Source organism: Zea mays, chromosome 1 (genome assembly GCF_902167145.1).
Source record: "Zea mays cultivar B73 chromosome 1, Zm-B73-REFERENCE-NAM-5.0, whole genome shotgun sequence".
NCBI classification, from domain to species: domain Eukaryota; kingdom Viridiplantae; phylum Streptophyta; class Magnoliopsida; order Poales; family Poaceae; genus Zea; species Zea mays.
Genome location: NC_050096.1, coordinates 19,724,918 through 19,796,041, shown reverse-complemented (window position 1 = coordinate 19,796,041; position 71,124 = coordinate 19,724,918). Strand labels below are relative to the sequence as shown.

The 71,124-nt window shown below is 44.6% G+C and overlaps 4 protein-coding genes and 2 pseudogenes across 6 annotated transcripts; 3 read left to right on the top strand and 3 right to left on the bottom strand.

Moving 5' to 3' along the window:
* The window catches only part of LOC103644467 (uncharacterized), a 2,598-nt pseudogene extending 359 nt beyond the window's left edge, over positions 1-2,239 (top strand).
* A 228-nt stretch (positions 2,240-2,467) lies between these two features.
* Positions 2,468-3,961, top strand: LOC109940774 (pentatricopeptide repeat-containing protein At2g17670). Its single transcript, XM_020541007.1, has 4 exons — positions 2,468-2,517; positions 2,684-2,951; positions 3,408-3,462; positions 3,927-3,961. The coding sequence occupies exons 1-4, from the start codon at positions 2,468-2,470 to the stop codon at positions 3,959-3,961; spliced, it is 408 nt and encodes a 135-aa protein (XP_020396596.1).
* A 15,072-nt stretch (positions 3,962-19,033) lies between these two features.
* LOC103644468 (F-box/kelch-repeat protein At1g55270-like) lies at positions 19,034-27,573 on the bottom strand (annotated as a pseudogene).
* A 10,744-nt stretch (positions 27,574-38,317) lies between these two features.
* On the top strand, positions 38,318-41,241 carry LOC100285808 (uncharacterized). Of its 3 annotated transcripts, none has more exons than XM_008682376.4 (10): positions 38,318-38,667; positions 38,753-38,828; positions 39,106-39,151; positions 39,260-39,398; positions 39,611-39,726; positions 39,868-39,970; positions 40,111-40,149; positions 40,249-40,359; positions 40,464-40,529; positions 40,624-41,241. In XM_008682376.4, the coding sequence occupies exons 1-10, from the start codon at positions 38,440-38,442 to the stop codon at positions 40,732-40,734; spliced, it is 1,035 nt and encodes a 344-aa protein (XP_008680598.1). In that variant the 5' UTR covers positions 38,318-38,439; the 3' UTR covers positions 40,735-41,241. The 3 variants fall into 3 exon arrangements, 2 of the variants coding, with proteins under 2 accessions (XP_008680598.1, NP_001152170.2); NR_182230.1 differs by lacking the exon at positions 38,753-38,828 and adding an exon at positions 38,829-38,932 and having other exon boundaries at positions 38,337-38,667; positions 39,000-39,151; positions 40,624-41,239; NM_001158698.2 differs by lacking the exon at positions 38,753-38,828 and adding an exon at positions 38,829-38,932 and having other exon boundaries at positions 38,337-38,667; positions 39,080-39,151; positions 40,624-41,239.
* An 11,723-nt stretch (positions 41,242-52,964) lies between these two features.
* On the bottom strand, positions 52,965-58,173 carry LOC103631841 (glutathione S-transferase T2-like). The gene is made up of 2 exons (XM_008653643.3): positions 53,774-58,173; positions 52,965-53,692 (listed from the first exon to the last, which is right to left on the bottom strand). Exons 1-2 carry the CDS (start codon positions 54,551-54,553, stop codon positions 53,402-53,404), a joined length of 1,071 nt encoding a protein of 356 aa, XP_008651865.1. The 5' UTR covers positions 54,554-58,173; the 3' UTR covers positions 52,965-53,401.
* Positions 58,174-59,162: 989 nt separating this feature from the next.
* Positions 59,163-61,596, bottom strand: LOC103631839 (leucine-rich repeat extensin-like protein 3). The gene has a single exon (XM_008653636.4). The coding sequence runs from the start codon at positions 60,358-60,360 to the stop codon at positions 59,623-59,625; it is 738 nt and encodes a 245-aa protein (XP_008651858.1). The 5' UTR covers positions 60,361-61,596; the 3' UTR covers positions 59,163-59,622.
* Positions 61,597-71,124: the final 9,528 nt, after the last annotated feature.

The following is a 71,124-nucleotide window of genomic DNA, read 5'->3' as shown; positions in this document are numbered from 1 at the left end:
TCTCACATAGAAAAATCCTGTGACTGATTGTTCATAGTTTCTATGTCAGTAGCATGATTTTTTTTTTATTTTTACAGTTTTTTAGTTGACACGAAACACATCATTTTATTGAAATAAAAACATCCGATTACAAAATTAAATAATTTATAAAAACAATTAAAATTTATATAACTTAACATAGAAATTTAGCTCTATGCATTCAAAGTAGCCAGGTTATCATGACGACATTAAGTTCTTGTATTTAACCGTTTCGACCAAATTTGTCCAATTGTTATAGGTATCTGTGAAAATCCATGAACAGCTTACGTGTTCATGTCTCTCATGTCTCTCATTTTATGTTCTTGCATGTCAATAACTAATTTAGCTGGCACTTAAATCAAGGGAGCCATCATCCGTGGGAGTAAAACTCTAGCCACATAATTGCTTTAATGATCTAGCTTGCTACATAAGATCGTGATTGTCAAGTCGATGAATAATAATAAAGTTTATCTTGCTTTTATATTTATAAGATCAAACGCCACAAATGATTTGCTTTCCGAAACAGCGGCTGCAATATCTCATCTCCTAACTCATGGCATCACTGCAGGTTCCTTCGACATAGACTGCGCAAGCATAGGTATTCATCCCTCCTCGAACAACCTGCCTGCACCACATGACTGCAACATGGAGCTGTGGTGATTCAGCAGAAGATGTTCTATTACAAAAGACATTCTATTGATTATAACTATGTAGACTAATATATATTTCCCTTACTGCATCCTTTTCAGGATCATAGGACCAAGAATAGAGTGCCAACAGTTATAGTGCTACACAGCTCTTATGTGTTCATTAAAAAAGTTAAAAAGGACAGATAATATGCATGAACCTGCATATGTTTAGATATTGGACTAACAGAGATAACATTTTGATAAAAATCAACATGACTCTAGCTAGAGCTTTGATAGTTTGAGAAAAGTCGCAAATGGATCGAATAGATCTGTTAGGCAGCCTTTAAGCAGAAGCGATAGCGAAAGGCTTTCATCAAATGGTAGACAAGCTGGTGCAAAGTAGGGACTTACAAGGGTCTTGTTCAGTTTTTACCTTTTTCTCAGTGTTTGTCATGAGAGATTGCGAGGATGTTCTCGACTAAGCAATGAGTGACAACAAACCCAATTAAAGGCTGTCAGTGTGGTGAGTTGTGATCTCAACAACTGGTGTGTGATGCCATTAACCCCTTTTTTCTTATTGGCGTCCAGGCTATGTTGAGTTCTAGCTAATTCTTTGTATCATGTTCATAATATAAGTATACATAGTGAAAATAAAGGAAATCGATTGATCAAAAGCTGGCGCCTAATAATTTTTGTACTTGGATGCTTCAAATTTCTCTTTTGATCATGGTTCCTTATAATGTCCCTCAATCTACATCCTATTGACTGACTTTTGCTGCAATTCTTTTCAATCAATATAGGATTCTCATTGTCCGCCCTTCCATGAACGAATGAAGTTATATGATAACAACATTTGGTGACATGTTTGCTTTCAACTACTGTCAACAGTCAATAGCCTCATTTGCCTAACGACAATGTAGAGTGATCTAAAATATGGTTGATATAGAGTTACAGTGCCTACTGATTTTTCTATTCACTTGGTGGCGGATACTACTAACCTCTAGACTCTAGTGAGTGTTTTCGTTCTTCCCTGTAAATAAGATGTTCTGTACCAATTTCTCGTTTGTTGTGATTAATAAATAATTTCAATTTTCAGGATTTCAGTGCAGGACCAGTACCTGATGCGATCAAGAGAAAACTAGCTGTCGAGACCAGTGTGCCTCCACAACAATCAAGTTTCAGCTATGTAACTGGACAGAAGCAGCCCCAAAACTGGTACCCGACAAAGAAAAAGGTGAAAGTTCCACATCTTCCTTCGCAGATTCTGCAGTGTCCCAGACCAAACGTGGTGCCATCCTTCTGGTGCAAAATCTGCAAGGTCGACTGTGTCACCGAGTTCAATTTCAGCGCTCACGTTGGAGGCAAAAAGCACAAGGCCAAAAAGCTAGAGATTCTAGGAACGTTGGGGGCTGCTAGCCGATGCGCAGGCAACAGGAGCGGTCAGCGGTGGACAGAGTGGACTTGCAGTTTCTGGGAGCATATGCAGCGAACAGAATGTGGCTGGCAGCGTTGCTGCTGGACCGAACTGTGACATGTTGTCTGAGAGCGGAACTAATGGAGCAAAAGGAAGTGAGTGCACTGTCCAGCTATGATCAGCTTGGGTTTCACTCCAGTCTGGTATTACAATAAAAGTTCGCCTTGCACATTTTCTTCTCAAGGGCATAGTTAACATATTTCTGTGTCAGATGGCTAGGCCGCTAGGGAGATTTCATCAGATAATAAGTTGAAACGTATGCAGTGTCCTATGTGAGAGCAGTACATTGTTTGGACATATATCTGATAGCACATGCATCATGTTTCTTTTCGCTTCCTTCTCGAAAATGTATAGTAGCAAGCTTTGTTACGATAGGAGGTGGAAGTTCAGGACGCTGTTCTGATTATGTACTACTGGATAGTTATAATGTATGACATCATGACTTGTTTGTTGTTTCCATTTCTTCCTTGGTGGTTCAAGATGATGGGGGGAACTGTAGCGTGTGCCAAACTGGCCGACACTGTGGGCCTTCGTTACGTACTAACGTGGACGTGGGCCTTAGTGTTCTCGGGGTGCTGAAGCTGCTCGAGGAGATGCATGGCAAGGGGTGCCAGTCCAACGAGCGCACCTACAGCACGCTGCTCATGGGCCTATGCAAGAACAAGAAGCTGGACAAGGCCGTCGAGGTGTACAAGTCCATGGCGGCGGCTGGGACGAAGCTCAAGTCGCTAGTGTATGCCTCCTTCGTCAGGGCGCTGTGCCGATCGGGTAGCATCGCGGACGCGTATGAGGTGTTTGATTATGCGATCCAGACCAAGAGTCGCGGACGCGTATGAGGTGTTTCCTCGGCGCCATATCTGTCAAAGACTTGCAAAATATATTAAGGATAAATCTAGATATGACTTTAAAATGTTTTGACATGGCTGTTCGACTGCTTGCCAATAAAGATTCACGTATGTCAAAAGGTGAAAAAATAAAGGATATAAAGCATTATATGGATATGCGCTTTTGGGTAAGTTTGTTTCCAATCAATAATGTAGCAATATATAGTATCTACCTATAATCCTCATGTGGTCATGTATATATATTTATCCAGAGAATGGTTGGTTTTGGCAACTTCCAAAGTACCATGAGGACCCTACAACAGAAGAGCTAGCCAAAACACTCGATTGTTGGCCATCAATGAACTACTATATCACTGGTTGTAGATATGTAAGTATGTGTTCATTTCGAATGTATTTATAAAAAGACACTTCTTTGCAATCCTAATGATTGATGTTTTGCAGGTTCTTATGCCATGGAAATTCAACAAGTGCTACGCCCTCTTCGTAATTGACCATGGTAAAAAACACGTGAGTTTTATTGACTTCACACCCACTCAAGATTGGTGTAAGCATATACCATACAAGAGGTTCGTGGAAGCGATTATCATGACCTCAAAGAAATATAAGATTGCCTACAGCAAGAAACATTCTGAATGGGTAGAGGATATTTTTAAGTGGGAACATACAGTTCGGACTGGTCTTCTAATTGACTTAAAAGGGTATTTTCTCCGTACCACGTACCTTCTCAGCAATATTGAATTTTTGTATGATAACCATTGTATATAACATAGTTGGCCAAACATTATTCTATAGGGTTAATACCAGCTACCTCGTTCTACAAGCTATGGTCATGTGGGGAAATGGTAGGCGAATGGAATTTGTTAGGGTGAGTGGAGTACGTTTGTTTCATGTTCAAACATGCATTCCAGTTACATAATACAAATTTGATTTGATGTTCTATTCTCTTATGTCTTTGTGTAGGATGCAAGGATTCTTCGAAGAAACTTTGTGATTGATCTATTAAGTTACGAGGACAATTCATGCCGCTATGCCATCCCTGCAAACATACAACATAGACTTATCAATATCTCTACAAAGGAATAGATTTGTGTACGATTGTTGATATATTGTTTGTTTTCATATAATTGTTGTGCACTCGCGTTTTATGATGAATCACAAAGTCATCACAACGCATAGACACCTAACTATCATATATATAGATCTGCATGATATTGATGGTTGCAATGTAGTGATGAAACAGATAGATTAAAATAACAAAATTTATATGTATAGCCAGGATCACCAATGGATTACAAAATCTTTTCTCATAACAATATAATGCATTTATATACAAGTTATCATGATATTATATGTTCCTGTTGCAACACACGGGCACTAACCTAGTAGTTATTTAAAAGCACAATAGTATAATTGTTTAGAAGCACACAATATATATTACAATATTAATTTATATTTTAAAGAAGTGAAGATGGCAGATGACCTAGAGTTTCATTGACATGGATCAAAATTATGTGTGAACATGAACTCAAAAGTAGTATTATAAGGCCTATTATACACCTATGAATGAAAAATAACACTCAAACCAAACCCATCATTTTATGGTCAGATCGGGTGTAGACCCACAAGTGAAGTTTGATACCTAGACCCACACTTAGGAGGTATTTGAGAGTGAAGTTTTTTACAACTTTAAATGATACTGCAGTATTCTTAAATATTGTAGTTGCTTTATGGTATTCTAACCTTAAATCTAGACCTCGATTTCTAAAACTTTAGTATTTAAAAGTATGATATTGTCATGACTAAAGTATAGTGTAATATTTTAAAAATCGTGGTTTTTAAAAACTTTGAACCTTAATGGATACGAAATCCGTGGGCACCCGCACCCGTGGGTACCACGGGCATCCCTAATTATGGAAGTAAGTTGTGTTGTTGCGGATATAAGGCTCTAAAACGTTTAGGCCTTGTTCGGTTAATCCCGTTAACCATAGATTACATGTGATTAGAAAAAATTAAGAAAAAGTTTGATTTGTTTGGGATTTAAACACATCCAATTCTACTCAATCCATATGGATTGAGAGCTAACCGAACATGCCCTTACATGATTGCACGAGTCCAATTTTTGAAAAAAGTGCAATGGCACAGACACGGTTTCGTAAAGTTCAATGGTATGTCTTCAAGTAAAGAAAAGGTTAGTGATATTTCCTTATTTTTAAAGCAGGAAGGAAAACTGCTCTCAGAATTGTCCATGTCAGCCAAATTATTTTGGCCGTTGGATCGTTGATCATTGGTGGCATTCACTCCTGTGCGCCGTGTGTAGATTCTTCTATCAGTAGGTGGTTCTTCTCTCCTCGTATCCTCTCTCTGTGTCTTCTTCTTCCTTCACATCTCGCTCTCGTGCTCTCTCCTCCTCCCCTCCACCTTCCCCCGCTCGCCCCCGCTCACTTGCATGCTCCGGCAACAGCCGCTTTCGGACTTCGGTTTTCCTCCACCGGCGCTCCAAAGGTAACCACGCTTCCTCCCCCGCCCCCTCCACCCCACCCCCTCCACCACACTCTGATTCCCATTGCTAGGGTTCGTCGTGTTGGGTTGGAGTAGACACAGCAGCGGCAACGGCTCTTCCCCCTCCCCCCTCATACGTTTTTTCTTGCTAGGGTTTGACTAGGATTCCTTATGCTGCCATTTATTTAGGGTTTAGGGTTCGTCATCCGATTCATATGCTTCCCATTTTTCCCCCAAAGTTCTTTGCTTCCGCAATATCCGGTGTCTTCCACATTGGAGCTCCGTGTCTCCAGAACTCTGTTGGGCGATGGCTTCCACAGGGCGACGGCCTCCATGGGGCAAAAGCGGTGAGTCTTCACTCCCATCGTCGTCTCCGCGTTGGACCATACGAATCCCCGGTCGAATCTGGCGCCGCCCTTCGCTCTTGCCCGCTGTTTTACACCTAAAAGAAAGGTCCTCGCCGTCGAGCCGCCGGCTCCCATCTCCCGCGCCGTCACCGAGGACACACCAGACGCCTCGCTGATGGCTTTGGCTCGCCTCGGATGGTCTCTTTCCGGCCGCCTCCACCGCTCTATCTACCGTCCACCGGCGCCCACGTAACACCTCTGCCCCCCCCCTATCCGCTCGTTCTAGATCTCGATGGATTTATGCAACCGCGAGCGCGAAGATTCTTACACCCAGTTCCATTTCGGTTTCAGAGACTACCATGCCTCCATTTCCCGACCCTTCGCTTCGACCCACACAGGCGTATGCATACGAGGTGATTCGGTTGATGCCGTGATGGCCTGCTTCAGCTAATCTGTTCCTGTTTAAGTCCTGCTTACAAGAAGAATTGATGACTTTGATACACCAGGTTCGAAGTTGTAATGAACAAAAGTGTGTATTGATCTTTAGGATTGATATAGACTCCAGGTCAGGTTGTGAAAAAAATCACAATCCGTGGGACCATCTACAAAGCTGTTCACTGTCTGCGTCCCTTCTAACAAAGATGACTGGAAGCAGCCTCTTTTAGAGGAAAGCAACTTATAGAACACTAACATCCCAAGAGTACATATAGCCTGTAGCTTCATCGAGTCACCCTGAACAGCAAAGAAGAGCATCATACTAATTTCACTATATAATAATATATGTATGTATCTTAACTGCCAAATTTTATTCAATTCTCTCCCCTGCTTCTTTATCACTCCTATTTTCCAGATGACATATACATAAAAAAGGGATGCTCTTTGTTGGCTTCCTGCTGCTGCGTATAACATACTAATTTCGCTATATAATATACGTATGTACCTTAACTGCGGCATCTACTGATTTGGATTTTTTCTTCATAGCAGACCCGGAGAAACTGGAGTTCCAAATCGTAGTCCGTGTCAACCAGTTCAATCTCATCAATCTTATCAGGCCATCTCAAGTCCAGTGACTCATCAACCAGGTACTTTGTACACACTTTGATACTTCACCATCGATGTTATTTAATCTACCAGTTCATGCACATATGTACAATTGCGACTCAGTTTTTTCGTTTAAATTATGAAACATTGCATGTGTTCCTGTACAATTGTGATTCCATTTTTTCGATAGAATTATTAAACACTGCATGTATTCCTTGTTTTGCTGGTACAACAGTGTATATTTATATACCAAAAGATCACTATATACTTGATCTAGGTATATATACTTACGTATTATTAGAAGAAAAAAATGCAGGTTGAAAACGTGAAACGTTCCAAGTTGCTACATTATTAATGTATAAAAATTAATATCGTTGATCCAAAATGGAACATGCTATTTCAAACATCACAAGGAAGAGGAGTAAGCGCCTTCGTACCCTGTCTACATACATCACCTGAATCTAAACGGAAAAAAGTATCATCCACGGATTGTTATGCTCATACAAGAATTTATCATGCCAGAACAAATCAGTACATGTTGCGCCCCATCGTCTGTATCTCCTGTGGAAGCTCGTCGCATACGTAGACAATTGTTGAATGAGAGAAGGTTAATATACTCCGGTAGCGTGATCATCTACCCTTTATTTTTTTAAAGAAAAGGGAGACTGCATAGGTACCTAGTGCTAAGAAGATAGATATACTATGTTAGGTGCATTCGCATCCTCTCAACAGGCCTCAACATTACAATGTGGTCACTTCGACCCAAATTTTGTTGAAGCACTCAAAGGTACGTCTAATTCTGGATGTAACCCATTTTTTAAATAAACTGCACTTACTAGCTACACCTAATAAAAATTTACGGATTTGAATAAAAAACAAGGTGAACACTGCACCTAAAAGAGTTTATAAATCTGAACATAAAGGTGGACGAGAATAAAGGAAAAAATATTTTAAAGTAATTCTTTTAAAAAAATACTTGCTAATACTACTTTGTGTAAACGAAATGCAACTTCTTACCATGCTCGATCTTACTATGGACCGCCATGCTACCAATGTACCCACTGTTCTGCTCTTTTCTGGTATAATGAAAGAATAGGATCGTTAAGTGGGAATCGATCAATTGTTTACAATAATTGTTGCAAAGGTGGCAAAGTCCGTCTTCCTCCTTACAACCCTAGATTTGAACCACTATTATCACTAGCCTGGTTTGATGGCAATTCGATATCTAAATCCTTCATGCAAAATATCAGGCAATATAATTGCTTGTTTGCATTCACATCTATGGGAGCCCATATTGATAGGTCAGTGAATGATGGTCATGGTCCTCCAATCTTTAAGATATGCGGTCAAGTCCACCATCGAATAGGATCATTACTGCCAGTAAACGACCAGCCTCCCAAGTTTCTTCAACTTTATGTGTACGATACAACACATGAGGTCAACAATCGGATGAACTCTCTATCCACTGCTGATGGTCCTACCTCTTCTATACGACAAGATATTGTACAAGAATTATTAAAGATGTTGGACGAGCACAATCCCTTTGCTAAGAAATTTAGGCTTGCCAGGGAAAGGCTTAATGAACACACAAATGAAGAATTTATCATCAGAATTATTGGGGCTAGAGAAGGAGATCCTGTGCAGTACAATATGCCAACAACCGATGATTTAGCCATGCTTGTTATTGGTGATTTCTCACTTGATACCTTCAAACGAGACATTATTATAGAGACAAGAAATTCGGAATTGAGGCGTATTTCATCATTGCATCTAGCATATATGGCTCTCCAATATCCACTTTTGTTTCCATATGGAGAGAGTGGATTCCAAGTTGGTGTTGCATATAGTGATACAAGGGTTAGATGAACAAATTCAAGGGCTCATATAACCATGCAAGAATACTATTGCTATCAATTTTATTACAAGGTTGGCCAGCCAAATCCATTTCTATCTTATGGGACACTATCAAACCAGGCTAAGGTTGATTCTCGTGCCTGTATTGATGAAAATAGACTTATGTATATTCTAAATAATCAAGATAAATTACGAATATAAAATCTTCAAGGCATATCGGATGTTGTTAGTAGAGGCTGCATAAACGGTGACGAAATGGGAAAAACAATCGTACTTCCGGCATCACACATTGGTGGACGACGATATATGATACAAAATTACCATGATAGCATAGCCATCTGCAAAGTCCATGGTCCACCCGACTTTTTTGTAACATTTACATGCAATGCAAAGTGGCCTGAAATTGTAGATGGTCTTCAACACTCTGGCCAGAAATCTTCAGATGCACCTGATATTCCTGTAAGAGTATTTCATATGAAATTGGAAGAGTTGTTACATGATATAAAAGGTGGTAGCATATTTGTCCCTTGCAAAGCAGGTGCAAATACATTTTACTATGTTTTCATGACGAAACTATTTATCATTGCAAACCTAGTTCGATTTCTTATTCCTTTTTTTTCTTTTTTTTCTTCCCCATTCCCTAACTACAATTTCTGCATACTATAAAATTCTAAGGAATCTGTCTTTATTTATGGTTCTACCATATTTGTAGTATACCTCCACAGATTTTAGATGTTTATTGTATTACGTACAAATAATGCATACGTGTAAATTCTGGTACCAACTTTGATAATATTTAAGATATATTACGTTTGGTTATCGAAACTATGAATGATGTGCATTACTTTTGTTTATGAAAACACAAACACAACAACTTATTTACTGTTGATTGCATTGTTGAGACACTTTTTTAGTGGGGGGGTGGTCTGCTACATGGAACTCTAATTGTGGGAGCAGTTTTCCTTACTGCTTTAATAGTAAGGAAATGTGTTCAGCACAAATATTGATTACAACTATGTATCCCTTTTTAAAATAGCCTTGCAACAAATATTGTTTATTCTTAAAAAAAGATAAAAGTCAATAATAATTTGAATGCTTATTGGTACTGTATTGTTCATACTTTGTTTTCCTTAATACTACAATCCACAGCTTGTAATAAAGCATAAAACTTCTAACTTAACTTTAAAAAATAGATTTGTCCAGACAAAACAAGACCATAAAAAGAGAAAAAAATGCATGTAAGCTATAAAAAGCATTCATGGTTTCCATATACATAATATCTTTAATAATAACAAAATGATGGCTTTATAACACACACATTTACAGTGATAAATTATCCTTTACCAAACATTTTTACTCTTACTATTAGTTTTATTTTTACTCTTCTTATTAGTTTTATTATCAGTACACGTGTTTTTGCACAATGTGTATTTTTAGAAACGTGTCTTGCCTCATGCACACGTAGTCTTCTAGGTATCAACTAACACTAAAAGACCAATGACTGAATTTATATACTCTTTCATCACTGCTGAAAAACTACATCCAACAATTAGTCCCTTGTAATACATTTTGCTTGCTGGGCATATGATTGTGGAATTTCATATATATATATAATATTGCTAAAATAAAAATAACTTCGTAGCGGACAATATTTGTAGTATTACATTCTTCTTGACCAAATCTTTCTACACTTCTTAAACTTTATTGTCAAAACATACAGTTCTGCACACGGTAGAATTTCAGAAACGTGGCTTGCCTCATGCACAAATTATTTTTTGGGTTTCAACCGACACTACGCAACCAACAGCTGAATTTATAAACTCTTTTATCATTGCTGAAATACCAGATCCTGCCAATGATCCATTAGGATACGCATTGCTTGCTGAGCATATGGTTCATGGACCATGTGGATCCTATAATCATAACTCACAATGTATGAAAAGAAACCTCTGTTCCAAACACTATCCTAAACTATTTCAAACTGAAACTGTTGTTGATACAAATGTATTTGCAGTTTATAGAAGAGCGAGCAATGCTAGATTTGTCATCAAATCAAACACCAAATTAGACATCAGGTGGATCGTTCCTTATAACATGACATTACTCAAGAAATATCAGGCGCACATCAATGTAGAGTGGTGTAACAAAAGTATATTCATAAAATATTCAAGTATGTTACCAAAGGTCCTGATTGCAGCAAATTATACCTACAACGAGTTTTAGATGGCCAAGACACTCCTGTCGACGAAGAAACAAACACAAGGAATGAGGTCAAGGAATATCTAGATGCTAGATTTATTTGTCCATATGATTCATGTTGGAGGATTTTCGGCTTTGAAATTCATAGACACTTCCCTCCTATTACCAGACTGCCGGTGCATTTGCCTAATGAGAATTACATCACATATCATGCCAACAACAACATGTCACATATCTTATCACAGGAATACCTACGTCGAACAATGCTAACTGAGTGGTTTGTCGCTAACCAAGTACATGAGAGTGCACGATCCCTAACTTACACCGATTTTCCGTCTGAATGGAATGGGATGAAAAAAGAGATCATGGGAACAAAGACATAGACACAGTAGCATAGGTCGCATTCATTTTGTACATCCATCGGCGGGTGAAAGATATTATCTTAGAATGCTTCTAATGATTGTCAAAGGAGCTCAAAGCTATGAATCTTTATGAACATACAATAATGTTTTACACCCGACTTTCAAAGAGGCATGTAAAACTCATGGACTACTTGAGGATGATCAGGAGTGGTACAATGCCTTTGATGAGGCCGCATCCTGGGCAACATCCAGTCAGCTTCGCCATCTTTGTGTCACAATGCTCCTTTTCTGTGAGGTAGGCGATGAATTCTCGTTCTTTGAAAAAGTATGGAAATTACTTGCTGATGATATCCAGTATAACACAAGACAACTACTTAACCATCCATCCTACCAGATGAGTGATGAGGCGCTTAAAAATCAATTGATAGAAGAGCTCACAACTTTATTCAGTCGAAGAGGAAGTCGTATACAAGATTTCAATTTACCAAATAGATCTGATTCATATAATCGGATGAATTCAAATCGTTTTATCGATGATGAACTATCATATGACATTGACACTATGCAGACTGAATCTGAAATCTTAGTTTCAAGATTAAATAGTGAACAATTACATGCTTTCACAACTATTACAGAAACTATTTTATCAAACAAACCAGGATTTTTTTGTCTCAGGATACGGTGGCACAGGTAAAACATATTTATGGAACTCTGTCATAACATTTTTACGCAGTCGCAAACAAATTGTTTTTATCTGTGGCTTCCTTTGGTGTGGCTTTATTACTTCTACCAGGAGGACGAACAACACACTCTCGCTTCAAAATTCCACGTGAACTAGATGAAACAACAGTTTGTGACATCAAATGTGGCACGATGCTCTGCCAATTGGTGCAAGATGCATCTTTAGTAATATGGGATGAAGCATTGATGACACATAGATTTTCCTTTGAAGCATTAGACAGATCCTTTCGTGACATCTTGGCTACTTCATCACCAGCAGCAAGAGATTTACCTTTTGGCGGAAAAGTTATTGTTCTGGGAGGAGACCTCAGACAAACATTACCTGTAATTGAAGGCGGGAGCCGTTCAGAAATCTTTAATGCAGCAATAATCAACTCTCCCCTTTGATCTCGTGTACACATCCTACATCTTACTCGGAATATGAGGCTTTTAGGAACAACCTTGACACAAGAAGAACAAGAAAAAATATCCCGATTCAGTAAATGGATGCTTGATGTCGGAGAAGGCAAAATAAATGATACAACACAAGAAGGCGAAGATGAACCAACATGGATACAAATACCCGATGAACTACTCTTGCTGCCACAAGGTGACAAAATCACTTGCATAGTTGATAAAATTTGTGATGATCTAAATAAAAATTATATGCAGCTTGAGTATTTGAAAGATCGTGCCATATTGACTCCTACTAATGATATAGTTGATTCCATAAATGAATACATTGTGTCTCTTATCCCTGAAGAGACAAAAGAGTATTTAAGCTGTGACAAAGTCATCAAAGCTCCCAATACTCATGAATCTTATGACCTTTTATATCCTGTTGAATTTTTGAATACATTGAATGGAAATAGCTTTCCACAACATCGAATAGTCCTCAAAAAGGGTACACCAATTATGCTTCTCAGAAATCTGAACCAATCAGAAGGTCTATGCAACGGTACAAGATTAATTATAACATCTTTGGGTGACAAATTTATTGAAGGTCAGATAATGACGGGTACTCATAAATCAAAAATTGTGTTAATACCTCGTATATCATTGGCACTAAAGAATACAAAATGGCCATTTGTTCTACAAAGAAACCAATACCCTATAAAGGTATGCTATGCAATGACAATTAATAAGAGCCAAGGACAAACACTTTCAAAAGTTGGTGTATACCTGAAGAAACCGGTTTTCACATATGGACAACTGTATGTTGCAATATCAAGAGTTACATCACAAAATGGTCTTTTTATCCTTATCGAACATGACTCGGGCAATTGCAGTACTAAGACTCGAAACATAGTGTACAAAGAGGTCTTCACACGTATTACTATACAAGGCATTGATGGATAGCAAGTTGTGTTTTTTAACCTCATATATGTACGTGCATATATATCCATATAGAAAAAATTGTGTATATCTAAACATGTACAGATAAACTATTATATCTTGAATAGGTATGTTTTCCACGCTACATATAGGCAATTTCTTCATTAATCCTGCATATTAAAGATTTGTAACCATTGTTCCATATTAGTAACAAGTTACTAAACAATCCCGTCTCATTATTTGCAGGTATAACAATTAGCAATGTTGTTCACACCTATCACAGAGCTAAATCCTCAGAAGATAAATGTTGTGATAAGAGTCCGTGTCATCAGAAAATGGGAGTTCTGAGGTGCAACAAATGACGATCCTCTACGCCATATCAATTTGATTTTAGCTGATGAGAAGGTACTGCTCTAATTATTGTGTGTTGTACATCGTCAATAAGTACAAAAAACTTCTTTAAATATTTTCTTCAAGATTATCAGTACTCAAATTATTTGCAAAAACATTAAAACGTACATATACCTTCTCTCTCTTTTTTTATTCTTTTCATTCCATACAATTGACTTTATTATGTGTTTCAGATGTATACACTTTACAAAATACAACATACTATATCCACTTTGCAAATACATATTATATTACACATGGTACCAATCCTGTTTTCCACGTGCTTTTATAGACGTTTACACTCTTATTAAGATTATGTAATTAAGAACAGCTAGGCTGCCAATCTGTTACATGGATTGGCAGCTACTATTTGCTACTGCCTTTTTAGGTGATTATATTTTTTAGGTGATGCCTCTCCCCAAAATGTATATTATAGTTATCAAACTTTTAACGAAATCGGTCCCAACCATATGAAATCCACATGCAGAGGTTCTTTACGTGCCATTTGATGCATCTTTGCATGTAACTTACAGTTCATAATGCAATTTTCTAAAAAAATGTGACCACCTTATTGCACAAATCTATTTACAAAAATGTCCATATATAGTTTTTCCTCACCTTTTCTTATGTCATAGTTGATGCACTTCTTCAATTCAATCTACCAAACCTGTTCTTCATAGTCTTCAAACTCCATTTTTTTCTACTTCAATGCTATATAATTTTATCATCATGCTATAATGGCAGGGAACAGCCATCCACGCTGAGATTGCAGTAGCCTTAGCCACTGAAAAGGGCTCACTAATCCAGATTGAGAAAGTATATGAAATTAGGCACTTTCGTGTTATGCCTTCCCGAAGCTATTTCAAACCTGTTCACAACAACCTGATGATACAGTTTACTCTCTACACTCAAGCTAAAGTGGTGAATGATCCACCTCATATCTTTCCAATATATATATACAACCTCACTTCTTTTGAAAAAAATATAAGAAAACGTCGACAACAAAAACTACTTGATCGGTGAGAAATATTTTACTACAGCATTATTGTGCCACTGGTGCTAAGTGAAGTATGTTATCCATTTAAAACAAAAAACTTACTAAACCAACAACGCAGATGCGATTGGAATGATGACACAAATTGGCGCTCCACATGTAGCTGGTTATAACAATTCAAGCATCGTCAGGGATATCTTCATCAAAGATATAAGGTACCGACAGATTTTTAGCTATGTACTGTTGCTATTTTCTTGCACCACAAATAATGTATCAGATCCTACAATACCTTTTCCATAACAACCCTTACAATATGTAGTGTGATTATAATTAACTATGTTATTCTTTTTTTCCTATTTAGTGATGCCTCTCTAAAAATTACGCTTTGGGGAGATCAAGCATCAGGTTTCTCTATTGACAATGTCTGCAATCAAAGCAATAATAAACCTATTGTCATAATGTTTGTTGGATGCTTAGCTAAGCAATTCAAAGGTATGTTTTTAAATAGTTGAAAGCAATGTCTAGATTATTTATATATACAAACAATCTAACAAATGTGTTATTTGTTACATAGGCCAATCATATTTAAGCGGCACTACAACAACTACGTGGTACTTCAATCCAGACATTCCTGAGGCATAGGAATACTACATCAAGTAAGACAGAATAATTAGAAAATTCAGAACTTTAAGACACTCCATACTTTCGTTTTTCCCTCCATACACGTATTTTAAATAAGTAATATTATGCCTGTAGTTAATTGTCCCAATCTAATATTTTACCAATATTGATTTTTTTAATAGAAAGGTTATAATACTACAATATTTTTATAGCCACTTTTACTCACAAATCCACATTTACTCCATAATGAACTAATAAAATGAAAAAAAGGATAGAGGGGACGAAAGTTTACGAACATTTATCTGATGCATAACATCATATTACTTGAAGGTTACAGAGCAGTGACCTCCAACTGATTAGACCCACAATAGCAGAAGAAGAATGTGAGGTTTCTCAGAAACCTAATATCGAAGACAAAACTATCCAAAAACTACTTGAAATGGATCCAGATATGTTCCCCGTAATTATTGTCAAATCCTTTTCCTGTTCCACTTTTTTGAATACATAAAAAATGAACTTATTGTATTTATAATACTATTTTTGTCTTATATGATGCAGCCACAGGGGTTTAAATGTACCGCCACTATATCACGACTCATACAAGATAACAAATGGTGGTTTCCAGCTTGCACCAAATGCAGAAAATCTTCGCCTCAAACCTCCACTGGATACCGCTATACATCATGTGGTTGTACAGACGTAAAGTTTAGGTAACCCTAAACATACACATTTTATTTCCTATGATTTGTTTACGTACTGCTAACACATTCACTTGGCAGCTATAAACTCAGCTTCGTTGCCACTGATGGAACATGTGAGGCTTAGTTCTTCTGTTTCGATACCATAGCCAAGCGAATAGTAGGGAAACCATGTGATACTCTTATTACAACAGCTATAACTTCTCAGGGTTTCCCACCAGATCTAGTCGCCATTGTATCTTTGAAATTTACCTTTGTAGTCACCCTTAATATGTCGACATTCTCAGTGACAAACAGAGTCTTTTCTATCCTATATGTGCTAACAAATCATGGAAGACAAACCTCGGTACCATCTACAATGCTCAACTACCCTCAAGAACAGCTACTTACACAAGATGATGAATTTGAATCTACAGCCATGCAGGATTATCCAGCAACATCATTTGCTAAACTATCCACTTCAGCTAGACAGGAAAACACGGTACAAAACTTCTTACATAATAATGTCTTCAAGTTTCTGCAAACCATCTCGAAAATACGTAACATATTGAAACATATTTGACAGGTTCGACGCATCTTACAGTATTACGATGCATCCAAGAATTCAGAGGTAATTTCCATGCACTTATAATATTAACTTATGTTGTAAGACTGCTATAAACAGTGATTAGTTGCTTAGGATATTTAACTTCTTGATGAAACCATTGCCTTCTCATGGTTCATTCATGTTGTGAATGGTTTGCATATATACATAGCTTTGCCCTGTCATATACTGAGTAATGATATTTTTCAAATTATTAATGCTGCTAGTGCTATGGAAAACCAGTATTCTAAGATCCAATGATAAGAGCTTTTCTTTATCCTCTCCTTATTTACAGCTTGAGAAATGCAAACAATGTGATTACTCTGCAGAAGTATTCACTGAATTATTGGATGCATCGTAATACTGGACATGATATTGATGATTAGTTGGGTTTATTCTTTACTATTTGACTGTTTCTTGATTTTTATGTAGACTGTGATCTTCTTTTTTGTTGATTGAGGATCCCTAGTATTTGAAATTTTCCACTTGGTAATTAGTAGTAGTACACACCCATCTGTTAATTTATCAAAAACAAATGGTAAAAAAATAACAATGCTTAACAAGTTAATCAACACAGTATCACAAAAGAATAACTATGGAATAATGTGAGTATAACATTGTTGAAAAAGAAAGTTAGTAGAGGCACCTACCCGCAACAACAGGAGCTTGTCATTTTCTAGCTATAAGACGATCTCTTCTCCAATATTATTAACTTTTTTGCAATGACTTATTGTTGAGGACTTGTTCTCAAATACTATGAATCAAGAACAAGGCAACACAAAATGTTAAATATTAACGCCTTTCGTCCTTCGAAACATTATTTCCCTTAGGATATAATGATCTTCAGACGAAGGTCATGAAAGACATACCTTCGAACATCGAAAGTATGAAGGTAATAGAAGGAAGTGTGTAAAATACAAAAGATAACATAAACAGTCATATAGTATTATCAACTCATCTTCATTATGTTATCATGAGAAAATAAAAACAATATTGAATTACACTTGGTACCTTCGGCTTGATAAACAGCAAAGGTACGAGTGTGATGCCAAAGCAAATGCCAAGTCAGCGTGAACAGTACGAGAGCACTGTTCATCTATTTATAGGCACGAGACGCAGCCCATGTAAAATTACACTCATGCCCTTTACATTTGCTAATAACTCTATAGTGATCCATCGAGGTCTAAATGGCCTTTTCCCTTTTAAGTCGGTTCCCTTTTCTGCTGTCATGCCGAAGCTCCCTTGCGCGTAGCTTCGACGCTGCGTCAACCTTCGTATTCTTTGTGCTTTTCACACTGTGGTTCTGATCCGAGTCCGAAGGTACCTGCTCATGTACCATACTCCAGAAACATTGTTAAATCATGTTTTTGAGGACCTTCGGAAGACGAAGGCCTCCAACACTTATATTATAATTAGATCAACATAACAACCCCACATGAACCTAAAATACGTGTATAAAACCAGTTTTTGATCAGTATGTAGGTTTTCACTCCTTTTATATTGAGATATAAAATAGAATGATTGAATTTAGCTTACAAATTATTGTTAGAGTTGTCCTAAATATGTCATTATCTCATAAAACTTACACCTTTTCTTTTAATCACAGAACGTTGACGAATATACAGATCAGCTGACCAAGAATGAATTATCATCACCACCCAAAAAATATGTATGCGAATACATTAGTTATAAAATTAAAACAAAGCATGCCTTTTAGGCTTACAACTACAACTTTTATTCCATATTAATATAATACACTACATGCAGGATGAAGCACACCCAGGTTAGCAAAGGCATGCCATATTCTACATGTTCAAAGAATGACAACATTTAGTCCATCATAAAATACATCAAGGTATGGCACCATTTTACTTAGCTAATTAATTAAGTGTCTATGTTCTTCAAACTTTTTTTCAATACTTAGGGTTTACATGGTTTTAGCTTTTCGACCTATTTCCTTAGTTTCTGTGCTCGCAAATTCCTGATGAGTCAGCTTGCCATTCTGAAACAAAGCATCAATTCTATGGAAGTTATTGGAAACCTGCATTTCACCAAACTGAAGTAACACCTCTGGGGCTTTAGTAGTCAATAGCCCTGCCTCTGCTTTGTTCCTGCTCTGGGCTTATACCATCTTTCGTCAGTGCTTCCTACGCTTTTGACCTATGGGGTTCATGCTACCATTCAAACCCTTAATGCCTCATGAGCCATGGCATATTCTTCCTCCAGTCCCTAGGACCAATCTCTTGGAAGCTCACTGACAGATAGGTGCCAAAATTAGAAAGTTCAAAAGGACGAAATCAGGGATATTTACAGAGTTCAAAGCTGAAAGCTGGTCTCTTTCATATGGCTCATGTACCCATTTCATCTTCCAAGTCAGGCTCTGAGGTTGTGTAAGTATATACTCCACTTCATACATGGACAAACTCAAACTTGGAGTTGGAGCACCTGACAATGCATAATGTCTGTCTTCAGATTACAACCTGTGATGATTGACCATATGTTTGCCATGAATGATGATCTGTGCTGCCACTTTCGAGCAAAAGCCTCCCACATGCGCGCACGGTCGACCTCAGCAGCTGTTGTTGGGTCCAATATATCAACAGTAGTGATACTCATATTGTTACGGATGATGCAGAGCATCCCATTAAGGGAGACAAAGGCTGAGGCTTCGAGAGACCGTGAGCTTCCCATATGGTGTCTGGTGTCAATGAACCTTGTCCATGATCCCATCTCTCTATTATAAACTCGAAGCTTACAGCCATTACGACAATCAGCAAAATAGAGATGCCCATTGAGGGAAATACTTGGATTCCGCCAGCCCGTTACCATTTCATTACCGGTGGCTGACCACATTTTGGATGCTGGAAGATAGTGCTGTTCATTTTGAGGGGATTTTCCCTTTATTTTCTTTATTGAAAATATAAGAAATGAATTAAAAAAAAGATCTTGGCTGCCAACTGGGCCGCTACGAGGCCGACTGGCCGAGCAGCCCAGCTAGCAAGCCAACCAGCTGCCGTAAGGACCGTGGGATCGTGCGGCCAGGAGGGAGTTGAGAGATACACCCGCACACGCAAGTTGTGAGAGAGGGAGAGAAGGAGCGGAGGCTGGGCGGCGGCGGGCTGAATAGACTCTCCGAGATCTTCGGCGAGATAAGTCTGGGCTGATGCTCATCCGGTTGGCTCCTCCCCTTCTCAGCTCCTTAAAAAGGCATGGCGCGTGTACCAGAGTCGGCTCCTCTCGGTTTTTCTTTCTCCAGTTTGCTGTTCCAGTCACAAGTTGATCGATCCGTTCGGTCCCTGTGTGGTGCTGTGTTCCTCTGATCGCTGTCAACCGTGGCCTGGTGCTTGGGCTCCCTGCTGCGCGGTGTTCCTCTTCTCGGGCTGGTGCCGTGGACGTCTCCCTCGGCTCCGGCAGCGGCTCTAGTATCTCCGTCAACCTCCCGCCGTGCAGGTCCGGACGTGGGCGGCGGAATTGGTTTTCTGGGACAGAACCTCGTGTTCGCTGAGCTGGTCTTCCCACGTAGACAATCTACGTGCTGTGAGTTACCCGTTGCCTCTATTTATTTATTGAATAATTTTGTGCAATCTGCTAGTATTATTTACTTGGGTGTGATTGCACAATTTGTGGGCGGATTATGTGCTCGATGATGATAGCGGTGTAGTGAGACGACGTGACAGTCTGGGTTTTAGTGGGTTGTTATTTTCAGCATTGATATTATTTGTGCCTAGTTATTTCTTACTATTGTGCAAGCTGATTATTTAAGTTCATTATTGTTCCTTAATTCTTATGCACACTGTTTTGATCTTAATATTCATGCTTGATTTCTAGGCTCATAATATTTGTTCTAAAACTCTGATTTGGTAAGATAGGACTGTCACGTTAGTCGAGGATCTTTGATCACCCTTTAGCGTTGGAGGGTTGTCTATTGCAGCAACCCGCTATTTTGAGAGCAATATTTTAATATAAACAATCATGTTTATTTGTTTAATCTGCCTTCTTCATCTACTTGCCATGTTTAATTTGCAAATGGATTTGAGTAGCTATATTACATGTTTTCATGTCCTGGAATTGCTACTGTTCATTGCTGTTATAATTACATATGGCATTTATCTGAGTTATATGCTTGTTTTATTCGGAATTAGTATATTTAATTTATTTAAATATGAAGGAAGCATGTCACTTATTTCTCTAAATCTACAACAATCTAGAAAACCAATTCGTATAATGGCCTCCAGTTCTGATGTCATTAAGCCTGAAGCGTTCGACGGCGCTAGCTTTAAGCGCTGGCAGATTAAGACTCCCATGTGGCTCACTGACCTAAAATTATTTTGGGTAGTGACGTCGGCTGTTCCCCAGGCTGCATCAGATGATTCTGATGATGCAGCGAAGGCCGCCGCACTAGCGGAGAAGGCCAAGTGGGACGAAGCCAATGAGGCATGCTTGTCTCGTCTGCTGAACGTCTTGTCGAACCGCTTATTTGACGTGTACTCTGGTTTTACCTCCGCTAAGGGTCTATGGACTGAACTTGAGAACGAGTTCTCTGAAGTTGACAATGGCAATGAGTCATTCACAACGGAAAACTACCTCAACTATAAAATGGCTGAGGGAAGGTCTGTTATGGAGCAGCTACAGGAGATTCAACTCCTGGTTAGGGACTTGGTCCAATATGGTTGTGTCCTACCAGACAGTTTTCAGGTGAATGCAATACTGGCAAAGCTCCCGCCTTCTTGGCGAGACTTTGTGACTTCACGCCGCCACATGAAGAAGCAAATGACTCTCACTGAGTTGTCAGCTGCGATAAATGTGGAAGAGCGTGCAAGGTCCAGTAACAAGCCATCCCAGCAACTCCAGGCTCACGTTGTTGAGAAGGGTGGAGATAGAAAATTCCAGAAGAAGAAGAAGAACTCTCCACAGAAGAATATGAACCAACCTAAGTCCAAAAAGATGAAGAAGAAAAAGGAGGACTTTATCTGCTACGTTTGTGGTGTCTCCGGGCATACAGCTCGGAGGTGCAAACTTAGGAAGGGAAAAGGTCCTCCACCTCAGCGCAAAGAAGGGAACGTGGTGGTTAACTCCACCCCAGGGTATGCACCTCAGGCCTTTATGGCAAGTCCATCAGATGACTGGTGGATGGATTCCGGTGCTACTGTTCATATTTGTGTTGATCGATCCATGTTCTCTTCATTCCAGGGATTCAACAGCGCACCAGTCTTGATGGGAAATGGTGTTCCGGCAGCAGTTTGAGGTACTGGACAGGTCTACCTGAAGTTAACTTCAGGAAAGACGCTCGTGCTGAAGGACGTACTCTATGTGCCCTCGATGAGCCGGAACCTCATTTCAGTGTCGCTGCTATGTCGACAGGGTCTCAAATTAGTGTTTGAGTCTAATAAAGTGGTCCTGTCTAAGTTTGGTACTTTTGTTGGAAAGTCATATGAGTCAGGCGGTTTGTTCCGTCTTTCTGTTTTGAATAATCATTCTTCTTACCATGTTAATGTGGTCTGTAATAACGATTCCATTAATAATATATGGCATTCCCGTTTGTGTCATGTGAATTTTGAGGCCATTAAGAGATTAAGTGACATGTCTTTAATTCCTGAATATAAACATGTTAAAGGTGTAAAATGTGGTATTTGTGTGCAAGCTAAGCAGCCTAGAAAACCGTTTCATACGGTTGAAGGCAGAAGTACCACTCCTTTAGAACTAATTCACTCAGATATCTGTGAGATGAATGGTATAATCACAAAAGGCGGTAAAAGATACTTTCTTACCTTGATAGATGATGCTACCAGGTTCTGTTATATTTACTTACTCAGAACTAAAGATGAGGCACTAGAACACTTTAAGATCTATAAGACTGAAGTTGAAAACCAGCTAGACAAGAAAATTAAAAGGTTACGGTCTGATAGAGGAGGTGAATACCTTTCCAACCTTTTTGATGAGTACTGCAAAGAGTGTGGAATCATTCATGAAACCACTGCTCCATATTCACCTCAGTCAAATGGGGTAGCTGAAAGGAAGAACCGAACGGTGTGTGACTTAGCTAATGCTTTGTTGCAAAGTTCGGGGATGCCTGACATATGGTGGGGCGAGGCAGTACTCACAGTATGTTATGTCCTGAACAGGGTGCCGCCTCGCAACCGTGAGGTCACACCCTATGAAGGATTTAAAGGAAGGAAGCCAGATCTTTCGCATCTTCGAACTTGGGGCTGCCTTGCAAAGGTGAATGTCCCGTTGCCGAAGAAGAGAAAGCTAGGCCCTAAGACCGTAGACTGTGTCTTCCTGGGTTATGCACATAACAGTGCAGCTTATAGATTTCTAGTGGTCCATTCCGAGACAAGCGAAATCGCTGTAAATGTAATAATGGAGTCTCGGGATGTGACATTCTTTGAGAGCATCTTCCCTATGCGGGATAAGGAAGTAGTAGCCCCAGATGGTCCATCTCGGACATATTCTCTGCCCTCGAGTGTCCATGACCAGACTCCAGATTTGGAGTTAAGGAGGAGTAAGAGACAAAGGACTGAAAAGTCTCTGGGTGATGATTATATTATTTATCTAGTGGATGAAGAACCACGCTCCCTCACAGAGGCATATAAATCTCCGGATGCAGAGTACTGGAGGGAGGCTGTCCGTAGCGAGATGGATTCAATCATCTCGAACGGAACTTGGGAGATAACTGATCTCCCAGCTGGTTGCAAGCCTGTGGGCTGTAAATGGATCTTTAGGAGGAAGAGGAGACCCGATGGTACTATTGAAAAGTACAAGGCCCGTCTTGTGGCTAAGGGTTTTACTCAAAAGAAAGAGGAGGATTATTTTGATACTTATTCTCCGGTGGCTCGATTGCCCACAATCCGTGTGCTTATAGCGCTGGCAGCTGCGTATAAACTTCTTGTTCATCAAATGGACGTAAAGACAGCATTCCTAAATGGAGAGCTGGAAGAGGAAATTTATATGCAGCAACCAGAAGGATTTGTGGTTAAAGGACAAGAGAGCAAAGTGTGTCGCTTGATTAAATCCTTATACGGTCTTAAGCAAGCTCCCAGACAATGGCATGAGAAGTTTAATAATACTCTGACCACTGCCGGGTTTTGTGTAAACGAAGCCGACAAGTGTGTGTATTATCGCTTCTCTGGGGCAAAGGTGTCATCATGTGTTTATACGTTGATGACATATTGATATTTGGGACCGATTTGGAGGCTATCATGGAGACAAAATTATTCCTCTCCAAGAACTTTGATATGAAGGACTTGGGTGAAGCTGATGTTATACTGAACATCAAGCTGATAAAGGGTGAGGATGGGATTACTTTGTCACAATCCCATTATGTGGAAAAGGTCCTGACTCGCTTTGGACATATGGACTGTAAACCAGTCACCACGCCCTATGATCCATCCTACACGCTCAGTAAATATGAAGGCGAGCCTGTGAACCAGCTACTATATTCGCAGATCATCGGATCTCTCATGTACCTGAGCAGTGCAACTAGACCAGATATCTCATATGCAGTATGCAGACTGGCTCGTTATTCGGCCAGTCCAGGAGATAGACACTGGGTAGCCTTGTACAGAGTGCTTCGGTATTTGAAGGGAGCGATGAATCTTGGTATTAAATATACCAGATTTCCGTCAGTACTTGAAGGATTCAGTGATGCAAACTGGATCTCTGACTCGGATTAAATGAAGTCTACAAGTGGCTATGTGTTCACTTTAACTGGTGGGGCCGTGTCATGGAGATCGTCTAAACAATCAGTGTCGACACGTTCCACCAAGGAGGCTGAATTAGTTGCACTTGATTCAGCAGCATTGGAGGCTGAATGGTTGAGAGACCTATTGTCAGACCTTCCAATGCTAGCAAAGCCGATACCGGCTGTCCTAGTATACTGTGACAACACTTCTATGTTGCTGAAAGTGAACAGTAGAAAGGACAACCAAAAATCCTCGAGGCATATCAGAAGACGACTTGATTCATGTCGGCATGCTAGAGAGCCGGTGTAATAACCGTAGATTACATCAAGTCTGAAAGGAACCTTGCTGATCCTTTCACCAAAGGGCTGGCTCAAAAGCCAATCCAAGCAGCGTGTATGGGAATGGGACTCGTACCCTGTTAGCGGTTTCAACTGCGGATAACTGTCCTGTGTGACCGGAGATCCCGAGATCCAGGCTCCAGGAAACGAAGCACTGTGGAACCAAGAGCACAAACGATAAAGAGTCTCATGAGCTACTGTGCTCTGACTGTATGGCAGGTTGAGCGATATGCTCTTAATGAAGTCAATGCTATAAGCAGGGAAATTGTCCTACAGAATTTCCTTAACGATTTCACCTATATGAGCTGACTGTGGGGTCGCAGTCCAGGAGAGAATGGGGTTTTCTCTCTAGTGAGCTCATGAACAGATATTAAAGGGCATGACCGTAACGCCCTGTCCCGTAAGAGAAGCAGATAATCTGCCTAGTACTATGTGCCTTTTGTGCGAAGATTCTCACACTAGGGTTTGTGGATCAAGGCATAGTCCTCCGCTTACTCGTGCAGGGTTGGAACACACTGGGATAGGCTTTGGTTCAAACCTAACAAGTACCTCTGCCGAAAAGTAGTATATAAACAGTACGGGAGCTCAATGACATTGATCAGAAAATAAGAGTGAAAATGGTGGGGATTGCTGTTCATTTTGAGGGGATTTTCCCTTTATTTTCTTTATTGAAAATATAAGAAATGAATTAAAAAAAAGATCTTGGCTGCCAACTGGGCCGCTACGAGGCCGACTGGCCGAGCAGCCCAGCTAGCAAGCCAGCCAGCTGCCGTAAGGACCGTGGGATCGTGCGGCCAGGAGGGAGCTGAGAGATACACCCGCACACGCAAGTTGTGAGAGAGGGAGAGAAGGAGCGGAGGCTGGGCGGCGGCGGGCTGAATAGACTCTCCGAGATCTTCGGCGAGATAAGTCTGGGCTGATGCTCATCCGGTTGGCTCCTCCCCTTCTCAGCTCCTTAAAAAGGCATGGCGCGTGTACCAGAGTCGGCTCCTCTCGGTTTTTCTTTCTCCAGTTTGCTGTTCCAGTCACAAGTTGATCGATCCGTTCGGTCCCTGTGTGGTGCTGTGTTCCTCTGATCGCTGTCAACCGTGACCTGGTGCTTGGGCTCCCTGCTGCGCGGTGTTCCTCTTCTCGGGCTGGTGCCGTGGACGTCTCCCTCGGCTCCGGCAGCGGCTCTAGTATCTCCGTCAACCTCCCGCCGTGCAGGTCCGGACGTGGGCGGCGGAATTGGTTTTCTGGGACAGAACCTCGTGTTCGCTGAGCTGGTCTTCCCACGTAGACAATCTACGTGCTGTGAGTTACCCGTTGCCTCTATTTATTTATTGAATAATTTTGTGCAATCTGCTAGTATTATTTACTTGGGTGTGATTGCACAATTTGTGGGCGGATTATGTGCTCGATGATGATAGCGGTGTAGTGAGACGACGTGACAGTCTGGGTTTTAGTGGGTTGTTATTTTCAGCATTGATATTATTTGTGCCTAGTTATTTCTTACTATTGTGCAAGCTGATTATTTAAGTTCATTATTGTTCCTTAATTCTTATGCACACTGTTTTGATCTTAATATTCATGCTTGATTTCTAGGCTCATAATATTTGTTCTAAAACTCTGATTTGGTAAGATAGGACTGTCACGTTAGTCGAGGATCTTTGATCACCCTTTAGCGTTGGAGGGTTGTCTATTGCAGCAACCCGCTATTTTGAGAGCAATATTTTAATATAAACAATCATGTTTATTTGTTTAATCTGCCTTCTTCATCTACTTGCCATGTTTAATTTGCAAATGGATTTGAGTAGCTATATTACATGTTTTCATGTCCTGGAATTGCTACTGTTCATTGCTGTTATAATTACATATGGCATTTATCTGAGTTATATGCTTGTTTTATTCGGAATTAGTATATTTAATTTATTTAAATATGAAGGAAGCATGTCACTTATTTCTCTAAATCTACAACAGATAGACCTCACTCATGACCTGGCGATGAGAATTTAGACCTTTTAGATACCACTTGCCATCATGTACTACTCCAATGGAGGGCACCATTCCTGTGCTCATTTCAGCAATGCTAGACCATCTATTCCTGTTCGGATCATATACCTCAGCGGATCTTAGAATTCTCTGTATCCCTACACACTCTCCACCAGCAACATAAAGGCAGTTGTTTATGACACAAGAACCAAAGAAGTGCCGTTTTTGCAGCATATCTGGAGCTCGTAGCCATTTGTTTATCCGAGCATTGTAAAATACAACGCGCCTCATAGATCCATTTACTGGGTCTTTGCCGCCAAATAAGTACAGATAGCATCCGTTGAGAACAGCACTACCAAAACCAACAGCTTCAGAATACTCTGGTGGAACTGGAGGCAATGACTTCCAGAGCTGGTTTACAGGATCAAAGGCATACCAAGATAGCTTCTGATCACGGTCCCTTTTGAAGACATAGATCCATTCTTCTTACGCAAGGAGTAATAATAATTTCCAGACAAAAGTCGGTTCCATCGTTTACAGACTAACCGCATATTTGGGTGTTCGATCCGAGCAGCCCGCATGAGACAGGAAATAGCCAGTTCATCAGGAAGCCCAAGCAGCAGTGGTGATTGAGTTTTGGATCTATCCTTGCGTGAGCTCTTTGACTTGCGCTTGTTTGGTATGACATCAGGTTGCATGCACAGCTTTGCACCGGGGACAAACTTCCTAGCACTTACAACGGTTTTAAGACCTCCGTCTACCCTGCAGTGGTAGGAGACAGACTCTACCTGCAGTTATTGATTTACCAAGTTAGAACGCTAATATTCACCTGAACATGGAAAAAGGAGATAAAAATAAAGAAACCATACTTTTAGCTGGGCATGAAATTACCAATGAAACAAATTCTTGTCCACCATACTTTTAGCTGGGCAAGCAATGAAGTTCAAAGATGCCACTATTTTACTTTGCGCATAGACTGAATGTCTCTGTTATTCAAAAAAATTTACCCAAATGTTTAACTCACTTAGTGAAGGAGATCAAAGGCATGAAACAGCAGGTCTTAACTACAGACTCTTGAACTTCATTGCTTCCTCACTCCAGCAATTTATTTCTTAAATGTTAACCTGTCTTTCTTGATTTGTATTTAGATGCTTTAAACCTTTTATTCAAACATTACCAAGATGCAGTTGCCAGCGTTCTTAGTATGCTTGCTTCTACATTGCTCCTTTTTTCCTTATATATCGTCATAACAATGTGTTAGACTATTAGCCTACTCATGTACCTTATTCGACAAACACTTTAACTGACTTAGTACCTGCTTGCTGTGATCAGAGGGAAAGAGAAAATAAACATATTGTATGTTACTGTTTCTATCCTTTCAAAGAATGTTATTTCTTTTATAATCCTGATATTACATTGAACTCTTTAGTGTTGTCTATACTAACATACTACTCTCATTTATATACAGGTATGAGGCTCCATCACTTTTGGTCCTGAGACTTTTATGTACATATTAACCTGATAACAAGTTTCCAGGGCTTTCAGACGAAGCCAGTCACAGCTCAAGCTCTCTTTCAATGCACACAAGATCATGAGTAGTATCTTCAAGCGTATGTCCGAAGGTTCTTGCGCCTGAGAGCACAAGCGCCTACAGTGCCCAATGAAATTGTCATTGAGGCCATGATTAAGGGGCTTCGTCCAGGACTTACTGCCCAGTATTTTGCTAGGAAGCCTCCACAGACTTTGGAGAAGTTGCTTCAAAAGATGGATGAATACATCCGGGCCGACAATGACTTTCACCAAAGAAGGGAGGAGGATTACAGGTTCTCTGAGATGACTAGGGGCTTCGGAGGAAGAATCCACCCAAGGCATGTCAGGTCAATCCACTCCACCCAGAATGATGACAGAGGGAGTCAACAACAGAGGCCACAATATTCCTCACAAGCTTCGGGGCAACAACAAAGCTCTTTCCGGCCGCCAGCTCCAAGAGGCAGAGGCGCCAGGGGCTTCGGAGGAAGGTTTGGGGATCAGCCTAGGAAAATTTATTGCTTATTCTGTGGTGAGGACAAGGGCCATACTACAAGGATGTGACATGTCACCATTCAGAAACAGAAGGAAATAGCAGAAGCTGCAGCTCAACAAAACCAGCCGAAGCAGGTCATGCACACTGCTTCGTATCACTCACCCTACATACCAGAGTATGTGGGTAACCATCTTGCAGCTTCTGTTGCTTCGGCTAGCCAACTACAGGCATCTTGGCAACAACCTCCACCTCCACCACCACTACAACCTGCATATTCCCGAGGCCAGCAGCCAGAAGGGAGCCAGCATACTCACCAGCAACGAGACTTCATGGAGGAGTCCGAATCTCACACAGTCAACAGTACTGTGCCAGAATCGAAGCATATCTACTAAGAGATATCCTACCCCTGAAACAGTTTTTGCATTCGTTATCATTTTCTTTTTTAATAAGGAACAATCATTGAAAGCCTAGTTCTTTTGTTGTTTTCAATTTCTTGAAATAGCTTCGTTATTGTCATAGTACAACATACCTTCTCCACAGACTCACGAAGTTCAAAAAGTCGTTGAAGCACAAAAGTTGTTCTTAAGGGAACGCGGGGTTCAAAATCACATTACAAGTTTTACCGAAGCAACAAAAAGTCGTTCTAAGGAACGCAGCGTAAGTTTGCCGAAGCTACAAAAAGTCGTTCCTAAGGGAGCGCAGCGTAAGTTTTCTGCTCAAAAGTCGTTCCAAAGGGAATGCAGAGCTTACAGCGAAAAGTCAACGTTGATTCCGCCGAAATATAAGGCGAAGCGCGAAAAGTCAACGCGAATACCGCCGAAATAGAAGGCGAAGAAGTTCAAAAGACGTTCTTAAGGGAATGCAGAACTTACAGCGAAAAGTCAGCGCTGATACACCGAAAAATAAGTGGTGAAGCCGAAAAATAAACGACAAAGAGATTGTGTATTCCACTGTGAGGATGTGTGTGTGTGTTTTCGGAGCAAACATCATTTTGCATAGTGTAACATCATTACATCATTTCGCATAACATAACATCATACATCATGTTGCATCAATGACACAAGAAGGGAATACAATGTTGACCTTCGGAAGATGCTTCGAAAAAGTGAAATTGTGCTAAGGCACAAAATAAGTTTTGAAGAAATACAGCTTCATCAGCTCTGATGTGGAGGAAAAAATTTATTGGTGACGAAGCATTAATGTTTTTGCGATGATTGGAGGATTTTTCATGAAGTATAAAGGCTCTTCTTTACGAAGCATGAAAAGAAGGGAAGGTGTTTTTTCGCCGAAGGCTCAAAAACGGTATGTACATAAAAATTTCATGCATCGCAAAGAAATGAATTACAAAGCCATTTATATATTACATTCAAAACCTATGAGCGCCAAATCCAAGCATAGTCCAGCAAATGTTACATTTATATCTTGGTAATGTTTTTTACAAATAGTTATTCTTCTTTCAAGACTTTATCTGCAGCTTCGGTCAGCAGTTGAGTAACAACTTCGTCCAAAATAGTTTCGGCCATGCTAATAATTTCTGTTGATTCCTTTGCCTCTGGGTCGGCCAGTGGCTCGAAGGGCTCTGGGGAGGAGATAGTTCAGCTGCGGTAGAAAACGTAAATCAGTCCGAAGTCATAAAAGTAAACAATAGAGTTAAAAGCTATTAAGCAATTACCTATCCGCCTTTCGAGTTCTGCAGCTTTCTCAGCTGTTTTCGTTGCTTCCCTAGCATCGTGAGTATCTTTTTCGCTCTTCTTTATTAATTCGTGGGCCATCCCTCGGCCGCCGTTTTCCCAGATATCAGTGAAGAATTTTTCATCAGTTAAGCTTGCTTCGGCTGAGGGGTCTTTCGTGTCGTCAACAGAGAAAGCAGTTTCGGCTTAAGCCAAAATTTTCACATGATCGCATCCTGCTTTCTCCAAAATAGCTGCAACTCCTCTTGCACCAGAGAAGGCACAGACGTCCCCGCAGTCGCTCAAAACTTCTTCAAAAGCTTCGACTTCGTTGCTGATCCACTCAATTGGGCCTTCGGGGTCGCCTCGTACGAAGTTATCTTCACTTGAATATGCGCCAACTTTGGCGAAGCTAGTTTTTAACTTTTCACACATTCTATAGATTTTTCAAAACATTTTTCTTTTGATGCGCGAAGTTATACAATTGTTTTTTCCCAGTAATTTTTCCAATAATCACTAGCATCTCGTTCAGCTTCGGCAACAGCGCATTTTAATTTTGCTTCGGCCAGCTGTTTCTGAAGGTCTTCAATTTCACATTTCTGAGCTTCAGCTTGGGCTTTTGAAGCAGCTTCGTCTTCTTTTATTTTGCTCACCAATGAATTTAATATTTTATCTTTTTCAAGACCTTCATTCCTTAGTTCAATTACTTCGGAACGAAGGTTGTTCAGAGCTATAGTGCATCCTTCGTCTTCGGCATTTTTCTGCGCCCTGAGGGCATTGCTAAGAATCAGGCCCTGCAAAAAGAAGTGCGGCATTAAGTATAAGCAAATAAAAAAATCATTTTTCAAGTACAAAAAGTTCATTCTCACACCCTTAAACTATTATATGCTAAACTGTCGGCCAATTCATCTTTCGATAACACCGAAGCTTCTGCTCATCTCCCGGCAGACAGAAATCTCCTTGCTGTCTGGGAGACAGTACAAAAAATCTTCTTCTCCGCTGCCGTTGAATATCAATGCCCCCTTTGGATATTTCAGTTTTTGGGCATAGTGTTCAACTTCTCGTTTGTCTTCTTTAGAGAGATTTTTCCCGAAGCATGACGAATAATATATTCAGTATTCTCTTTCAAAGCTTCGGGAGTAGGAGCGGTAGATTTTTCAGGTAAAATTTGTTCTATAGCTTCTTCCTCAGCTACTTTTTCTTCAAATTCCGAGGATTTTTCCTTGGCGGGCACTGAGGGCCCAACTTCGGTGTCAGCCTGACTCAGTATAGCTTCGGCTTCGGTTAGCTTTATCTCGGTTTCGATCTGTATTTTTTAAGCCTTGGCAATTTTTCCTAGAGTAGAGCTTGAAGTTTTTATCGTCTCCAGCACATCTAGAACATTAATCATCCTTTTTCTCTTGGGGGTCGCTGTTAGACCTTTTTAAGTTTTTGGCACCTCCACTCCTGCCGAAGGGCTTAGAACTTCTGATATTTTTGTCTCTTCGGTTCTCGGTTCTTCAATTTTGTCAACCTTCGGCATTGCAGCCGGTTCTTCAATCCTCTGCATAAGGGCAGGTTCTTTGGCTTCAATAGTCGAAGAGGTTTCACCGCCAAATTCAGGCACTGTGGCCGGTTCAATGTAGCGTGTTTGGTGAGTAAGGACCTTCATCATTTTCCTCTTTGGCGCGGGCTCGCTTGAGGCGGCTGAGGAAACATCCTTCCCGGAAGTTGCACTTTTTCTCTTCTGCCCCCGTGGTGGGTAGCGGTAGTCAGGCTACATAAATCCAATAGCATCAAAAACTCTATTTAGCCTCTTCTTTTCGGCTCCCGAAGGCCGCAGATAATGTGTTATATTCTGCTTTGGAGTACGGCCCAAGCAGTTCATCACTTGTAGCTTCGATACATTTCAACCAGTCATCATTCGGCTCATCAAATTTACCTTCATATCTGACGGTGTATCTTAGTCGAACCAGCTCACCTTCGCCAGACTTGGTGACAGTCTCCTTTGGCATTTCCCACTTCTCTACAAGTGGCCATACTCTGAAGGCTATATGCTCCTGGATTAAATCCCTTGTCCTGATGAAAGAGCAAACTGTGCCGAAGGCCCTTCGGCATCCTTCAGCTGCCTCATCAATCTCTACCTTCGGTTTCCAGAGGCCAAAACGCTGCCAGATAGGGCGCATGATGATCTCTTTAGTGTCTTCTCGTGCCTTTAAATCATTTTTCACATAGAACCATTCTTTCATCCAGTCTTCGGGCCATCTCTTCCGAAAGGTTGGCACGGGGCAGCTTGAGCCAGAGCGAGCAACGAAGCTATAGCAGCCAAAATTATTATGATACTATTCTTTACCCCAGGGCTTCGTCTCATACGAAAGTTCGTGCATGTTGCAGAAACATTTTGCATTTGGCTCCAAACCTTGACTTCTCACGGCCCAGACGAAGATCCCCATTCTGATAATTGCTTCGGGAGTAATTTGGTGAAGGTAAATCTGATATATCTTTAAAACTTCAACCACAAATCTGTTTAAGGGGAACCAAAGCCCAGCTTTGAAAAAGCTTCGGTAGATCACAACTTCATTATCTTCGGGAACAGGAACAGTCCTGTCTCCGTTATCAGCCCAAACAACAGACATATCTCGAAAATATCTTCCTCTCATATTATCAAGATGACTCTGTTTAATAGTTGATTTTCCGAAAACTGTATGACTTGGTCGCCAGGGTCGATCTTCGGAGTCTTCGCCCCCACTTTCCGCATCATAACTGTCGCTGTCACCGGTATCTTCAGATAAGCCTTCTAGAATCTCCTTCGTAATCTTTTCAGTATTTGTCTTTGCTATTGATTCAATAAATTAAAACCAGCAGTCTTCTCCTCAGAGAGCTTCTCTTCCTCGCTCAGCTTCACCTCAACAACAGCTATTTTATCTTGAGACATCTTCTCTTCCAAAATGGTGAAAATATGCTCTTAAAGCCAAAGCTTAGAAAATCTAAAGAGCCAAGCAAGCGTTGGTAGGCAAGAGCTAAAAAATTGAGCAAGTAGAGCAGACAGCAAAAAGCGTGCCAAATAAGCTCGGGGTGTGCTCTTATTTATACGCCTAGTGCGTTGCAAACTGGAGGGCCCCGCTTGTCATTGATTGTTGCTATTCTAGCAAAGGGAAGGTGTTTTTCGGACTTTCGGCTTAAGGCCTTCGTCTATATCGCAATCTGAATTCGTCATTCTAACAAATTAATATTGCGAGGGGCTACTGTTGGGGGCCTTCGTCTTCCGAAGGTCCTCAAAAACATGATTTAACAGTGTTTCTGGAGTATAACACATGAACAGGTACCTTCGGACTCGGATCAGAACAACAACGCAAGAAACACAAAGAATACGAAGGCTGACGCAGAGCCGAAGCTATGCGCAAGGAAGCTTCGGCAGGATAGCAGAAAAGGGGAACCGACTTAAAAGGGAAAAGGCTATTTAGACCTCGATGGATCACTTTAGAGTTATTAGTAAATGTAAAGGGCATGGGTGTAATTTTACATGGGCTGTGTCCTGTGCCTATAAATAGATGAACAGTGCTTCCGTACTGTTGACGCTGACTTGTCATTTTGGCTTTGCGTCACGCTTGTACTTTTACCTTCTTTCAAGTCGAAGGTACATTTGTAATTTGATATCATTTCTATTTTTCTATGATAATAAAATAGAAATGAGTTAACGATAATATATAATTTTTCATGTCATTTCTCATGCTTTATGCGCTTCTTCTTCCATTAATGTATACTGTGATGATGAAGGTATGTCTTTCATGACCTTCGTCCGAAGATCGTTATATCCTTAGGGAAATAATGCTTCGGAGGACGAAGGGCATTAACCATTAAACTATTTTTGTGTTGCCTTGTTCTTAATTCATAGCATTTGAGAACAAGTCCCCAACACCATCTTATCATCTTGTCGTATAGAAGAGGTAGGACCATCAGCAGTGGATAGAGAATTTATCCGATTGTTGACCTCATGTGTTGTATCGTACACATAAAGTTGAAGAAACTTGGGAGGCTGGTCGTTTACTGGCAGTAATGATCCTATTCGATGGTGGACTTGACCGCATATCTTATAGATTGGAGGACCATGACCATCATTCACTGACCTATCAATATGGGCTCCCATAGATGTGAATGCAAACAAGCAATTATATTGCCTGATATTTTGCATGAAGGATTTAGATATCGAATCGCCATCAAACCGGGCTAGTGATAATAGTGGTTCAGGTCTAGGGCTGTAAGGAGGAAGACGGACTTTGCCACCTTTGCAACAATTATTGTAAACAATTGATTGATTTCCACTTGACGATCCTATTATTTCATTATACCAGAAAAGAGCAGAACAGTGGGTACATTGGTAGCATGGTGGTCCATAGTAAGATCGAGCATGGTAAGAAGCAGCATTTCGTTTAGACAAAGTAGTATTAGCAAGTATTTTTTTAATGAATTACTTTAAAATATTTTCTCCCTTTGTTCTCATCCACCTTTATATGCAAATTTATAAACTTTTTTAGGTGCAGTGTTCACCTTGTTTTTATTCAAATCCGTAAATTTTTATTAGGTATAGCTAGTAAGTGCAGTTTATTTTAAAAAATGGGTTACATCCAGAATTAGACGTACCTTTGAGTGCTTCAACAAAATCTGGGTCGAAGTGACCACATTGTAATGTTGAGGCCTGTTGAGAGGATGCGAATGCACCTAACATAGTATATCTATATTCTTAGCACTAGGTACCTATGCAGTATCCTTTTTTTTAAAAAAAAAGTCGATGATCACGCTACCTGAGGATGTTAACCTTCGCTCATTCAACAATTGTCTACGTATGCGACGAGCTTCCACAGGAGGTACAGACGATGGGGCGCAACATGTACTGATTTGTTCTGGCATGATAAATTTTTGTATGAGCATAACAATCCATGGATGATACTTTTTTTCCGTTTAGACTCAGATGTATGTAGACAGGGTACGAAGGCGCTTACTCCTCTTCTTTATGATGTTTGGAATAACATGTTTCATTTTGGATCAGCGATAATAATGTAGCAACTTGGAACGTTTCACGTTTTGAACCTACGTTTTTTCCCTAATAATACGTAAGTATATATACCTAGATCAAGTATATAGTGATCTTTCAGTATATAAATATACACTGCTGTACCAGCAAAACAAGGAATACATGCAGTGTTTAATAATTCTAACGAAAAAATGGAATCACAATTGTACATGAACACATGCAATGTTTCATAATTTAAACGAAAAAATGGAGTTGCAAAGTCATTCATTCTTCTTGTACAGCTATGTAGATTAACTCTTGTATTCTTAGATATGTATTTGTTTTGTCAGATATGACAGGCACATGCAGTTTTGGTGATGAACATGACCTATGAAAAAATTACTTTAAATTATACATAGTCATTTTCTTGATTTTTTTGTTTAAGGATCTAAGGTCCTAAAACCAGAAGATGTCATATTTATGCATCCTTGTGTTGTAGATTCCATATCATAATGGATGGTGACTAGAAGAGATAATTACATGACTGATATAAGAATCAAAATTTAGCGTTGTAAAACTTATAGTTAGCATATAGAAAACTTATAGTTAGCAGATAAAAGGATTTCATTCAGAACTGATGATAAGTATGCTTCATGCAAAATGTTCTCTTAATGTTTGAATGCACACTTACGGAGGAACTCTTAGCTGAAGCTATCTCAAGCATAATAGGTATTTATTTCTATGAAACTATACATAGTCTTCAAAACCATAAAATCATTTTTAAGGAACATGAAAGCACGTTGCTGAAGGAAAAAAAGGATCCCAAAGAGGAATCAAACAGCTAGATTTAGATCATACTTTTGTAAGCATAAAACGGCTTACAGAAAACTAATAGAATCTAGAATTTCAAAAGTACTCTTACCAATGATACACGACACAACGTCCGGTGCAGCAATGTTTGAGGACCCTTGAAGGTGCCAACTTCCTTTCCGTCGTTGTAGGCTAAATAAAAAGGCAAGTATATTAGTGATTCACAAATTTTTTTAAAAAATATAATACAAAATTTGAAGCAGTCAGAAATATGACAAAAAGGAAATTTTCTTATTATGAAAGCTAACAAAGCAGCGCCAAGTCAGCACGAAGAAGATACAACATGCACGACAGCATTTCATTTGCGTCTCCAATGCGGTTTAGCTCATGGACGGACAACGTAACGAAGCGAAAATAAAAGCGCAGCAACACGGACAGCGATTCGCGGAGCAGAACACGACGACTAAAGAAGAATGATAGAAGAGATGATTTTGGAACACTATCGATATTGGAAACCTCGATACGTAAGCCTTCATAGTGTAAGTCACCTATTTCCACTTTTTTCCTTATTAACATTTTTGGATACCTTCAAATGGGGGATGAGAAGGAAGCTTGTATGATGTACGAGAGTATGCGTCATGCAGGCATTGTTCCAGATGGAAAGTTGTGTTGCATTTTAGACATTGGCAATGACAGGGGTGATTGTGGTGATTCTCAGAAAGCGAAGGGTGTAACATAATTACATAATTTTCACAGAGATTTATTAACTTGATGAAGGGGCTTCTCTATGATGGCTGAATGGCTCTGAGCTCTCCAGTGCAGGACACACTGTTTGCTCCATTTGTTTCCTCCACTTCCACACTGCCATCATATGGACAAGGAATGGAAAGCTGTTGTAGATTCTTTTGTGGGAAGGCATTATGCTAGGCGCCAGATTTAGTTTGTTAAGAAGTACTAAAAGTTACGCAATAATTAAGGAGGCTTATCCTCCCGGGAGAGTTATCTTATCCCCTAGAAAATCTGTAATATGGTTAGGCACCTAAGCTATAAAGGTGGCCTTAGATTGTACTAGGAGATCATCAAAAGAAGTTGTACCTGTGGGTGCGGCTGCTTGATCACCCTGGCGGACCTTCTGCCATCAGGTGACCTAAGTCCCCAACCGCCACACAGGATACCCTATTCCCTGCGTTTTTCCACCCAATCCACCTTGATATCCCACCCTTCGTGGTGCGCTCCTCCCCGTCCTGCGTATCGCAGCCGGGTTCACAACAATTTGGTATCAGATTCCAAAGCTGCAGCGACATCCATGTCCGGCAACGACGAAGATCTTGGGAAGATGACTGACTCAGAGAAGCTGGACCGTATTCTGGGACAGTTGGCCACAATGAACAACCGCCTGGATGCCCACGCTCAACGGCTCGCCCTCCTGGAACAAGAACATGTTCAACCGACAGGATCGCCGCTGGCGCCACCTCTGGCCGTGACGACCCTGTCCACAGGTCCTGCCCTAGAGAGTCACGCAGTGCAGAGCACTTCGTCGGTGGTTGCCGAGCCCCACTGCACAGTGGTCACCGCGATCGCTTTGAAGACAACAGGCCACGACGACCAAATTTTACCTTCCCCCACTTTGACGGTGAAGCTGCCCCCTTGCCTTGGATCAACAAATGCGACACATATTTTCGCGGCATGGACGTTCATCAAGATGAGCGGGTTTGGTATGCATCCTTGCACTTGGAAGGCGTCGCAGCAGAGTGGTTTTATGCCCTGGAGCGTGACATTGGTGGTGTACCCACTTGGTCAAGGTTTATAGAATTCCTCCGGAAGCGTTTTGGACCACCACTCCGTTTCAACGGCATGGCTGACTTCAAAGCATTGCAGCGCACCGTCAACGTCGAAGACTACACTCGGCAGTTCTTGACAATCCTGTGCCGCTGTGACGACAAGACTCATCGGCAGCAGACCAACATGTACACAACAGGACTGGGGGAGCCACTACGCACTGATGTGGAGATGGAAATGCCAGAAACACTTCAACGATCAATGCATGTGACCCGAGTGTATGAGCGGCGTCTGCTGCTATCTAACAACCCAGCACCACCTCATATCATGCACCAGCAGCACCATCCAAATCCTCAACACCTGCACCAGCACGGTTGACATCATCAAGAAAAAGGTGAGCGTCGGACTTATGTGTCAGAGTGGAGATAAGGTATAGAGATGGCATGATCCTCACCGTTGGACTGGACGTGCCCTTATCCTCTTATCCCAGCAGCCGGCGCCCGCCGCGCGCTCGACAAACTGCCGCGAACTCTCCCGGCCTCACACTCCTTGCGCCCGCCGCGGCAGATGCCGCTCGCCGGCATTGCCCTCACGCCCCTCCTCGTCTCACCTCTCGCGCCTTCCCCGCGCCGTAGCCGTGTAGCCACTTCCGCCGCGAGAAGGCCAAGGGCTCTCCAGCGAGCTCGGTGCTCGGCTACAGCCGCTTCCGGTGAAGCCGGTGAGCTGTCGCACGCGACACTGCTATGGAGGGCGGCGAAGCTACCCATCTACTCCGTAGCGCTAATACCACTCACAGTGAGTTGTTTCAAGCCAGGCCCACTTAATGCGACGTACTGGCGACCAGACCAAAATTTTAACCCTTTTTCCCTTTGCGATTCAGAACTGGATACCTAGAAGTTGTTTCGGAATTGGGATTGCTATGACTATACACATTTCGCGTTTGTGTATGGTTGCAGGTAGGGAGCGCTTCTGCTTATTATCATGCAGGCTTATTCTTTACCAAGCGCTATTTTGTTCTCCTGACAGCAGCAGTCCTCGTGATCACTTGGCTCAATCTCAGGTAAAAATGATTTTTTTTTAAAAAAAATGGGAAGTCATTTTTAACGCAATGTCAGTTCATTGAACAGAGGCTTATGGTGTGGATTATTAGTTGAAAACCTAGAACAGAGATTGTAGAAGTCAAATCCTTTGTTTGACTTGACTGCAGCAATGATGTTTATGACTCGGATACAGGGGCTGATAGGGACAAGAAAGAATCTGTTGTCAGCATTACTGGCAGGTGCCGTACTCTTGTTTCATAGAGCTAGTAGCATTGTAAATGGCTGGCAACTGGCATGGTTGGTTTTAGAAGTGAAACATGATGCTATGTTGTGATCTGGTTATGCAGCCGAGCAATGACACAAAATGCGGCGAACTTTTCCCTTTTCCTCGGCTTTGCAGGGCTACTTTGGGCCTTTGCAGAAGCCAAGGATATCAGATTCATTTTATTGGTGATCTCTGCAATCTTCTGTGGTTATGTTTACCAGGTAATATTATCTTGAATCCCTTTTTCAATGAACTAGTGTAGTATATCTTACAGTCTGTATCACTGGTTAGACTTAGACCATATGTACTTGGCTGTTTGTATTGACTTTGAATTCTTGTACACACATAACAGTATTTAAGCCATTATTCAAGTAGCTAGAGTAGCATTTCTCGTTCTTTACTTTGATTCTTTTGACTTTGTGCATTTCCTCAGTGTCCTCCATTCCGATTAAGCTACCAAGGACTAGGCGAGCCGTTGTGTTTCGCTGCATTTGGTCCTTTGGCAACCACAGCCTTTTACTTCTCAAACAGCAGCTTAAATACTTCGAGGTATCTTCTGGAACAATGAGGCTCCCTGATCATGAAAGTATTGCTGTACAACTTAATTGAAGACCATTGTTCACTTGCAAGCTGCAACTCAAATCAAAATGTTGTGTGTTTTTTTTTTTTTGAAATTTTGTGATATGCCAGCGGAGGAGCGGCTCTTCTCCCTCTCACTAAAACAGTTATAGCTTCATCTGTTCTCGTCGGGCTGACAACTACTCTGATACTCTTCTGCAGCCATTTCCATCAGGTTTAACTCTGGCTGACAACACAGCATCCAATTTATATTTTTTTTTCCCACCAAGACCCAAGTAGTCCAGTGTAGCATGACTTCGTTTTCTTTTGAGGAAAAAAAAATCTTATAAGCAGATGCATCCTTTTATTCTGTAGATCGATGGAGATCTCGCCGTTGGAAAGATGTCTCCTCTGGTATTCTCTTCTACCTTTACCAGTTTTGACTTGGCACCCATAGCTGTTTTATTATAATAATAAATAACGCGGGTTTCGCGTACCTGAACCTGCCAACAGGTAAGAATCGGCACTAAAGCAGGATCGCGGATAGTGTCGATTGGGATTGTCATGCTTTACATTCTCTTGGCTACGTTTGGGACATGCGGATCTCTCCCGCCATCTTGCATTGTGAGCCACTGTCGACCGACCATACTGCTCCATGTCAAACAAAAGAAAAAAAGTGATCTTGAACTGCAGTTCTTGGCTGAACCATTGCTACGGTAAATTTTCAGGTCCTCTGTGCCCTTACTCTGCCCATGGGCAAAACGGTCGTGGACTACGTGCTGAAACATCACGAGGTAAATTGCTCTTCTCTTCTCCCTTGCGTTTCTCTGGAAAATGGCGATGCGATTTTTTTTGCACTGACACGGTTTGAGACCCCATGCCTTTCAGGACAACGCGAAGATATTCATGGCGAAGTACTACTGCGTGCGCCTGCACGCGCTGTTTGGGATGGCACTGGCCTCTGGTTTGGTCTTGGCCCGAAATGGTATATTAGCCTGACAGACAGGCTCATAGGCGGCGCTGAAATCCAGGAGAGGGTCCAGAGCACCCTGGAGTTTCAGAATCAGCGAGCACCCTGTTCCTCAATTTATGTTCTGAATCTGAACTACTTCTGATTCGACTATCGAACAGGCCGATGAGAATGGGGCGCAGTACTGAGCAGCTGCAGTTTTGCCAAGAAACGGTGGAGGGAATGGGCCCTAGGAGAAGTAGAACTACTACAGCGTCAGAACTCAGATGCACACCGGCCCGTATCGGACGGCAAGTTCGGTGCTCGAGTTCATTTGGTTCAGCGTCCTTGTACGCTTTGGTCCGCTCTCGGGGGCTTGCTTGCTCGTGCACGGTCAGACTGCCGTTGCGCCGGGGTCCGGGGGATGCCAGTGTATGTATGCATATGGATTGAATCCCAAGCAAGGACGAGTCATGCACTCATGTACAAGCATTACTTCTGTGCACAGACGACCATACAGATTATATGAGATCTCACTCACACCTTTTTTTTTTGCATTTGGTTTAGCCAGCGACCGGTAATTGCTTGTCACTGCAGCGTCCTGTTTCGACATGTCTGTCGTGGCAAGCTAGAGTATTAGGCTGTCCGCAGCCGTTCCCCCTAAATTTTTTCCCCTAAATCTTACTATGCAGCCACGTCAGCAAGATTCTCTCCTCTATATTTACTCGTCCCGCAACCGTTCCCCCTAAATTTTACCCTACATATCCCTCTACTCATTAAATATACATTTCCCTATAACTAACATAACCAACTTCTTTTTTTATTTATATTGTTTTCTTTGAACACGTTTTGATTAACAGATCATACTTGTTTAACAAAAAAATATTTTTAATTATTCCTCTTAATTTAGACATACACTGTAATAAATCAAATATTATATTATTTAATTGTAAAACTTCTTACATCATTACATTTAACATTTCATTGGTAGCATGCAAACATGAATTAACATTTGTGGTATGCGGAAATTTTCCATTTATATTGGGACGGAATATTTTTAAGGACACTTACGTTGCAAGACAAACCGTCGAGTCGTACGGTCCAAGCCACGAGTGTCTTACAATGAAAGACACCGTTGGCTTTCATAGGAAGCCACGGTTAGCTTTCAATGCAAGCCCCCAGCTTCCCCCGCTCTTTGCTCTCCCCTATATATATTTGAAAGTCGCCTAGAGGGGGGGTGAATAGGGCGAAACTAAAATTCTCAAAAATAATCACAACTACAAGCCGGGTTAGCGTTAGAAATATAAACGAGTCCGCGAGAGAGGGAGTAAAACAAATCGCAAGTAAATGAAGAGTGTGACACGCGGATTTGTTTTACCGAGGTTCGGTTCTTGCAAACCTACTCCCCGTTGAGGAGGCCACAAAGGCCGGGTCTCTTTCAACCCTTCCCTCTCTCAATCGATCCCTCGGACCGAGTGAGCTTCTCTTCTCAAATCACTTGGGAATCAAACTTCCCGCAAGGGCCACCACACAATTGGTGCCTCTTGCCTCAATTACAAGTGAGTGTTTGATCACAAGAAAGAATCAAGAAAGAAGGAAGCAATCCAAGCGCAAGAGCTCGAAAGAACACAAGCAAATCACTCTCTCTAGTCACTACGGCGTTGTGTGGAATTTGGAGAGGATTTGATCTCTTTGGTGTGTCTAGAATTGAATACTAGAGCTCTTGTAGTAGTTGGGAAGTAGAGAACTTGGATGTAATGAATGGTGGGGTGGTTGGGGTATTTATAGCCCCAACCACCAAACTTGACCGTTGGCTGGGCTGTTTGTTCGATGGCGCACCGGACAGTCCGGTGCCCCCGCCACGTCACCAGTGCCGTTGGAAATCGACCGTTGGAGTTCTGACTTCTGGGCCCGCCTTGATGTCCGGTGGCGCACCGGACACGTACTGTAGAGTGTCCGGTGCGCCAGCATGGGCGTGCCTGCCCTCTGCGCGCGCTGGCGCGCAATAAATGCGCTGCAGGTAGCCGTTGGCGCCTGAAGTAGTCGTTGCTCCGCAGATGCACCGGACAGTCCGGTGCACACCGGACAGTCCGGTGAATTATAGCGGAGCGGCTGGAACGAAAACCCGAGGCTGGTGAGTTCCTGGGGCCGCCCTTCCTTGGAGCACCGGACATGTCCGGTGCACACCGGACAGTCCGGTGAATTATAGCGGAGTGGCCTCTGGAAATTCCCGAAGGTGGTGAGTTCGAGTTGGAGTCCTCTGGTGCACCGGACATGTCCGGTGGCACACCGGACAGTCCGGTGTGCCAGACCAGAGGTGCCTTCGGTTGCCCCTTTGCATTTTTGTTGAACCCAACACTTGGTCTTTTTATTGGCTAAGTGTGAACCTTTGACACCTGTATAACTTATACACTAGAGCAAACTAGTTAATCCAAGGATTTGTGTTGGGCAATTCAACCACCAAAATTATTTAGGAACTAGGTGTAAGCCTAATTCCCTTTCAATCTCCCCCTTTTTGGTGATTGATGCCAACACAAACCAAAGCAAATATAGAAGTGCAAAATTGAATTAGTTTGCATAATGTAAGTGTAAAGGTTGCTTGGAATTGAGCCAATATAACTACTTTACAAGATATGCATGGATTGTTTCTTTCTTATTTAACATTTTGGACCACGCTTGCACCACATGTTTTGTTTTTGCAAATTCTTTTGTAAATCCTTTTCAAAGTTCTTTTGCAAATGGTCAAAGGTAAATGAATAGGATTTTTCAAAGCATTTTCAAGATTTGAAATTTTCTCCCCCTGTTTCAAATGCTTTTCCTTTGACTAAACAAAACTCCCCCTAAAGGAGATCCTCCTCTTAGTGTTCAAGAGGGTTTTGATATATCATTTTTGAAATACTAATTTCTCCCTCTTTTGAACACAATAGGATACAAATTGATAAATACTCTTGGAAAACACTAAGTTTTTGAAATTGGTGGTGGTGCGGTCCTTTTGCTTTGGGCTCATACTCTCTCCCCCTTTGGCATGAATCGCCAAAAACGGAATTATTAGAGCCCTCGAAGTAATGTCTTCCTCTTTGGTCATAAACAAATGAGTTAAGATTATACCAAAGATGAAGTCCTTTTGTTCTCTCCCTCAGAGATGGAGAGTGGCTTGGAGCGACGGCGAAGGATGGGTTGCGGAGTGGAAGCCTTTGTTTTCGCCGAAAACTCCAATTCCCTTTCAATATACCTATGACTTGATTTGAAATAGACTTGGAAACACATTAGTCATAGCATATAAAAGAGATATGATCAAAAGTATATAAATGAGCTATGTGTGCAATCTAACAAAAGAAGTTGCGGGAATCAAGAATATTGAGCTCATGCCTAAGTTTGGTAAAAGTTTGTTCATCAAGTGGCTTGGTAAAGATATCGGCTAATTGATCTTTAGTTTTAATGTAAGCAATCTCGATATCTCCCTTTTGTTGGTGATCCCTAAGAAAATGATACCGAATGGCTATGTACTTAGTGCGGCTATGCTCGACGGGATTGTCGGCCATTTTGATTGCACTCTCATTATCACATAGCAAAGGAACTTTGGTTAATTTGTAACCGTAGTCCCACAGGGTTTGCCTCATCCAAAGTAATTGCGCGCAACAATGACCTGCGGCAATGTACTCGGCTTCGGCGGTTGAAAGAGCGACCGAATTTTGCTTCTTTGAAGCCCAAGACACCAAGGATCTCCCCAAGAACTGGCAAGTCCCTGATGTGCTCTTCCTGTTAATCTTACACCCCGCCCAATCGGCATCCGAATAACCAATCAAATCAAATGTGGATCCCCGAGGGTACCAAAGCCCAAACTTAGGAGTATAAGCCAAATATCTCAAGATTCGTTTTACGGCCGTAAGGTGGGATTCCTTAGGGTCGGATTGGAATCTTGCACACATGCAAACGGAAAGCATAATGTCCGGTCGAGAAGCACATAAATAGAGTAAGGAACCTATCATCGACCGGTATACCTTTTGATCCACGGACTTACCTCCCGTGTCGAGGTCGAGATGTCCATTGGTTCCCATGGGTGTCTTGATGGGCTTGGCATCCTTCATCCCAAACTTGCTTAGAATATCTTGAGTATACTTCGTTTGGCTAAGGAAGGTGCCCTCTTGGAGTTGCTTCACTTGAAATCCTAAGAAATACTTCAACTCCCCCATCATAGACATCTCGAATTTCTGTGTCATGATCCTACTAAATTCCTCACAAGTAGATTCGTTAGTAGACCCAAATATGATATCATCAACATAAATTTGGCATACAAACAAATCATTGTCAAGAGTTTTAGTGAATAGAGTAGGATCGGCCTTGCCGACTTTGAAGCCATTAGCGATAAGGAAATCTCTAAGGCATTCATACCATGCTCTTGGGGCTTGCTTGAGCCCATAAAGCGCCTTAGAGAGCTTATAGACATGGTTAGGGTACTTACTATCTTCAAAGCCGGGAGGTTGCTCAACATAGACCTCTTCCTTGATTGGTCCATTGAGGAAAGCACTTTTCACGTCCATTTGATAAAGCTTAAAGCCATGGTAAGTAGCATAGGCTAATAATATTCGAATTGACTCAAGCCTAGCTACGGGTGCATAGGTTTCACCGAAATCCAAACCTTCGACTTGGGAGTATCCTTTGGCCACAAGTCGAGCTTTGTTCCTTGTCACCACACCATGCTCATCTTGCTTGTTGCGGAAGACCCATTTGGTTCCTACAACATTTTGGTTAGGACGTGGAACTAAGTGCCATACCTCGTTCCTTGTGAAATTGTTGAGCTCCTCTTGCATTGCCACCACCCAATCCGAATCTTGTAGTGCTTCCTCTACCCTGTGTGGCTCAATAGAGGAAACAAACGAGTAATGCTCACAAAATTGTGCAACACGAGATCTAGTAGTTACCCCCTTATGAATGTCGCCGAGGATAGTGTCGACGGGGTGATCTCGTTGTATTGCTTGGTGGACTCTTGGGTGTGGCGGTCTTGGTTCTTCATCCTCCTTGTCTTCATCATTTGCATCTCCCCCTTGATCGTTGCCGTCATTTTGAGGTGGCTCATCCTTTTGATCCTCTCCTTCATCAACTTGAGCCTCGTCCTCATCTTGGGTTGGTGGAGATGCTTGCGTGGAGGAGGATGGTTGATCTTGTGCCTGTGGAGGCTCTTCGGATTCCTTAGGACACACATCCCCAATGGACATGTTCCTGAGCGCTATGCATGGAGCCTGTTCTTCATCTATCTCATTAAGATCAACTTGCTCTACTTGAGAGCCGTTAGTCTCATCAAACACAACGTCACAAGATACTTCAACAAGTCCTGAGGACTTGTTAAAGACTCTATATGCCCTTGTGTTTGAGTCATATCCTAGTAAAAAGCCTTCCACAGTTTTAGGAGCAAATTTAGATTTTCTACCTCTTTTAACAAGAATAAAGCATTTGCTACCAAAAACTCTAAAATATGAAATGTTGGGCTTTTTACCGGTTAGGAGTTCATAGGATGTCTTCTTGAGGATTCGGTGAAGATATAACTGGTTGATGGCGTAGCAAGCGGTGTTGACTGCCTCAGCCCAAAACCGATCCGAAGTCTTGTACTCATCAAGCATGGTCCTTGCCATGTCCAATAGAGTTCGATTCTTCCTCTCCACTACACCATTTTCTTGAGGGGTGTAGGGAGAAGAGAACTCATGCTTGATGCCCTCCTCCTCAAGAAAGCCTTCAATTTGAGAGTTCTTGAACTCCGTCCCGTTGTCGCTTCTTATTTTCTTGATCCTTAAGCCAAACTCATTTTGAGCCCGTCTCAAGAATCCCTTTAAGGTCTCTTGGGTTTGAGATTTTTCCTGTAAAAAGAATACCCAAGTGAAGCGAGAATAATCATCCACAATAACTAGACAGTACTTACTCCCGCCGATGCTTATGTAAGCAATCGGGCCGAATAGATCCATGTGTAGGAGCTCCAGTGGCCTGTCGGTCGTCATGATGTTCTTGTGTGGATGATGAGCTCCAACTTGCTTCCCTGCCTGGCACGCGCTACAAATCCTGTCTTTCTCAAAATGAACATTTGTTAATCCTAAAATGTGTTCTCCCTTTAGAAGCTTATGAAGATTCTTCATTCCAACATGGGCTAGTCGGCGGTGCCAGAGCCAACCCATGTTAGTCTTAGCAATTAAGCAAGTGTCGAGTTCAGCTCTATCAAAATCTACTAAGTATAGCTGACCCTCTAACACTCCCTTAAATGCTATTGAATCATCACTTCTTCTAAAGACAGTGACACCTACATCAGTGAATAGACAGTTGTAGCCCATTTGACATAATTGTGAAACGGAAAGCAAATTGTAATCTAAAGAATCTACAAGAAAAACATTGGAAATAGAATGGTCAGGAGATATAGCTATTTTACCAAGACCTTTGACCAAACCTTGATTTCCATCCCCGAATGTGATCGCTCGTTGGGGATCTTGGTTTTTCTCATATGAGGAGAACATCTTTTTCTCCCCTGTCATATGGTTTGTGCACCCGCTGTCGAGTATCCAACTTGAGCCCCCGGATGCATAAACCTACAAAACAATTTTAGTTCTTGACTTTAGGTACCCAAACGGTTTTGGGTCCTTTGGCATTAGACACAAGAACTTTGGGTACCCAAACACAAGTCTTTGACCCCTTGTGTTTGCCCCCAACAAACTTGGCAACTACCTTGCCGGATTTGTTAGTAAGCACATAAGAAGCATCAAAAGTTTTAAAAGAAATGGCATGATCATTTGATGCATTAGGAGTTTTCTTTCTAGGCAACTTGGCACGGGTTGGTTGCCTAGAGCTAGATGTCTCACCCTTATACATAAAAGCATGATTAGGGCCAGAGTGAGACTTCCTAGAATGAATTTTCCTAATTTTGCTCTCAGGATAGCCGGCAGGGTACAAAATGTAACCCTCGTTATCCTGAGGCATGGGAGCCTTGCCCTTAACAAAATTTGACAATCTTTTAGGAGGGGCACTAATTTTGACATTGTCTCCCCTTTGGAAGCCAATGCCATCCTTAATGCCAGGGCGTCTCCCATTATAAAGCATGCTACGAGCAAATTTAAATTTCTCATTTTCTAAGTTGTGCTCGGCAATTTTAGCATCTAGTTTAGCTATATGATCATTTTGTTGCTTAATTAGAATCATGTGATCATGAATAGCATCAACATCAATATCTCTACATCTAGTACAAATAGTGACATGCTCAATGGTAGATGTAGAGGGTTTGCAAGAATTAAGTTCAACAATCTTAGCATGAAGAATATCATTTTTATCTCTAAGATCGGAAACTGTAACTTTGCAAGCATCATAATCTTTAGCCTTGGCAATCAAATTATCATTTTCTACTCTAAGGCTAGCAAGAGAGGTGTTTAATTCTTCAATCCTAGCAAGCAAATCATCATTATTATCTCTAGGATTGAGAATTGAAATATTACAAACATGTGAATCAACCTTAGCATTTAAACTAGCATTTTCATTTCTAAGGTTGTCAATCATCTCACGGCAAATGCTTAGCTCACTAGATAATTTTTCACATTTTTCTACTTCTAGAGCATAAGCCTTTTTAACCTTAACATGTTTCTTGTTTTCTTTAATTAGACAATCCTCTTGGGAGTCCAAAAGGTCATCCTTTTCATGAATAGCACTAATCAATTCATTTAATTTTTCTTTTTGCTCCATGTTAAGATTGGCAAAGAGAACACGCAAATTATCCTCCTCATCACTATTATTATCATCACTAGAAGACTCATATTTAGTGGAGGAGTTAGATTTAACCTTCTTCCGTTTGCCGTCCTTTGCCATGAGGCACTTGTGGCCGACGTTGGGGAAGAGAAGTCCCTTGGTGACGGCGATGTTGGCGGCGTCCTCGTCGTCGGAGGAGTCGCTTGAGCTTTCGTCGGAATCCCACTCCCGACAAATATGGGCATCGCCGCCCTTCTTCTTGTAGTACTTCTTTTTCTCCTTTCTTCTCCCCTTCTTGTCGTCGCCTCGGTCACTGTCACTTGATATAGGACATTTAGCAATAAAATGACCGGGCTTACCACATTTGTAGCAAACCTTCTTGGAGCGGGACTTGTAGTCTTTCCCTCTCCTTTGCTTGAGGATTTGGCGGAAGCTCTTGATGACGAGCGCCATTTCCTCATTGTCGAGCTTGGAGGCGTCTATAGGTTGTCGACTTGGTGTAGCCTCCTCCTTCTTTTCCTCCGTCGCCTTGAATGCGACGGGTTGAGCTTCGGATGTGGATGGATCATCAAGCTCGTTGATCTTCCTTGAGCCTTCGATCATGCACTCAAAACTTACAAAATTCCCGATAACTTCCTCGGGGGTCATTTTAGTATATCTAGGATTACCACGAATTAATTGAACTTGAGTGGGGTTAAGGAAAATGAGAGATCTTAGAATAACCTTAACCATTTCGTGGTCGTCCCACTTTGTGCTCCCGAGGTTGCGCACTTGATTCACCAAAGTCTTGAGCCGGTTGTACATGTGTTGTGGCTCTTCCCCTTTGCGAAGTCGGAACCGACCGAGCTCCCCCTCGATCGTTTCCCGCTTGGTGATTTTGGTGAGCTCATCTCCTTCGTGCGCGATTTTGAGCACATCCCAAACTTCCTTGGCGCTCTTCAAACCTTGAACTTTGTTATACTCCTCTCTACTTAAAGAGGCGAGGAGTATTGTTGTTGCTTGAGAGTTGAAGTGCTCGATTTGGGCCACCTCATCCTCATCATAGTCTTTATCCCCTACGGATGGTACCTGTGCACCAAACTCAACAACATCCCATATACTTTTGTGGAGTGAGGTTAGATGAAATCGCATTAAATCACTCCACCTAGCATAATCTTCACCATCAAAAGTTGGTGGTTTGCCTAATGGGACGGAAAGTAAAGGTGCATTTTTAGAAATGCGAGGGTAATGTAGGGGGATCTTACTAAACTTCTTACGCTCTTGGCGTTTAGAAGTTACGGAGGGTGCATCGGAGTCGGAGGTCGATGTTGATGAAGTGTCGGTCTCGTAGTAGACCACTTTCCTCATCCTTTTGTGCTTATCCCCTCTCCGATGCGGCTTGTGGGAGGAAGATCTCTCCTTCTTCTCTTTGTGGTGCGAAGAAGATTTCTTCTCCTTCCCTTTGTTGGAGGAGCTCTTCTTCTTCTCCTTCCTCTTGGTGCGGGACTCTTCCGATGAAGTGCTCCCGTGGCTTGTAGTGGGCTTTTCGCCGGTCTCCATCTCCTTCTTGGCGTGATCTCCAGACATCACTTCGAGCGGTTAGGCTCTAATGAAGCACCGGGCTCTGATACCAATTGAAAGTCGCCTAGAGGGGGGGTGAATAGGGCGAAACTGAAATTCTCAAAAATAATCACAACTACAAGCCGGGTTAGCGTTAGAAATATAAACGAGTCCGCGAGAGAGGGAGTAAAACAAATCGCAAGCAAATGAAGAGTGTGACACGCGGATTTGTTTTACCGAGGTTCGGTTCTTGCAAACCTACTCCCCGTTGAGGAGGCCACAAAGGCCGGGTCTCTTTCAACCCTTCCCTCTCTCAATCGATCCCTCGGACCGAGTGAGCTTCTCTTCTCAAATCACTTGGGAATCAAACTTCCCGCAAGGGCCACCACACAATTGGTGCCTCTTGCCTCAATTACAAGTGAGTGTTTGATCACAAGAAAGAATCAAGAAAGAAGGAAGCAATCCAAGCGCAAGAGCTCGAAAGAACACAAGCAAATCACTCTCTCTAGTCACTACGGCGTTGTGTGGAATTTGGAGAGGATTTGATCTCTTTGGTGTGTCTAGAATTGAATACTAGAGCTCTTGTAGTAGTTGGGAAGTAGAGAACTTGGATGTAATGAATGGTGGGGTGGTTGGGGTATTTATAGCCCCAACCACCAAACTTGACCGTTGGCTGGGCTGTTTGTTCGATGGCGCACCGGACAGTCCGGTGCCCCCGCCACGTCACCAGTGCCGTTGGAAATCGACCGTTGGAGTTCTGACTTCTGGGCCCGCCTTGATGTCCGGTGGCGCACCGGACACGTACTGTAGAGTGTCCGGTGCGCCAGCATGGGCGTGCCTGCCCTCTGCGCGCGCTGGCGCGCAATAAATGCGCTGCAGGTAGCCGTTGGCGCCTGAAGTAGCCGTTGCTCCGCAGATGCACCGGACAGTCCGGTGCACACCGGACAGTCCGGTGAATTATAGCGGAGCGGCTGGAACGAAAACCCGAGGCTGGTGAGTTCCTGGGGCCACCCTTCCTTGGAGCACCGGACATGTCCGGTGCACACCGGACAGTCCAGTGAATTATAGCGGAGTGGCCTCTGGAAATTCCCGAAGGTGGCGAGTTCGAGTTGGAGTCCTCTGGTGTACCGGACATGTCCGGTGGCACACCGGACAGTCCGGTGTGCCAGACCAGAGGTGCCTTCGGTTGCCCCTTTGCATTTTTGTTGAACCCAACACTTGGTCTTTTTATTGGCTAAGTGTGAACCTTTGACACCTGTATAACTTATACACTAGAGCAAACTAGTTAATCCAAGGATTTATGTTGGGCAATTCAACCACCAAAATTATTTAGGAACTAGGTGTAAGCCTAATTCCCTTTCAATATTCAATCAACCTCTACCATATTGTTCGCCCATTCTTCTGAGTGAATCAAGTTATCCATAGTTCGGTATGTCTTAGAGTCATACGGAAGATGAGTTTGGTTCGAGTGATTCGGGTGATAGTGAGGACGAAACTCTTTTGCTTGTCAACCTACTAACTCTCAACATTCGGCCCAACGCCATCACCGCCGATGGTCGGGTTTACCCCGCCGTGTCATTCACAGAGATCATTTCGCGGGAGAAAACCTCATCCAACATCACTACTTCGCCGCTAACCCAGTGTATCCACCCCATGTGTTTCGTAGAAGGTACGCACTTCATATATTTGTCATAGGTTATGATTTGTTCAACTTTTGATAATTATCCAATGCAATTTTTTTAGGTTCCGCATGAGTAGGCCTTTGTTTTTCCGCATTCTGCAAGGTCTTCAACAGCACGATATTTACTTTACACAAAGAGTTGACGCAACTGGTATGCCCGGACTAGGACCCTTACAAAAAGTTTGTGCGGCAATGCAGATACTTGCTTACGGGTTACCTTCTGATGCGGTAGACGAGTATATTCAAATTGGGGAATCAACCGCTAGGGAATGCCTTCATCATTTTTGTCGCGCAATCATTGCATGTTTTAGTCATTGGTATTTACGCACTCCAACTCAAGATGACATTACACGCATCATGCATAATAGTGAGTCTCGGGGTTTTCCTGGCATGTTGGGTTCCATTGATTGCATGCACTAGGAGTGGAGGAACTGTCCAACGGCTTGGCGAGGGCAATTTTGTGGGCGAAATGGTAGAGCATCGATGATACTTGAAGCAGTTGCATCGTATGATCTATGGATTTGGCATGCTTTTTTTGGCATGCCTGGGACAAACAATGACGTTAACGTGCTCCACCGATCCCCAGTATTTGACCCTATGACTTCTGGTCGAATGCCACCTGTCAATTACACAGTAAATGGTCATGCGTACAACTTCGGTTATTACCTTGCTGATGGTATTTACCCCAATTGGCCTACTTTTGTCAAAGCAATCCGACACCCATACGAGGAAAAGAAAGTCTATTTCACTCAGATGCAGGAAAGTTGCCGAAAGGATATTGAGCGTGCATTTGGAGTTCTTCAAGCCCGGTGGGCGGTGCTCTGTGGACCAGCTTATGGTTGGGATCGTAATCGTTTGACAGAGATAATGACGGCTTGCATCATCATGCACAACATGATCGTCGAAGATGAAGGGCCTTTTGCTGCAAACATTGATTTCGGAGACAACTCTTCAAGGATTGAATCATCTCAAATTATAGGGGAAGGCCGGGCCGAATGGGTTATTAACCACTTTGATCTACGTCGCCAAGAAAGATCGTGCTCACTTCAAAATGATCTTGTCGAGCATTTATGGGCTCGCCGTGGAAGTATGTAACAATTATGTGTCGTAGCTGCTTAGTTCGCACTTATATTCAGTACTTGTAATGTCATGTCCTCTTACTAAGTATTCCAATAAATTAGCAAAGTTTTTTCCAAATTGTCCAGACAGCCGGCTACATATGTGTTCACATACTTAGGTGTATGTGTACCACCTACACCTCAACATCAGAATTCATGTTTTCTTGTACAATATATAACATACCATTCAATAGGCACAAATATTGTTCAAACATTTATCACATCCGAGTTCATTATTGTCTAATACAACAGGAAACAACTTAACATAGACTGGTTCGACCAAACAAATAGTGTTCTAAAAAAAGTTTCTTAAAGGAACTAAGATAAATTGTCTCAACAAGTCTCAACAGCACTCTCGCGCAAATGTAACAGAACCGTTCAGGATGCCTCAAAAGTAAATATAAACCGCTGTAATTTTTTTTCTGTTCCTTCATGATTATCCAAACTTCAGGATCAACATCTTCTTCGTTTGTCGACAGAAGCATCTGCAAACGTTTGTTTGCCAATTCGAGTTCTTCAAGTTTGAGTTCCCTTTGTCGAATGCTTAACTTTTGTGCTTCCAATTCCAATCTCTTCTTCTGTATCTCCCTGTCTTCTTCACTGCTCTTTTCTTTTTTTCCCTTTTTCTATGGACCTCTGTATTTGTTTTTCAGTAATTTCTTGTAGTCAGCTTAAGTATTCAGGAGACGAAGATGATGCACCTTTCTTTCTTTCAACTTTACTGTAATCACGCCCACGGGGCCTTTTTCCTGTCAACCCAGCCGACCCACTGTCAGTCTCTGGTGCTTCCACTGATGGACACCCCGAAGATGGTATTGATCTTGCATGTAATCCTCTAAACGAATGTCCTTGACATATGCTCTCCCATTTCGGTTCCCCCTTCAATTTATGCCAGCAGTGCATATAATGGAATGGTTTGTTCTCCTCATGAGCGAACAAAGTAGCTGCCTTCGACGTCTGCAAAATTGGAATTTCAAATATAATAAGTCCGAGGACAGACAGTTGTAGTACATAAAATCATCGTTTCAATTGTCGTACCTTATCCTCGTCACTTATACCACTTTGTTTCTCTCTTAGGACTCTAGCGTAGTATCCAGAGAATTTACTGACATCAGCCCTGATCTTGTCCCATCTGCTGCTAAGTGCTCTGTTAAGTCTACAAGGAAATTCCCCCCTTTGTTCATTGTACCTTTTTTCAATTCTGGCCCAAAGACCTTCCCTCCTTTGTCCAGTATGGACAATAGGGTCACTACTTATTTGCAACCATGTAGAACAAAGGAGTATGTCTTCTGGTGCTGTAAAGTTTTGTTCCTTGGATTTCTTTTGCTTTTGAACAGGAGGTGCATTTTTCCCTGGACTATTGATGTCCTGAACACTGTGTTCAGCATCTGACTCCAAGTTTACAGGCAATTGATGTATAGTGTTCGAACCCTGCAACGGTGTACTTGTATGTGATGCAGGATAAGAATCTGTGTATGGACTCACTCCAACTGAACCAAGAGGGTTCCTCACAAAATTCATGTAGTGATTCCAATAGAGTGCAGATTGCGGAGCAGGAATCATGGTAGATTGGGAACTAGTATTCCCTGGCTGAATTGGAGCCCACATTGTAGTTGGACCTTGACCAGGACTAGGAAAATTAATGTTTCCCATGATGTTGCAATCGACAGGATTCTGGTGCATGTAGCCCGTTGGCCATAAAGGGGGTGGGGGGGGGAAATTGCTGGGCATTTGAGGGATTTGACATCGCCTGCGACGATGTCGCATTGTTGGCAGGGTCCATGCTAGGATATGTGGAGATGGCACACATTTAGTCATATGTTATAAAGTGAAGCCAATCGACAAAACGAGGTACATAAACATCAGACAAAGCATATGAACAACGATAATAATAATATAATCATGTCTTGAACTTATTCACGACGAACAGCAGCATTAGAACATTTTAGAGTCACCAGAGTTCACATACTAGAAGGATCTTAACATCATACTAACTTAAGTTCACGAGGTAGCATTGAGACTTAGACATACATCACAGGATTAGTTCGACAACATGACAAGTAGGACACCCCGAGTACTTGGATGTTCAAAAGGCTATCCTGCTTCTACTGGTGGAATACATGGAGCTAATAAATATTCCAGTAGCTATTACGAGTTGACCTATCTGAGTCGCTGAAGTACCACTCATCACTCACATCCGGGCAGTAGAACTCCTCTTCGTCGACAGATGGTTCAGTAACTGTTGGAGGGGTCGAAGGAGATGTCGGTTCAACACTTATGTCATCCCCCTCGTACTTAGCAATTTCAGGAAAAGCTTGGACTTTAGCCTCTAAGGCATCTTGGTGAAGCAAATCAAGTTTTTCTTTCATGGCAAAGAGGGTTCTAGCTAATATCTCTTCGTCATGCATGTGGTCTAATGCATGATCTACTAATCCACGAAGGGATTTTGTGGCATCCTCAGCACAGTCGACAAGTACTTTAACCAAAGACTTCATGGTATCTTCTTTCGAGGATGCCATTCGGAACTGTGCTGCAAAGAATAATATATGAACAAACACGTGCATTTCCTTATATACCATAAAGGCTATACGAATTAAATACTTCCCAAAACCATTAACAAATTTGTTGGCTGCGACATGTAATGATTTGAAATGTAGCAGTCATATAGCAGGAAGGAACATAACAAATGTACTGAAGTATAACACTGAAAATGTTATGACTGGTAAGGGCAACGTGTGACAATGAAAATTAAATAAAATTGAGTAGTAGTGTATAGAGATGTTTATCATTGCTGGCTATTGACATATAGAAACTTGTTGTATCGTTAGTTCATGGATAGAATATACAAGCAATGCACTCCATGTAAAGCAGAAACAAAACTTTAATGTCAGGGTTGTAGAAAACATTGAAGGATACAAAAAACAAGCAATGCACTCCATGTAAGCAGAAACATAACTTTAATGTGAGGGTTGTACAAAACATTGAAGGATACAAAAAAACAAGCAATGTACTCCATGTAAGCAGAAACATAATTTACATAATAAAGAACTGTGTGCTCATACCATAAGTTGCTGAACAAAACAAAATGTTCATGGACAGATATTGTGAAAAAGGTGAGGGTTGTACACATTACTACAACAAAACATAAAGTAGTTGTTGTAACAATATACAAACCAACTATATGAAGGTCCACAATATTTATGTATCCTCTAGTCGTATACAAGGGTGACAAAAAATTTAGGATGAAGTAGAGGAATACAATAAGGGACGACATACACCTAACAATTATAATGAACAAGATTCATACTAACTAAGGAAGTAATGGACCCTCTGATATGTTCATGACAGTTTTAAGAAGTTTAATAAACAATGACCATTACCCTTGGTTGGCTAAGGTAACACATTTCGCCTGACCCTACGATGAATCTTTCTGGTACTTTAGTAAAATGAGCTGTTGTTCTGGACAGTGGGGATCCAAAATTTATTCGCACAAGACTTGACAGTTTTAGGCACTATCGAAGTGAAGCCGTAGTGTACGGATTACAAATTAATGCAATCTGCAGACCATTAGGCCGTAATACTTTGCACTACCATTCGTTCCAGTTAATATGGAGGTTATTCAGCGGGTGAGTACCATAGAAATGTGTAACCCTAAAAGGCACACCAGATCCGTGGAGTTCTTTGAACCGGGGATAAATCGGGTGTTGTCGGATGAAATCAATTATGGTTGAAAGGATTAGTTGATTGGTGTAGTAATTAGTTCATCAAAGATGTGCGCAAGAAGAACAGAAACATTAGGAGTCGAAGGGCGTACCTGAAGATCCGAAGATTTGGGCGGAAATAAGAGGAATCGAAGCGAAGATTTCCGGATCCGAGGAACGCGTCGATGCTCGGAGCGGCAAACGAAGCAAGCGCTCGCGAGGAACCTCGATGGAGTCGGATTTCCGGCTGCTTCGTCTTCGGTCGCGACCGGAGCTGGTTGCTCACCACCTCCACTTCGTCTTCCACAGACCCGACGGGGACCGGCGCGGACGCAACCTTCCCGCGGAGGAATCGCCGCCGCCTCGCCGGAAATCGCCGAATCGCAGACGCCTCGAACGGGAGAGAAGAGGAGCACGAAGGTTCCGGTCGGTGGCGCGGGCGGAGTCTTCCGCGTGAAGCAGGCGAGGGGGGTGCACAGTGACGCCCTGCATCTGGCGTGAGACTAACTGCAATGGTGCACTCTATACCCTCCCTCCCCTATTACTATTCATGCGCTAGGGGCAACAGTTGCCCTCTACCACCTGCAACGGCCAGCTCTACCGAGCCCCCTAGCGCGCGGTCCCCTTCTCTCTCCCCCTCAATCCAGGGGTTCACTGTTCATCCCCTACGACACCGTGCTGTGGGTCCACGAGTAATTGTTAGTAGATAAAAAATTGATAGTAGATATAGAAAATGATATTTTATAGTTGTAGTTGGGTATAGGGGGAGTATTTAGGGGGAACCGCTGCGGGAGATGAAAAAATAGAGGGTGAAATGTTGATGATGTGACGCAAAAAAGTGATATAGGGGGAAAATTTTAGGGGGAACCGATGCGGATAGCCTGAGAGAGAGGAGGGTCGCGGCGGAGGGGGCGGGTAGCAGCGAGCGCTGCGGCTAGGGGTGGTAATGGATCACGATCCAAATGCTTCTTCACAAAAAGTTAAGGCCCTCAAATAATATTAGTTCAAAAATGAATAAGAATAAGGCCCGATCCTAATCCGATTCGACCCTTAAAATTTGCAGTGTAAAGTTTATAGCCCATTACCACCCCTAGCTGCGGCCTCAAAGGGTGAACAGTGTCCCCTATTTCGTGTACAGTGATAGGGGAGGGAAGGGGAAGGGGGACTGGGGGAGCGCTGCAGTCAGTCTTAAACAGACAGTACTGACAACGCTGCAGGTTGAAACCGCGGCTGCCCCATGCTGGTCAATCCTTGCACTGACACATATAGTCAAGGCCATGCTCTCACCCAACGCGATGCGCAGAAACCCAATCTGGATGGCGTTGGCAAACCACCAGAGCGGCTGGGCAAAAAACATGTTGAAAGTGACAACAAGCAGTAGCCACCATAGAAATACAACTAACGCATTCAGATGACACCAGCAAACCAATATTTTGACCGGAAAAGCGCAGCATACGGGAGAGACCGCAAGAGAAACGGCCACTGACGCATGTTCTCAGCGCATCGGTTTCCAAATTCGACCTCGCAGTAACTATTAACCCTATCACATATATCAATATGTCATCGATCTTTGACAGAAATGGACATCCTCTGCTCCCGCTTTTCATTCAATCAACTTGGTTCGCAGTGAAATTCTGCAGGTGTGGAAAGACATCCCAGAGAGTGATTTTAAGCCTGTAACTAAATATGCTCGCCCCACATTCAACGATCGGCCAAAGAAGCGCCTTTGTTCCAACGTCGGCAGCTAAGGGTACGTTTGGTTGGGGGACAGCACGTCCTCTGACGTCTCTCTCATCCCTCTAATTTTGAGGGATAACTGGAGATAACAGTGTGATATTCCTGTCTCAACCCTTAACTTTGAACCAAACAAACTCGGAACCAAACAAATTTATTTGAAGGATCGTTACATACCGTCCCATCCTGTCATAGCATCCTAAAGGAACCAGGGAGGATAAATAAAAATAAAAACAGTAGGAGACGGAGAATTTCTTGCTCTTGCCAGCCATCCAGTAACCAGTAGATACAATACAAATGAGCTAAACATGGGAAAATATCTTATGCAATCACTTATATTGGTGCAAGCGTACAATCAAGCGGTTTGTTAAATCTAATCTAAATCTAATGATGACTGTTATTTTATATTTAACCCCTTCCACCTAAAATATAGTACCTATTTTACTTTTAACCTCTTCCATATAAAACCGTTGGATCTAGATTGGATGCTCTAGATAGTTTGATTGCACGCTTGCACCAAAATGAGTGATTGCGCAGGATATGTCCTCGCTAAACATCTGCTTACTGAGCGAACGACCAGTAGTTTCAGGAACCAACCATGCATTTTGGTGGCCTAGACTTTTGGCCCCCAAAGAAGCTGTGGAGCGTTCAATGTCCACAGCACAAAAACTGCTACTACAATCCTCATGCTACTGCAGTACAGCTCCTGATGATTAACAAGAGAAGGGGGGAGCGCAACGGCGATGTGTCACCAAACATGCTTTGTAGTTCATGTGACCATAATTAGATGAGCCACCATGCACCACAAAACAAACGAGGTCCATGTCATACCAGAAACCAAAGCTGAATTGCAATTGTCTACCGAGCAGAACCTATCATGATTCATGAACAAGGATCCAAATAGCAAGCACGGAACAAATACCAGGATACCAGATCGGACTAGTCCCACCCCAGTCCTTTTGACCTCACAAAGCCAGAAGCAAAGAACAATGTAGTCCAGATGAGTTTACTGCAAGTGTAGACACAACAAGCAAGACTAGATAAACTGCTACTGTTATGCTACTATCCTAAAGAAATCTCGGATATGATCTTGCATACTAAGCGTTGTTACAAAAAAAATTAGGCAAACATGAGCAATCCATATTGGTTGCCAACCAAGCGCCGCATGTCCCATATACACCAACAAAATATCAAGGCAGGTGGAGCACGCTAGGAGGAAAAAAAAGAAAGAATTTTTATAGCTAAAGATTTTGATTTTGAAGAGAGAGAGAGAGAGAGAGAGAGAGAGAGAGAGAGAGAGAGAGAGAGAGAGAGAGAGAGAGAGAGATGGAGCTAACAGAATGTGAAGGTCTCGCTGCTTCCGCCTTTGGTCGCCGGATCTCTCTCTCCTACACCAGCCGTATCTACACATCGGCGCTGGCGGCGGCGCAGCAGTGGTGGTGGGTTCCCGCGTCACGGGTCGCGGACGCGTGGACTGGTGGCCGGCATGGGCACGCCGGGCGACGGCGGCGTCCGCGGCGAGGGCAGGCAGCCGAAGCCGAGCGGCGACGTGGGCACGTGGATCGGCGACGGCATCCCGCGGAGGCGGCGCATGTAGGCGGAGATGGGCGACTCCGCGGTCATGCAGACGGCCGGGAGCGGCGGGAGCGGGGAGAGCGCCGGCGGGGCCGGCTGGAGGATGGGCGGCGGGCGCGGCGGGGCCAGAGGCGGCGGGCGGATGCGGTGGAGGCGGGAGGGTATCGCCGTCGGCGGCGGAGGCGGGGGCGCCATGGTGTGAGGCAGCGGAGGAGGACGCGCCATGAGGGGAGGCGGGGGTGGCGCCATGACGGGGGCGGGGGCGGGGGCGGCCGCGGGCTGGGGCGGCAGGAGGTGGGACGGCGAGCCGGTGAGCTTCTGGACGACGTCGCGGAAGTCCGACTTGTCGATGTTGTACACCGGGGGCTGGGGAGGCGGGTGGTCGGCAGGGACGGAGGAGGCCTGCGGCGGCGGAAGTGGTGCGGGTGGGCGGGGAGCCGGCGGCGGCGGGGAAGGCGCTCTCATGGTGGAAGGGGGAGCGGGAGAGGGAGCGGAAGAGGCGGAGGACGACTGCTTGGAGATCTTGTAGGAGGCCTTGTTGAGGGACTTGAGCGAGGAGGCGGAGGAGGGAGGAGGCGGCGGCGGCTGTGGGAGGTTGGACTTGTCCATGACCATGGCGGAAGAGGGGAGTGTGTGGGGGAAGTGGTGGGAGATTAGGATGTGGGGAGTGAGGGGGAGTAGACTTGGATAGGCGGGTTGGCAGGCTCTTCTTCTCTTCTGGTCTTCTGGGGCAAACCGAAGCGAAACAGGCGCAGTGGGCAGTGCGGTGGTAGCAGTGTCCGGCGGCGGGCTAGGCTAGCCGACTGGTGGCCTTGCCGTGTGCCTCCACCTCCCTGTGGCCTGTGCCTGTGCAGCCTGCCTCTGGATGCTCGCCGCTTCAGCCGCTCTCCTTCCCGCTCGGCCGCTTGCACATTCCGGCGGAGAATTTCGCCTGTGGACTGCCAGTTTCGCGAGCTTTCTACGTGTCTTTTTATTTAGATTTACCGAACAACTTAAAAAACAGAGATTTTCGTGACATAACACCCCTTTTACCCGGATTTCGTACCATCAATCGGCCAGAGGAGGATGATTATGTGAGTAGCACCAAAATTCGTGGGGATGGCTCGGGGCAATTTTCTTTTCGGCGGAAGCGGAAGCAGCCAGATTGGCCGTGGCCCTGACCCCGGCGGCCCCTGCACTGCATGGCTGGATGCAATCACTTCTGCAACAAGAAACCGTACGGCACGTCGGCACCACACCACAAAAAAAAAATCCACAGGCCTCTAGCATCTAGGGGATGATGATGGACCACTAAAACACACACACTTCCGCTAGAAAGCAGTCGAAGCCTCCAAAGAGAAGGAGCAGCGAACCAAGTAGTAATCTAGTACTCCTACTCTACTCTAGTCTACTCCTCCTCGGGTTAGACAAAACCCAATCTGCTGAGCCTACCAGCTGCAATGGCACGGCGATGGAAAGATGTGCTGCTCCGTCCGGAAGGGGACGCGAGGCGCCGTAAAGACAAGTCCCGACTACCCGAGAGATTACGAGGGCCATTAGCGTGCGGGAGCCATGTGTGCAGCCGTAATCGCGCTGTTTTGTTCATACTCCGAAGATTACGATACGACAGCACGCACGGGAAGCTGCTTTGACCGAAAGGGTGTCTTTGACCGGGCGTGGGGGCGGCAGATAGGGGCCAGCTAGCTGGAGTGTTCGTACTTCGTACTGCCGCAGTAACACTAGCACGCAAAGGCGGGAGACAGAGAGAGGCCGTCTCGCCGTTTTCTTATTCCCCTCAGTGCATGGCAGAAAAAAAAAACGAAAAGGACTTGGGATCCAGAGCATGAGGGTCCCTTTGTAAACAAAGAAGAAAAAGTAGAGAAATTTAGGGGATTAGAATTATATAGGAAATTTTACTATACAACCCTTTGTACCACAGGATTGAGTTACTATAAATTTTATAAAATCCTTATGAAATTGCCCATTGTATTGATATTTTAGAGAATTTCTAACAAGAGTTCTAACCTCATGGAAACTTTTACTTCTCTATTCTAATTCCCGTGTTCTTCGTGTGTTGTATCCAAACACTCTATTTTATAAGTTTTTTCTTTGGATTGCAGGATTGTTAAAACACAGGGAGTCCTAGTATCCTACTTTTTCATCAACCATAGGTTTACCTCTTATCTTTAGAGTTTGTCGTTGTCTCTGTTTTTAAAAATGGACCTACAATTTGTCTCTATTCCGTTAACACCATTTAACATTGTTAAGTCCTAGTAAAAAAAGACAAATGTATTATACACCATCTCCCCTACTTTTTAAATAACAATCGCACATGTTCCTCTAATTTTAAACTAAATACTGTTAGTACTAGACGTACTGTTCAAACATTTTTTTGAACATGATTTATTTTTTTATAAAATTTTGTTATATTATGAAAATCAAAATCTGAATAGTTTGTGAGAGTATTTTTAGACATTCTTTCACATGGTTTTGGTTTGCGACAATAATTCAACTATATTGATAATATTTTTTTGAAAAAACTACAATGCTTTACTTATTAGAAATAAAAATCAAATATGGACAAGAATTTAACTATACTAGTGTCGGCGTTTCGAGACCGGGGGTTCCTGGGCCGACGAGTGAATGTCGCCGCGTGCCCCAGCCCAGATGGGTCGGCGCGAGGCCGAGCGCGAAGGGGGGAAGTGAGGTGGCCGGAGACAGGCGTGAGAGAGGTGGAAATCCCGCGGCCTTCGTGTTCGTCCCGCGCCCAGGTCGGGTGCGCTTGCAGTAGGGGGTTACAAGCGTCCACGCGGGAGAGGGAGCGAGCGGCCTCACGCGAGCGCCTGTCCCGTCCTCGTCCCCGCGCGGCCAACCCTCTGTAAGAGGGCCCTGGTCCTTCCTTTTATAGGCGTAAGGAGAGGATCCAGGTGTACAATGGGGGGTGTAGCAGAGTGCTACGTGTCTAGCGGAGGAGAGCTAGCGCCCTAAGTACACGTCGTCGTGGCAGCTGGAGAGGTTTTGGCACCCGGTTCGTGTGATGTCGTGGCCGTCGGAGGAGCGCTGGAGCCTGATGGAAGGACAGCTGTCGGGGCTGTCGAGTCCTTGCTGACGTCCTCTTGCTTCCGTAAGGGGGCGGAGAGCTGCCGTCGTCAGGGAGCGTGCGGGGCGCCATCATTGCCTATCTGGCAGAGCGAGCCAGATGGACGCCGGTCTTGTTCCCCGTAGCCTGAGTCAGCTCGGGGTAGGGTAATGATGGCGCTTCCTGTCAACGTGGTCAGTCTGCGCCCTAGGTTGGGCGATGTGGAGGCTCCTCTGAGATCGAGGTCGAGTCTGTCTTCCGTGGTCGTGGTCGAGTCCGAGCCCCTGGGTCGGGCGAGGCGGAGACCGTCGGCTGAGGCCACGGCTGAGTCCGAGCCCTGGGGTCGAGCGAAGCGGAGTTCGTCGTCTTCTGGGGCTGAGCCCAAGTCCGAGCCCTGGGTCGGGCGGTGCGGAGTTCGCCGCCTTCCGGGGCTTAGCCCGAGTCCGAGCCCTGGGTCGGGCGGAGCGGAGTTCGCCGTCTTCAGGGGCTTAGCCCGAGTCCGAGCCCTGGGTCGGGCGGAGCGGAGTTCGCCGTCTTCTGGGGCTTAGCCCAAGTCCGAGCCCTGGGTCGGGCGGAGCGGAGCTTCCTATGGTGCCTGAGGTCGGGCCTGACTGCCTGTCAGCCTCACTCTGTCAAGTGGCACGACAGTCGGTGCGGCGCAGGCGGCGCTGTCCTTCTGTCAGGTCAGTCAGTGGAGCGGCGAAGTGACTGCGGTCACTTCGGCTCTGTCGACTGAAGGGCGCGCGTCAGGATAAAGGTGTCAGGCCTCCTTTGCATTAAATGCTCCTGCGATTTGGTCGGTCGGCGCGGCGATTTGGTCAGGGTTGCTTCTTGGCGAAGACAGGGCCTCGGGCAAGCCGGAAGTATGTTCGTCGCTGGAGGGGGGCCTCGGGCAAGACGGAGATCCTCCGGGGTCGGCTGCCCTTGCCCGAGGCTAGGCTCGGGCGAGGCGTGATCGAGTCCCTCGAATGGACCAATCCCTGACTTAATCGCACCCATCAGGCCTTTGCAGCTTTGTGCTGATGGGGGTTACCAGCTGAGAATTAGGAGCCTTGAGGGTACCCCTAATTATGGTCCCCGACAGTAGCCCCCGAGCCTCGAAGGGAGTGTTAACACTCGCTTGGAGGCTTTTGTCGCACTTTTTTGCAAGGGGACCAGCCTTTCTCGGTTGCGTTTTGTTCCGGTGGGTGCGCGCGAGCGCACCCGCCGGGTGTAGCCCCCGAGGCCTCGGAGGAGTGGTTTGACTCCTCCGAGGTCTTAATGCCTCGCGCAATGCTTTGGCTGGTCTGGTCGTTCCCTCATGCGAGCTGGCCGTAGCCCGGGTGCACGGTCGGGTCCCAAGTTCTCGGGCTGGTATGTTGACGCTGTCAACGGTTTGGCCGGAGCCGGGTTTGCGAGAGCAGCCCCCGAGCCTCTACACAGGGTGAGAGGGCGATCAGGGACAGACTCGACTTTTTTACATACGCCCCTACGTCGCCTTTCCGCAAGGAGGAGGGGGGAAAGCGCCATGTTGCCCTCGGCGGGCGCCGAACATGGTGTCTCCGGTGAGCTGCTTGCGGGTAATCCGAGCGGACGTCCGTGCCCCATTTGCTAGGGGTCGGCTAGAGGCCCAGAGGCGCGCCCAAAAGTACCTGCGGGTGATCTGCCGGACCCGGTCCCCTGTCGACGGGGTCCGAGGGCTCGATGCCTCCCTCTGATGGGATTCTGTTACAAGATCGTTCCCGCTGGTCTCGGAAATGTCCTAGGGTACCTCGGGAGCGTAGCCTGAGCCTTGGTTATGTATCGAACGTACCCATGGTCATCCCTCGCTCTGTGTCTGAGGCGGCTGTGAACCCTTCGAGGGCCAGCCTTCGAACCCCTGATCAGTAGTGGGCGCGGAGCCCGAGTGGCCTGAGGCGGTCGTTGAACCCTTCCGAGGGGCCGGCCTTCGAACCTCTGACCAGTAGTGGGTGTGGAGCCCACGCGCTCTGAGGCGGTTGTTGAACCCCTCCGAGGGGCCAGCCTTCGAACCTCTGATCAGTAGGGAAGCTCGGAGCCTGGTTCCTTCACGGAGAAGGATCCTTTTCGGGGTATTCCCCTTTCCCGGTTCCTGTCGTAAGAGAGAGAAAGAGGAAAAGGATACGAAATTGAACGACGTGGCGTACCTTTTTTGACGCGGTCATTATGGAGAAGGAGAAGCGTCGCTCGCCCCCCCTGCCAGAGGCGCCGCCTTTCCCGCCGCGGAGTTAATGCGACGGGGCGAGCGGTTTGCGGGGCGGCCGTTGCGCATGCGCGAGCCGTTCGAGGAACGGAACACGGGCGCGTCGTCTTCACGCCGTGAGAGAGGGCTCTCTCACCGCCCCAGGATGGGACGTAAGCTTGGCTGACGACGTGACCGCTGCTCCTGCCCGCCTGCCACCGCCATTACTGCCAGCCCATTTTTGGCCGCATTGACCGTCGCGCCAGGCTGGCGCTGCTGGGTCATGCATAGGGTTGCCTCGAGTCGCGGTACTGGTTCCGCAGTCGAGGAGGCGTGGCAGTGGCGCGAGTGACGGTGCAGTTGCTCGCACGCAGCATCCGGTGCGCCGGTTGCATGACGCGTGGGCCTCGGCTTCCATGCTGGGCGCGCTGGAAGTCGGAGAGGTGCGCCCACTTGGCGCGGTTGCATGCCGCCTGCATGGCTGCCCGCCCTTTCGCCCGCTGGTCGGGGCAAAAATGGAGGGTCGCTTGTAACCGCTGGGCGGTTGCATGCACCGCGCGCGGCGGTTTGGCTTCTTCTGCTCTGGGCCGGCTTGCATGACGTGTGGGACCCAGCCCCCGCGCCGTAGGGGGAGGACCTTGGAACGTGTTGGAGAAGACTCAGCCCGCGACGGCTGGGGACGCAAGTAGGGAGAGTCGCCTTTAAAAGGAGGGTGACCCCCTTGAAAGGCGACCATGTCTTCGCGCTCCCTTATGCATCGTGTCTTTCCACCTTCCGAGCCCCGGATGGGGGATGCCTGCAGTCCTTCCGCCTTGTCGTTGGGGGAACGCAACTCCGTGGGAGTTGGTACCTTTCAGCCATCGTTCGGCTTCAAGGATTTTCATCATGCAGCCCGGTTGCACCCCTCCGCCGGCGATCACCCAAGATGGTGACCTCCAGTTCGATGGCGGGGGAAAGCAAGCCGGGCTGCGGCCTCTGCCCCTCCCTCAGCCTCAAGGATTTTCATCACCAGGGCTGGGGAGGGGAGTGTGCCGAGTTGGGGTCGGCCCCTGCGTGGGCGGTGGCCCGCTCCTTCCCTCAGTGATCGGGGGGAAGGGCGGTTGCCGTCCGTGGCGCTGGCAGCTGCCGCGTGCCTGGCTCTCGGACTCGAGTGGCTTCGAAGCCACTCTCGGCGCCGGCTCCCGCCACGGCAGCTGGAAGAGGTTCTTCCACCGACGAGATAGCCGGGGCCGCCTACGGACCGACCTCCAACTCTACGGCCTTCTGCCTGTCCTTGCCTCAAGAGTTTGGGCATGGGCGGGGGCCTCCCGGCAGCAGCATCCGCCCTGAGGTCATCGCTGCCGCTGTTCGGCCCCCCAGAGCAGAAGTCATCGTCGTCGCCGCTGCTGGAGCGGGTGACGGCATGCCGTTCGTCGGTCTTCTGTTGCTCCGCAGGCCCCCCCATCGAGTGGGGTTGTTCGTACCTGCAGAGGTGGAACCGGAGTTCCGTTTGTAATGGCACTTTGAATGCTAGTGTTTTTGTTCATTGTGGCTGTCGAGGCCTAAACATGTATGTATTTTTGGCACGGGGCCGTGTTTTTTCCTCATTTTCGAGCACTAAGACTCGCCTGTTGGTTGTCTGAACCGCTTCACCAAGCGTGAGTCGCCCTGTGCAAAGGTGACGAGTGAGTTATCCGTATCCCGGAGGTGTAGGAGTCCCTTGGCTCGGTCGGCCTTGCTGTCCGAGGCTTCTCTTGCTTAGTTAAAGGAACCCCTCGGCCGCTCTTCGATGAGCCGAAGCCAGGGGTAGCGGTGTCAGCATGGACAGAGGCAGAGTTGGCTCGAAAAGAAGACTTGGTCGGCCGGAGCCTGGCCGGGTCGTCCGTTAGCGGGACCAACGCCGGAGTTGATCTTCCGAGGCCTCGGGTCGGGCTGATGTCCTCGAGGGACAGCTGGCCGAGGCCTCGGGGTGACCAGCCGAGCCGCCTGCTCGGGCCAGATTCTCGGAGAAGACCCTGGCGGCGATGGCCCGGGCGTGGTGATGACGTCATCCTTCAGAGTGGAGATCCTCGGACCGTGTCGCCGTCCGAGGCTAGGTCGGACCTCGCCGAAGGTGTTGTCGACGCCGAGGGTGCTGCGGCTCCCTTCAACTGTCCAGATCCGAGCCTGTAGGGTCAGACTATCTTGTAGTGTGTGTTTTCTGCGGCCGCCGAGGCCCAAACACACCCTTGCCGTGTTGTAAAGCTGCGTTTCTTTTCCTCTTGTTTCGAGTATCTGGACTTTTTCGTCGGTAACAGAGTTGTCTGTGTGGGCGAGAGTTGCTTCTCGCGGAAGGTGATGAGTGAGGTATCCGTATCCCGGAGGCGTAGGAGTCCCTCGGCTCGGTCGGCCTTGCCGCTTACGCGCACTCTTACCCGTCCATAGGGTTCTGTCACCGACACAGTCGAGAAGGCTCGAAGAATCGCTTCGGCAGAGGAGCTTTCGAACGTGAAGACTTGTTCGGTCCGCAGAATCACTTATCTGAACGTGAGTTACTTATCGCAGAAGGTGATGAGTGAGGTATCCGTATCCCGGAGGCGTAGGAGTCCCTCGGCTCGGTCAGCCTTGGCTGCTTACGTGTACTCCGTCGTTTTCAGGATCCACTTTCGAAGTAGTCGAAAAGCACGAAAGACATTCTGGCAGAAAGGATCTTTTTTCGAGGAAAAAATTCGACGCAGAGGGGGTTCCCCCCTTTTAGCCCCCGAGGGAGGGTCGGGCTTTGCCGAGGCAAGGCTGACCCTTCCTTGATGACTAAACTTTGCGTGGAAGCGAGGTATATGAACAACTTGAAAGCATCTTAAGGGTAGAAGCGACGTAGTTGTTGGATGTTCCAAGCGTTGTTGTAGACCTCGCCTTGACTGTTGGCCAGCTTGTATGTTCCGGGCTTTAGAACTTTGGCGATGACGAACGGCCCCTCCCAGGGGGGCGTGAGCTTGTGCCGCCCTCGGGCGTCTTGTCGCAGCCAAAGCACCAGGTCGCCCACCTGGAGGTCTCGGGACCGGACCCCTCGGGCGTGGTAGCGTCGCAGGGACTGCTGGTACCGCGCCGAGTGTAGTAAGGCCTTGTCCCGAGCCTCTTCCAGCTGGTCCAGCGAGTCTTCTCGACTAGCTTGGTTGCTTTGGTCGGCGTAGGCCCTCGTCCTCGGGGAGCCATATTCCAGGTCTGTGGGCAAGATGGCCTCGGCCCCATAGACTAGAAAGAACGGCGTGAAGCCCGTGGCTCGGCTCGGCGTTGTCCTCAGGCTCCAGACCACCGAGGGGAGTTCCTTCATCCATCGCTTGCCGAACTTGTTGAGGTCGTTGTAGATCCAAGGCTTGAGTCCTTGTAGAATCATGCCGTTGGCACGCTCTACTTGCCCATTCGTCATGGGGTGAGCCACGGCGGCCCAGTCCACCCGGATGTGGTGATCCTCGCAGAAGTCCAGGAACTTTCTGCCGGTGAACTGGGTGCCGTTGTCGGTGATAATGGAGTTCGGGACCCCGAAACGACGGATGATGTTGGTGAAGAACGCCACCGCCTGCTCGGACCTGATGCTGTTTAGGGGTCGGACCTCGATCCACTTGGAGAATTTGTCGATGGCGACCAATAGGTGCGTGTAGCCCCCGGGTGCCTTCTGCAAGGGACCGACGAGGTCCAGACCCCACACGGCAAAAGGCCAAGTGATGGGTATTGTCTGCAGAGCCTGGGCAGGCAGGTGGGTCTGCCTTGCGTAGAACTGACACCCTTCGCAGGTGCGGACGATTCTAGTGGCGTCGGCCACCGCCGTCGGCCAGTAGAAACCTTGCCGAAAAGCGTTTCCGACAAGGGCTCGAGGCACTGCGTGATGGCCGCAAGCCCCCGAGTGTATCTCTTGTAGGAGTTCCTGACCTTCGACGATGGAAACGCATCGCTGGAGGATGCCCGAGGGGCTGCGGTGGTAGAGCTCCTTCCCATCTCCCAGCAAGACGAACGACTTGGCGCGCCGCGCCAACCGCCGAGCTTCGGCTCGGTCGAGGGGTAGCTCTCCTCGGTGGAGATATTGCAGATACGGGGTCTGCCAGTTTTGATTAGGCGTGACCCCGCTTCGCTCCTCCTCGACGCGCAGTGCCTCACCCTTGGGTGCCGAGGGTGCCGAGGGCTGAACCGAGGGTGCCTCGGGCCGTGCCGAGGATGCCTCGGACTGAGCCGAGGGTACCTCGGGCTGGGCCGAGGGTGCCTTGGGCTCGGGCGTGTCGTCAATCTTGATGGAGGGTTGATGCAGGTCTCGGGAGGAGACGTCCGGGGGAACCGTTGTTCGCCCCGAGGCTATTTTAGCCAGCTCGTCCGCAGTCTCGTTGTAGCGTCGGGCGATGTGGTTGAGCTCGAGCCCGTAGAACTTGTCTTCCAGGCGCCGAACCTCATCGCAGTAGGCCTCCATCTTTGGGTCGCGGCAGTGGGAGTTCTTCATGACTTGGTCGATGACGAGCTGCGAGTCGCCGCGAGCGTCGAGGCATCGGACCCCTAGCTCGATGGCGATCCGCAACCCATTGACCAGAGCCTCATACTCAGCCACATTGTTGGACGCCGGGAAATGGAGGCGTAACACGTAGCGTAGGTGCTTCCCGAGGGGCGAGATGAAGAGTAGGCCTGCGCCGGCTCCTGTCTTCATCAACGACCCGTCGAAGAACATGGTCCAGAGCTCCGGTTGGATCGGAGCTGTTGGGAGCTGGGTGTCGACCCATTCAGCCATGAAGTCTGCCAGGACCTAGGACTTGATGGCCTTCCGAGGGGCGAACGAGATTGCTTCGCCCATGATTTCCACCGCCCACTTTGCGATTCTACCTGAGGCCTCTCGGCACTAGATGATCTCCCCCAGGGGGAAGGATGACACCACAGTTACTGGATGAGACTCGAAGTAGTGTCGCAGCTTCCGCCGCGTCAGGATCACCGCGTACAGCAACTTCTGAACTTGTGTGTCACACCCGGTTTTGGAAGGCAAACCGAATGCGAACTATGTACGTGCCAGGATCAGAACTCACGTACACAGCGATTACATAAATGAACATCATTGCACAGTGCTCGAATAATAACATAAAAGAGTATTAACTTATTACATCATAGAGTCATAGACATCCACATAGTCATTAACTTAACAGGTAAATCAAAGTGCTAAGCGAAACGCAGTAAAGATAAGGCCTCCACAGGCAGCTGACTGGGGGTTGCCGCCAACCCACACCTAGAATTCGTCGTAGTCTTGGAACTCCTGGAAGTCTCCTTCCACGGCTTCACCTTCTCCTGAGCAGTGGTTACAATGCGGACAACCTGGTGTTTTGTGGTAAAGCAAGGATGAGTACACATCAACGTACTCAGCAAATGTCCCGTTTGGCTGAAGTGGACTAGCTTTATGTGGGGTTAGCCTCAAGCAGTTGCTTTTAGTTGGTCAAGTATTTATCATTAGTAGAAGCTAGATTTTAGCATTAACCAACCCGTAAACCATTTCCTCATCGAGGAACAACATCATCATAGTCGAACCAAAACCATAACATAATCCTTGTATCTCGAACCATCTATATCTCTAATCAAAGAGGATCCCAAGGCCGCTCATAATCCGTGAGCACGGCTGATATATCAGTTTCATTACCCTCTGCAGAGGTCGCACACTTTACCCATGAGTCGTGATTCCCTTTCTGCCCGGGGAGAGCTAATCCCCATTGATCACTTCCTAGGTGGTCCGGCAGGGTATCACTACGTAGCTTTTACAAAGATTCCCTAGAGATCATAGCTGCCCGTTAGGTTTCTCCAGTTTGATAAACACAGTACCCCTCCCCGCAGGAGAGTGACTAACAAAAGCAAAACGAAAGAACCTCGGCACTCAGCCTCGGCAGAGCAAGCACTGTGCCTGGACCCCATTGACGGCACGACGGCTAAGCAGCTACACCTCTAGTTCCTCTAATTAATTAGCTAAGGGCATCCCATTTCACCCTCATGGTTGCACTGTTATCCCGGGTGGTCTCTCAACGAACAGGTCCTTACGGAGAGGTACTCAGGAAAAAGCCTGAGCCCCCTAGAGTATCACAGGATCATCAACATCATCCGGATAACAGTATCATAAATAGTCACATCATGTTCATTGATTAAGTTAAGGCAATAGCAGAATGCTAACCAT

What these genes read in the sequence shown, in the direction of transcription:
- LOC100285808 (NM_001158698.2), top strand. Translation starts at nt 38,440, where the DNA reads ATGCCGCTCGCCGGCATTGCCCTCACGCCCCTCCTCGTCTCACCTCTC. An exon ending in ATCACTTGGCTCAATCTCAG is followed by an intron (nt 38,933 to 39,079) that starts GTAAAAATGATT and finishes ACTTGACTGCAG; the next exon opens with CAATGATGTTTATGACTCGG. An exon ending in AGCAGCTTAAATACTTCGAG is followed by an intron (nt 39,727 to 39,867) that starts GTATCTTCTGGA and finishes GTGATATGCCAG; the next exon opens with CGGAGGAGCGGCTCTTCTCC.
- LOC109940774 (XM_020541007.1), top strand. Translation starts at nt 2,468, where the DNA reads ATGTATAGTAGCAAGCTTTGTTACGATAGGAGGTGGAAGTTCAGGACG. An exon ending in AGACCAAGAGTCGCGGACGC is followed by an intron (nt 2,952 to 3,407) that starts GTATGAGGTGTT and finishes GATGTTTTGCAG; the next exon opens with GTTCTTATGCCATGGAAATT. An exon ending in CCTCTTCGTAATTGACCATG is followed by an intron (nt 3,463 to 3,926) that starts GTAAAAAACACG and finishes GTCTTTGTGTAG; the next exon opens with GATGCAAGGATTCTTCGAAG.
- LOC103631841 (XM_008653643.3), bottom strand. Translation starts at nt 54,553, where the DNA reads ATGACTAAATGTGTGCCATCTCCACATATCCTAGCATGGACCCTGCCA. An exon ending in GTATAAGTGACGAGGATAAG is followed by an intron (nt 53,693 to 53,773) that starts GTACGACAATTG and finishes CCAATTTTGCAG; the next exon opens with ACGTCGAAGGCAGCTACTTT.
- LOC103631839 (XM_008653636.4), bottom strand. Translation starts at nt 60,360, where the DNA reads ATGGTCATGGACAAGTCCAACCTCCCACAGCCGCCGCCGCCTCCTCCC.